Source organism: Drosophila busckii, chromosome X, assembly GCF_011750605.1.
Source record: "Drosophila busckii strain San Diego stock center, stock number 13000-0081.31 chromosome X, ASM1175060v1, whole genome shotgun sequence".
NCBI lineage: Eukaryota > Metazoa > Arthropoda > Insecta > Diptera > Drosophilidae > Drosophila > Drosophila busckii.
The window spans coordinates 5,999,815-6,069,094 of NC_046608.1; the positions used below are offsets into that span (position 1 = coordinate 5,999,815).

Sequence of the window (69,280 nt, forward strand, 5' to 3'; positions counted from 1 at the left end):
TTTTAATTCGCTTATATATAATAATTTATTTTGAATGCATGCATAGCGTAATTTAAATTCAGCTTGTTGAAAACTTATTGCATTCAAATATTCAAATGCAAAATGATTTTTTCTTCTACATCTCTGCTTTAAGTTACTTAAATTGTATTTCAGCTTTTAACTGAGCAAGCAATAAATTGATTTGAAACTATTTTTTATACTACTTTATTATTTTCTTCTACTATTAGGCCTGGCTAGACTTCCTGCTGCAGTTTGAAAGTGAAACAGGTGCAGCAGCTGGACTTTGGGTCAAAGATTTGTAGTTATCATTTGATTATGACGCCCCGGCTTGGCATCTTGTTTTCTTGTTGCCAGCCACACTGATTTTGTTTACTTTACATTCACTTTTCATCTCTTACTTTGGTTGTGGCTCTGGCTGTGCACGCCCCATCCCATTTGGCAGTAAATTCGCTAAACCAGTCTACGAATTGGCCAAGTTGTTAAGCTCGCTGACTTGGTGGCTTGTCAGAAATCAAAATTAAATTTAATTTGACATTTGATTACGCCTTGCTTTAATTTCATGCTCCCCCACAATAAGAACACGCAGGCAGGCGCTTGGAATTAGCCATAAACTTGATGCGGAACCATGGCTAAAACACAATGGTACTGGTACTGAGGCCTAGAACTTGAAAAATTACCAACATAACAACATGACAAAAATATGAAATTAATCAAATTATAATTCATGCCACAAGCGTTGACGCCCCAAGGTCATGAGCTCTGTCAACTTCAAGATTCAAAATGCGACTTTGATGGCAAAGTTATGAGCTTGAACTACTAACTAAACCTTTTCCTTGGTAGCTTCCCTACTGGCAAACTGAAACTAGAGTGGAATAACACAATTATTACGATTTCCGACCTATGTCTAAATTATACATACACGACATTTCGCACAGTAGTTACAAATTAAACAATAGGACAAATTTTTAAAGTATTAAAAGTACTTCTCATGCTAATGATTTACTTAGCCCCATATTAGATCTATAAGACTTGAAAAGCAGCTTGGAGCATATCACATATATTATGGGAATTTTACAAGAAAATGCTGAAATTTCTCCATTTGTTCAAATAATTAAAAATATTCATTTTCAAATATTTGTAATATTAATCATTAAGTAATTAAGCTAAGCCAATATATTTGTATACAAAAGACTTGTTTTTTATTTTGTTATAGACCCAAATTCGTACCTTGCTTTTATTACTATAGATGCCATGATTTGCACAATATTTGTTATATGTATAATGCTTATCAAATTCGAAAACAATACTATAAATATAATTTGCAAAACTTAACACCATAAAAAAAAAAATAAAAAAAAATTGACTTATGCTAAGTATTGAGCTAGGTTGGTCTAATACAAACTTAATCGAAACTGCCAAAAGTAAGTTTGGTGAATTGTGAAAGGCAAGTGGCTATAATTATTGATCTCTAATAATAGGGTGCCTGAAATTCGCGACTTGGTGTCATAAACTGCATCATTGTGGGATTGTTTGCGTAGTAGGAGCTGCTGGGAGTAGGAGTGCTGAACTTTTGCTGCTGCTGCTGTTGCTGTTGCTGGGAGTAGTGAGCATAGTTGACATTTGGCATCATCTGCACGGGCGTATAGCGCTGCATATCCTGCCACTCCTGCGGGTTATTGTATACGGCAGTTGGCAGCTCATACGAATGCGATTGCATTTGCACATAGCTCTGAGAGCCTCCCAGCTGCTCCTCGAAGCGTGTGGATTGCTGTCTCGGTGGCTCGCTGGCAAACTGCTGTCGTTGATAGAGCTCCGGCAGGGCCTGTCCAATTAGCTGAGCGCCTCGCTGATCAGACTCCACATGGCGATCTTGGTGCGTGCCAGCAGATAAATCAACAACTGCACCAAACTGGCTAAAAGCTGCAGGCGCAGCAGTAGCCTTAAAATCGGAGGTTTGCCCAAAAGGAAATGTGTTGTCGTTGTTGTCGTGGTGGTGGGGGTCGTTGTTATAGTGACCCAGCTGTTGCCTGGAGGCTTGGGCAGTGTGCTGCTGATAGTGCTGCATGTTGTAGGGTCCACTGTATCCTTGCTGCTCATAACTGTTTACGGCATTATTACTTAGGCTATGCTCGTAGTGCACTTGCTGCTGTGTCGCCTGCTGTGGCAGCGGATTGGGTTGCCAGTGTCCTGTGGTAATGACCGCTTCAGTTGTCGGCGTGCTCGCTGCTGGCAAATACTTGTGCGCTGGTCCATTATAGCGATAGCCATGCTTTAAGTCATTGTTGCTTGCGTATTGGAGATTAAAGGGCTGTACTCCATGTACCACGGCTTGACTGCAGGCCAAGCTCACCACAATCAGCGCCAGGTTCATTGTTAACTGCAAGTCAATCGGTTAATCAATTAGCATAACAACTAACATAACTCTACTCACCATATTCAGTCTCATCTTGTTAATCCGTTTACTATCCTCTGTGTCTCTGGGCGATGTGTGTGCGCTACTGTTGATACGCAAATAATGACAAATATCTCAGCAGTTGGAATACATTTTATACCTTTGCTAGCTTTTCGTCTAAGATCTATAAGTACATCTGTGTATGTGTGTGTGTGTGTGCTTGTATCAGCGTTGGCAGCAGCTTAAAAGCAATTGAATCATACTTTGGACAACAAAGTGTGCCACAAAAATAAAGATATAAATATATTTTATACCCATACATACGTATGTGTGAATGTATGTACGTATGTACATATATGTGTGCTATGAAGATATGTAGACAAAACATTTATTCACAGTAAATGATTCGCATCAAGTTCTTTGATTACTTACTATATGTATGCACTTCATATCACTATAACGGAAAAACGTTTAAGCTCTTGCTCTTGGCCATGACCATGATGAGTGCGACGTGTATAAACAAACTTTCTTTGGCCGCTTCTGGCCATTGATAACTTTTTGTCCCATATGTTGTCAAGCGGAAATGCACTGGCGCTTCATTCATGTCTGTTTAATTTGAATTTTTGATAAATCCATATTCTGTCCTATTGGCATTTACGCATGTAGGCAGCACTTTTACTTTTATTTTCGCACCAAATTTACACAATACAAATTGATGGGTTTGAATGATAGGCGTATATGCGTGTGGGTTAAAGCACTTGATTGTAATGACTCAAATAATACAACAAGCACACATATTTTACTAAGTTTACAAACAAAAAATGTATTTCAATGTTAAAACGCACATTGCATCGACCCAGTTTTGACAAGCCTATTGGAATCTAATGCTTGCGTCTCATTAGTATTACATATTTTAATTATAAACACATTAAATGCGTAAATGTATGGATAGTTTGAAGGCATATATGTAGAATTACTAAAGCATTATGTAACAGTATGCTCCATGGTTTCAAGTAGAAGCAATGACAATGTGTCTTATAGCTTGCAGTGCCTTTGTATTGCATTTATTTATTTCCATTTTGAAAATAATAATAAATTGCGTCTAGCGCTCAGCGATAGTAAACATAATCGATTTTTCTTATTTAGTTTTAACTAATTTTGCAGCCCTAAAAAATACTTGCTCGATACAACGTCGAGGCGCTATCGATTTATGCGACGATATACATATATCTGAGTGTGACCAAATATACATTTTCTCTTTCGCTCTCGACAAAAATTACAAAAATTTCTCATTTCTCTGGAAAGCGTTTGCGGGATTGAAGGTGTAAAATATATTGTATTTTAATTAATAAAAATCAAGTCCCAAGTAAGTAAAATAACAAGTTGTTGAAAATTTGTGGTAAATTCAATAGTGTGCAACGTTCTTATCTTCGTGGACTTTTTCAACAGCGGCTTTTTCAAGTTGCGTTTTTTTTTCATGTACGTATGTACGTGTGTGACTATGACAATTTATGTGTCGGTATAGTTTTTTTTCTGTGCTATTGTTGTTGAGCGGCAGAGGCTTGTGCTTCCACACATTACTTTAGCATTTAGCGTTTGTTGTGTTGCTCTGTTTTGTTAATTTAATATGCAACATGCCGTAAGAGCCTACAGTACACGCACTTAAAATTAGCTATACATACGCATACATGCATACATATGGGTATGTGCGTGTGCGTATCGTGTGAGAGTGTGTGTGTATGTATGCAGGCAAACACCGAGTGCAATTTGACGTTGTTTTCAACTTCGGCGGAAAAGGCTGTATGCATTGGTTTCCTATTTTCACGGGTGCATTACATGTTTTTATTGTTGTACTCGTTTACGTTACCTGATTCAGCCAGGGTCCGAGCCCGGATGCCGAGCTCGAGCTCCCGTGTCACCCCTACAGCCGAAGCTTTGAAAAGCCCGTAAATCAGATACATATGAGCATGCAATTGCGTCAATCCTTGTCAGTGACGTTTTGAATCCTCGCGAAGATTGACGCGTATCTAAAGTGCAGTGCTGCAACTCTGCTGCAAAAGTCTGCTGCAGAAAAAGAAAAAAAAAACTAAATTTTCACTGTCTACTATTCATCAACAGCTTACGGCTGGGAAACTTCAAACACCAATTGCAAGTGCAAGGCAGAACAGAAACACAGGTCAGTATGCCCAAGCCGGACAGTAAAAAACAAAGAGGGCGATATGAGGAGGATGATGACGATTCATCAGACGTTGGGGAAAATGTAAGTGAAAAAAGGTTAACTTTATCTCAATGTATATATATATATATATATGTTGAAAAAAAAGGAACCCAATGTTGCACCACACAATGAGAATGAAAGCAGTCAGTCCTCAGACGAGGAGCAACAAGAGGGAGACAGCAGTGATAGTAGTAGTGATGATGATGATGACGACGATGATGATGATGACGACGACGATGAAAATGATAATGACGCGGAAAACAATTCAAATGCTGAAAATGGCCGTGCAAACGAGACAGGTATGAACACAACCAATGAAAGCAATGCGCCAGAACGAGAACAGTCCGCTCAGGATGCGGCAGAGGACAACGATGCCCACTCCCACCCCGCACATCAACAACAACTGCAGCAGCAGGAGGTGCAACCACCGATACAAGAACAAAATAAGCCCTGTCCATCGGGTAACGTCGTAGGCGCTGGTGCTACTGGCAATGAGGATCGCACCAGCGCCACAAACTTAATAGTAAATTATTTGCCACAAGATATGGCGGATCGCGAGTTGTACCAATTGTTTAGCAGTTGCGGCGCCATCAATACATGCAAAATTATGCGGGATTACAAGGTGAGTGTTTTTGTAAATGGTTGAAGCAGGACAGATAGTCACATGACGCACTCACTGCTTGTCTCTGTCGCACACTGTAATACATACACAATTTTCCACTAAAGAAAAATTGATTTATGCTCGCTCTCCCTCTAATCTATGAATTTTCATGCAATCGATTCATCTCTTTTATTCACAATTTTCTACTAGAGCTAAATCTGTATACTCTCTCTCCCTCTAATCTATAAATTTTCACGCAATCATTGCATCTCGCTTTCACTCACAATTTTCCAATAGAGAAAAATCTTTATGCTCGCTCTCTCTCTAATGTATAAATTTTCTTGTTATCCTTGCATATCTTCTATAGACCGGCTACAGCTTTGGTTACGGGTTTGTTGACTACAATTCTGAGGTGGATTCCGAGGAGGCAATATCAAAACTTAACGGCTTCTATGTGCGCAACAAGCGTTTGAAGGTATGAGTCGATTGTCTATATAATTTTTGTATATTTCTATATGTATTCAATATATCTGTACATTGCTTACAGGTATCGTACGCACGACCCGGCGGCCAATCGATCAAGGACACTAACCTCTATGTCATCAACTTATCTCGTAACATCAACGATGATCAGTTGGATCGGATATTTTCGCCCTTCGGTCTGATTGTTCAACGAAATATATTGCGAGATAAGTTGACAGGTCGGCCGAGGGGCGTAGCTTTTGTACGGTAAGTAGCCAATGCCTAATCAAGAGTGCTATCGGTAGTATCGATAATTTTAAGTGTTAGCAAGGACCTCGGACCATGCTGAATTAAATATTAAAAAGTGAGCATTCAATTGAACGTTCTTAAAGTGTTATAATGAAAACAAGTTATTTAACAATTATCAGATACTACCGATAGTATCGATGACAACTATAAAAATCATCGATTGATAAGCTCTTCAGTCTATATACTTAATGCGGACACCTTCTTAACTTCTTCACAGATATAATAAACGCGAAGAAGCACAGGAGGCAATCAAAGCGCTTAACAACACAGTACCCTTGGGGGGCTCGCAGCCCATTTGGGTACGACTGGCTGAGGAGCATGGCAAGGCGAAAGCGGCGCAGTTTATGTCGCAAATCACCGGCGGTCCTCCCGGTCCACATATGGGAGGGCCGCCGCAGCAGCCGCCGCCACATCATATGAATCCACATATGCAACAGGCGCCTCACCATCAGCATCCGCAGCAGCTGCATCATCAGCACCATCAGCAGCAGCTGCAGCAGCAGCATCACCACCATCAACATCAACAGCAGCAGCAGCAGCACCACCATCATCATAGTTTGCCGCCACCACCACATCATATGCAGCAGTTTAGTCATCATCACGCGCATGGAGGTGGCGGCGGTGCCATTGGTGTTGGCGTTGGGATGCCACAACAGATGCATGGTGGCGGAGCCGGTGGTGGCGGCAGCTATCAATACAATATGGCACATAGAGGTAGATCAAATAGAACAACACGATCTCAAAAACCGCATCCATATAACCATGCACAGAAATTTATTTAAATTTAAATTAATTTCTTTACACAATTTACACATTAGCTGCAACACATAGGTGAAATGTTCGTGCTGCCATTGCCTATCCCCATTACGCCAATGCCCCGACCTATGCAACTGCAACTGCAACAGCTACAGGTACAGCAGCTCCAGTTACAGCTGCAACTGCAACGACAACAACATCCGCCAACACATCAGCAAGAAGTTCTGAGCGGCGGCGGCAGCAGCCACAGGCAAGAGGTCAGAAAAAATGCAGTTGCAGTAGGAACTGTGGCAGCAACCACAACAGCGGCAACAGCAGCAGCAACAACGGCGGCGGCGGCAAGGATCAACACCAGCAACACAGCAACGGCAGCATCAACAACCAATACACTAATCCCACAGCAACAGCAACAACAGTCACAGCCACTAACACGAACGTAATGACCACAGCAGTCATTGCAATATATACAGCGCCAGCAACAGCAATGGCCACAAGCATAGTTCCTCCAGCAGTGACTGCAACTCCAACAAACACTGCAATACCAACAGCAACAATAACGACAATAAGTGCAGCTCAAGCAGAAGCAGCAACGGCCACCACAACTGGCAGGGCCGCAGCCACTGTAATAGCAACAATAACAACACCAAACACAACAGCGTCAGCAAAAAGTGCAACAGGAGCAATCCCGAAATCAGCAGCGGCCAGAAGTGCAACAGGAACAGTCCCGAAGTCAGCATCGGCCACAAGTGCAACAGGAGAAACAGAAAGAATCCCAAAATCGACATACAGAGCTACCACGCCTCAAACTCTAGACAATCCACTACATCAAGTGCGACAGCCTGCTTTCCGATATTATGGACAGGCACGGTATTTGCCCTCGCCACCAACACTACAACAAGAACAGGAAGAATACCAGCGGCAGCATGACTTGCATGATCAGCTGCAGCAACATTACCGTCAACATCAGCAATTCATGCGAGAACAGCAACACCTGGCACACCTGCAATACCACGAGCAGCAGCAGCAACGCTATGAACGGCATCGGCAGCGACATCCAGAATATTACCAGCAGCAACATCAGCAATACCCGCAGCAACAGCAACGTTACCGGCAGCAGCCACGTTGCCCGCTACAAAAACAGTACCTGAAACAGCTGCAACATTCGCAGCAGCTGCAGCGGCCACGATATTCTTCGCAGCAGAAGCAGCAGCCGCGACATTCTTCGCAGCAGAAGCAGCAGCAACCGTCTTCTGGCCAGGAGCATCCGTCACCTTCTGAGCAGAAGATGCGCCAACCTTTCAAGAAGTTTATGCGGCAACGTTGGCAGCAGGAGTTGGTACGTTCCCAGGAGCAAGACAATCAGCAGCAAGAGGATCAGCAAGAAGATAACCTGGAACTTTATAAGCAGCAGCTGGGGGAACGGGAACGATTACAGGCTAATTTGGAACATTACCTGCAGCGTGTAAAAGGTTGTGGTAACCAGCAGCAAGACAAGAAGGAGCAAGACAAGCAGGAGCAAGACAAGCAGGAGCAAGACAAACAGAAGCCAGAGAAACAGAAACCGCACAGCCGGCATCAACACAGCCAGCTGCAACACAATCCGCAGCAGCAACACAACCAGCAGCAACACTACCAGCTGCAGCAACAGTTTGCTCCACCACAACAACAACCGTTTGTGCAAGCAGTATATTTTGCTGTCTTGGAACCAGTCTATGCTTTGAATATATTTCATCCGGTTACATACGAGCCAGAAGCAGCTTATGTCGAGCCAGCACCAGTTTATAACGTGTCAGCACCAGCTCCAGTATATAGCGTGCCAGCGCCAGTTTATAACGTGCCACCAGCAACTTATGTCGAGACATCACCAGCAGTTTATAACGTGCCAGGAGCAACTTATGTCGAGACAGCACCAGCGCAAGTTTATAGCGTGCCAGCACCAGTTTATAACGTGCCAGGCGCAACTTATGTCGAGCCAGCACCAGCGCCAATTTATAGCGTGCCAGGAGCAGCTTATGTCTCACCCGGAGCTGTTTATGTTGAGCCAGCACCAGTTTATAGTGTGCCAGGTGTAGTCTATGTCGAGCCGGGAGCAGTTTATAACATGCCAGGAGCAGCATATGTCGAGCCAGGTCCAGTTTATGGTGAGCTAGTCAACATTTATGGATCAAATGTCACTGAAGTAGACAACAGGCAGCGATATCATAGACAAACCCAAGCACAGACGCAAGCTGAAGCGCAGGCACAAGCTGAGCCACAACTTCAGCCACAAAATCGGGCACAACGTGGAGCACAACACCCTCGACAGAGTCGATGATAAAGAGAGGACAATAGGCGCGGAGGAGGTAGAAGTTAATATACAGAAGACTAAACATGTTGTTATTTATTGTTGTTCTTGGTTTAGAAAACCATAAGACAGCCAAATTACTTTACATACATAGGGAAAACACTTGCTGATATAAAATTTATATTTATCTATATAGAGACAAAAAGCAAGCCAAAAAATAACAATCACACACATTCATACACAATATACAGAGACGAATGGCCAATAAGGATGTTAACTATTATGATTCGTTGTTAAATGGTGGCAAAACTTTTGATAATAAGCATTGGCAGCAAGTACACAAGCCTGAATGACAAGCAGCTAATGAGCTAAAAGAAAAACAAAATGTGTTGAAAATTGTTCCAAACTATACTTAATTTTATATGATGATGATGATATACATTACAAAACTTACAAAAACAAAAGCAAAACAAGCGAATTTCTCCAACATGGCTGACAAAAGAAACAAATAATAATTATAATAATTGTAATGCTTAGGAACACATCAAACACACACTCCACTTAAATGAATTTGTATAGACAGGCAAAAGCAACAAAACATAATTATTAATATATGAATATATGTATATGTTATGTAATAATTAAAGCGAAGACAACAAATTGTTCATACTTCAAACTGATCAATTTTTTATAACAAAAACGTAGTACGCATAAGGAATGCGTAGATCGTTTGCTTTTAAGTTTGGAAATTGATGTAAACATACATGTATGTAGTTATATACAAACTGAATGTATACAAGAAACCAAAAGAAATTAAAATTAAACAATAATATTAACAAATGATTGTAATTGTGCTTTTATAAAGTCTGTGACTTTAAGCGAAACTTATAAATATTTGCAACACACTGCTCTTCTACAGCTTTCCTTGCAGCAAAGACCACAAAACGTTTCATATACAAAACCTTTTGATAAACGAAATGATTTTATAAAAACAAACACACACACACACACACTAGTCTAATAGTCTTGTAAAAACTAAGCCATTTTTTTTGCAACACTCATTTTAAGCAAATGTAAAAATTAAAATGTTAAAACTAACAATGTGGAAAGTAAAAATTGCGATAGCTACCTGTTTATTTTGTTAGTTGGCAAACTATTGAAAGTTGTACATAGAATTTGTCCGAGATGCAAGAGGAAAGAGATGTGAATATGCAGGTGAAATAGCGAGCTTACACCTAATAAATGTAACTGAGAAGGAACTATGGTAGAATTTTACACAAGTGAAACAGATATAGTGTGCGATTGACAAAGAGAAAGAGACAGAGAGAGAATGATCTGCTACAGTCAACCATCAAACTCAAAATGAAACTTAGTTATTAAGCTAATTGTATTTGCATATACTCCAAGTATTTGTAAATCTAAGTGTAACAGATAATAATAATTAGGACACTATTTTTCAATAAAACTAGCAAACATTTTGGAGCAATTATTGTTCCCGTGTGTATCGCATACAAAACTTTTGTAATATTGATGTATATAATACAATAATGATGTATACGTGCTGAACTTATACAATACAATGTATATACACACACATTCACATATAAACTAATATGTACACACTATGGATGAGAACACTTCCTACTAATTTCGAGTGTGAAACAATGCCAAGCAAATATTTTTATCAGTAATAAATACAAATGAATGTGAATGTATTTATACAAATAAATTGTGTCAAACTGAATACTACTATAAGTAAATGTAATAAATGAGTTTCAAACCAACAAAAAATCAAAGAAAATGAGTTTTCAATTAAGCTTGAAGTACCTGGTGTTTGGTAATCTTGCTAACCTAATTTCAAATATTAAAGTGAGCGCGAAATTTAACATAACATTGACAGTTTATTAACAGCATGTTATTTTAACAGTGTATGCATTTTTGCAATAGGGTCACACTGTTGAGCCATTGGAAAATACCGAGTGTGGAAAAATACCAGCACGTTCCAATGACAATTAGCGCAAAAATAAAGAAACCTAAAACAGATGAAAAACAATATCAGGACGACAAATACGACACCAATCGTGATTTATTTACAAGTGCTGTACCAATCGCTGGACTCAACTGTGGTGTGCTTTATTTAATCCGGGTGGTGTGCGTGCAATCCAAGCAGCTGGAGCTGTAAACAGCAGACAGTGAGGCGTTCAGTTATTTGCTTATGCCTTGAAACAGAATACGGAATACGCAATAAATAATCAGCGACCTTCCCACACACATACACATACGCAAACACAGACACACACAGGCACACACACACATAGCCAGGCAGAGTAAGAGCGTGAGTGTGTGTCTGCCGGGCGGATTGGGGCGGGGGGAGATCGTTTTGAGGCAATAGCGCGCAGATATCGTGGCGCGCTAGAGCCCCCACTAACTGATTCACACAGTTCTCAATTCATTCAATTCTCGATCTTTAATTCCACTTTCGATTCGAGAACAAGACTATCAATTGAAACAAATATCAGCCGATTTCGTCAGTTGACTGCAAGTGGAACAGCTGATAATGCCGTCGAGATCTGCTGCCGCTGAAGCGGCTGCCAATTGCAATGCCAACGGTCAGCCGCTAGTGAAGATTGGCCATTATTTGCTTGGTGCCACACTCGGAACGGGTACATTTGGCAAAGTCAAGATTGGCGAACATCAGATCACGCGCCTTAAGGTCGCTGTCAAGATACTCAACAGGCAGAAGATCAAGAGTCTCGATGTCGTAGGCAAGATACGTCGTGAGATACAAAATCTCAAACTCTTTCGGCATCCGCACATCATCAAGCTCTACCAGGTAAACAACAACAATTAAAAATAATAATAATAATAGTAATATAAGCCAAACATATGTATGCAATGCATACGGCGCTTCCAGCTAACGTACCCGCAATCATTTAAGCCGTATGCAACCAGAGAAGTTACATAAACAAATGCCAAATTTATTTGTCAATGCATATTTGGTTACATATTTGTTATTAGAACTACAATGTATTTGACATGTGCTTGAAAACAATTAAGAATTGTTAATAATTTTGTATGACGCATGCGATAGTTTGGGGCTAAAATGGGAAAGATATTTGTGGGTCAACTGAACTTACTGCGATCACAATTTGAGTTCATTGTTCTGATGAAGAGTTATCTAATGAATAAAATACAGTATTATCCATTTATCTGAACTCTATTTTCTCTCTCGCTCTTGTAGGTCATCTCAACGCCCTCGGATATTTTTATGATTATGGAATATGTGAGCGGTGGCGAATTGTTTGACTATATTGTGAAGCACGGCAAGCTGCAGGAGCATCAGGCCCGGCGCTTCTTTCAACAGATTATATCGGGCGTGGACTACTGCCATCGGCATATGATCGTACATCGTGATTTGAAGCCTGAGAACCTGTTGCTGGATCATAACATGCATGTGAAGATCGCTGACTTTGGACTGTCCAACATGATGCTCGATGGCGAGTTCTTGCGCACCTCGTGCGGCTCACCAAACTATGCGGCGCCGGAGGTTATCTCGGGCAAACTGTATGCGGGCCCCGAGGTGGATATTTGGTCATGTGGCGTCATTTTGTACGCCCTGCTCTGCGGCACGTTGCCGTTTGACGATGAGCATGTGCCATCGCTATTTCGCAAAATCAAATCCGGCATCTTTCCCATACCGGAGTACCTTAATAAGCAGGTGGTCAACTTGGTGTGCCAAATGCTGCAAGTGGATCCGCTCAAGCGTGCCACCATCGAGGAGATCAAGAAGCACGAGTGGTTCCAAAAGGATCTGCCCGCCTATCTGTTTCCATCGTCCATCGAGCAGGACTCGAATGTCATCGATACGTATGCCGTGTCCGAGGTCTGCACCAAGTTTGGCGTCAAAGAGTCCGAAGTGCACAATTCACTGCTGAGCGGTGATCCTCACGATCAGCTGGCCATTGCCTATCATTTGATAATTGACAACAAACGCTTTGCGGACGATGCCGCCACGCAGATAAGCGAAATCAACAATTTCTTTGTTGCCGGCTCACCGCCGCCTACGTCCACATTGACGCACTCACCACATGAGCCTCGCACCAGCGGGGCAGAGCCACAGGTCACAATAATTGCTGGCGGCACGGCGGCCAGTTCGGGCACCGCCACGCCCGTACACAATGGTACACCCGGCAGTGTGGGCGCTGGCAGCGGCATAAGACCGCACCCGGAGCGCATTGCACCCATGCGTGAGCGTCAGTTGGCGATGTCGGTGCAGAATACAGGCGGCGCCGCTTTTCCGGAGAAGGCGCCACGCGGTGGCACGCCCATCAAGCGCGCAAAATGGCATCTGGGCATAAGATCGCAGAGCAAGCCGAATGACATCATGCTGGAGGTATATCGTGCCATGAAGGCGCTCAACTATGAGTGGAAGATCATCAATCCGTACCATGTGCGTGTGCGGCGGCAGAACATAAAGACGGGCAAGTTTTCGAAGATGTCGCTGCAGCTGTATCAAGTGGACACCAAGAGCTATCTGCTTGACTTCAAGTCATTGACCAACGACGAGGTGGAACAGGGCGATGATGTCATCATGGAGAGCCTAACGCCGCCGCCCCTAAGCGCCAGCGGCGTGATGCCACTGCAGCCAACTGGCCACCACACCATGGAGTTCTTCGAGATGTGTGCCGCACTCATCATACAGCTGGCGCGCTAAGCTAGCCTTACCAAAATTTCGTTAAGCCGAATGATAAAAATATATACATTATTTCATACAGACATATAAAACATAGAGTATACCTATACTGAAGTACTTTGTGATTGCATTCGGAATTCTTAAGCTTCATATTGTTATAAACCACGTAATCCTAGCCCTGCTGCTCGACAATGTCAGTGTCAGTGGCAGCGGCTGGGTTATTTTATTATTCGTAAGCCGTTGATATACATATATCCATTAGTTTAACAAAAACAAAAACAAAAAGAAAAGCAACAAGTTAGACGCTTTATCCATTTTATGTCATTTTATGTGTTGAATGCCCTTTTAATTATTAGATACATACTATATTACCTACGTATATATATATATAAAACATATATTATTGCTATTTTAATTGTATGTATTTCAAATTTCAAGTGGAACTGTTAATCGCCAATCCTAGAGCCACAAACGCCTTTAATGCAGGCCCAAGGTCCGACAAATACTATAAACAAAATTATAAACTGTAGTATAATCTTTTGAATATGGCATCTAGCAAAGCTCAGTATCCATGGCATGCGTACGATTTTGTTTTGATTTGTTTGGATTTCTTATTCTTTACGCAATGCTAACAGTAACGAAATAAAATTTACATATACCAACATATATACAATACAATACCAATCAGTTGCTCTTGTTGTTTTTACTAAATTCATTTAAATAGTTCCCAATTCTTGACCTGATACGTTGGTTAGTTTTAAGAGTAATTTCAAATTTCCATAACATTTACATCATTTGCTGTCCGGCAGTTTCTTGTACAATTTGTTTTTTATTGAGCATTGCTTAATCATATAAATAATTCAAATCAGTATTTAGCACCTCTGCCCTGCCCCGATATTGAGTGCTTGGCACCATTTAAATTCTTAAGGCCCCTGACGAAGAACAATAATATCTCTAGCTGTATTTTTGCAGTTTGATATGCAGCTACTGCTTTTGTTGTTGCTTGCGCTTCAGTTTATCAATGAGCGTCTCTATGCTGTTGGCGTCCACCAGGCCAATGAACTTGTCTACAACAACGCCATTGCGAAAGGCGAGCACAGCGGGCACGGCTTTTACTTCAAATGTTTCAACTAAATCCAAATTCGTCTCCACATCGATGACAGCCAAATCGATTTCGTTGGAGTTCTCCAGCAGCTCGAGCATTTTGGGCGTGAGTATTTTACAGGGATCACACCACTCGGCATGAAAGTTCACAATCACCGGATTGTCGCTGTTAATGACCTGCAAAGGAATGCATACAAAACTTATCAATTAGCCGACTATTTAGATGCCCTCAATGCCAACTTGCTAAGCTGCCTGCCTGCTCATCATTTGCATACACGGGCAGGCATCAAAAATAAAACAACTTTTTGAAGCTGATTTGCTAATGCTCTTTAGATTCTCTATGCTTAGCATTTGCTAAATAGCTTATGTTGCCAGAGCATAGAGCATCAGATTGGTCGTTTACAATAACCAAAATTTTCTAGCCGCATGCGTCATAGTTTACGGCCGGATTTTGCTCACGTACGCCATACAACTAGTTGCAGAGCCGCATGCCAAGGGCATTGCATAATTTTATATCTTAGCTAATGCAATATTCACCTTCTGATCGAACTCGTAGTGATCCTTGATGACCAACTTCTTGTAGCGGGCTTGTGATTGTGTCAGGTACTTTTGCGTCGCTTTGGCTGCCTGGGGCGCCAAGCGTTGACAGCTGCTCTGGGCGCTGTGCGTGATCAAGCAACAAGCGGCCAGTCGTGGAGCTATTCCTTCAGCTGCTATTTTCAGCATTGTAAGGTGACAATTGTAGTGTGCACGAGCCTTGGTAGGAAGTGGTTATGTGAGCTGAAAGTAGACGACAAGACGGGTCCGTTCGATGACGTTGCGATAAGATAAATAATTGTACAAATATACAACTAATACATACATACATACGAATGTTTGTATGTATGTATGTACATAGCTGTTTACATTTGCTTTGGTTTGTTTATGAACGCTTATGCCTATAAAATACAATTTTCCAAATGGATAACAATACTTTATTTTACCAATTGGAATCGCTTTCGTCTAGTTACCTTTTGCTATTGGATCTATTTATCCTTTTATCCACTTTTGAAGTTGGTTTCTTGTTTTCTTATAATAGTGTTGAAAACTGCGCACTTGTAATAAAAACAATGCTATCGAATATCTGCTTAAAAGCTATCGAAACAATTTTCTTAACTGCCGATACAAATCGTTGGTGCTGCAAAACGCCCTCATTTAAATTTCAGCTGTTAAAGCGCAGCACCATTAGAAAATTTAAATAGTATAATCGCTTATTGTTTACTCGTCATTAAACTGTTGAATATAATTAACTCTTTAATTGCACTGCTGTTAAGATTAAATCATGTTGAGAACAAACAGTCGAAGCAACTATTTACTCTTAATTAACGCATTGTAAAATCATTAATTAGCCTTTGGACAAACACAAGCGCATATGATCTTATCAGCATACGAACTCCTAAGTCATTTGCCATTTAAATACCAGGAGCTCTTGTGGCCGCAAATAGAACGTTCGAGGCATGCAGACAGTAAACCACAGCCAACTTCTAACCAACTATGAGCAGAGTAGGCTTATTGGTGTCCAAATGGAGGAGACAAACCTGAAAGTGGTCAGCGCACTGCGTCACGTTATACAAGATGTATTTGCCGAGCTGAGTGCCACCTTAGTAATCACTCTAATGGCACCTGATCAAGTCATTAACAACTGGTTCGAACTTGTGCTCATCAATCTAGTGAGCACCTGGAGTAACTTGGCCGTGCTGTTGCTGCGAGTGGCGCAATTGTCTGACCACGTAGGTGGTCGCAAATTCTGTAATCTACTACTAGTAGACTCCTACGAATCATTTCTGTAAGTTAATCATTTGTCTTCAACTGTCGGCGCCTTAGTGTATGTGTGTGTCCTCTTGCAGTTCGGCGAACTTGACAGTGGACAATATTGACCACAATGATGCCGAGTATTATTTTATATTTCTGCAGACGCGCGACTGCTGGCATCAACATGAAATGCAGCTGATCTTCCAGCATTGCTTGCACTATTACTGGCTGCATTGCAATGTCATGGTGCAAACGGGGCAGGCCGAGGTGCTAATCTACACCTACTTTCCATATACGGCGACGGATTGTCGCTCCACGCAACCGGTGCTGGTGAACGTCTATGATGGAGAGCGCTGGCTAAATTCGCGCATGTTTCCAAACAAACTGCGCCAGCTGCACGGCTGTCCACTAACCGTGTTGCTCTGGCACATGCCGCCCTTTGTGAATCTGAGCCCCAATGGGTGGCAGTCCAGCAGCGGCTTTGAGGTGACGTTGGTGCAGCACTTAGCGGAGCTAATGAACTTTAACATTGTGGAGCGAGTGGTGTACACCTCCACTCAGCAGCTGAGCTCGAGCAACAGCAACCGCAGCGCTCATAAGCCAACGGATATAGTAAGCATTGCCATAAAGAAATTCTTCCATTCCATGCGATGTTCAATGCTAATCTTTTGCCTTTGCAGCTTGCTAATCAACTTGCCAATCTAAGCATTGGCTGCTTTCGCAGAACAGTAATAAGGGACGCTATGCTGACCTCCACAGTGAGCCATTACTATGCACCGCTGGTGGGGACACTGGAGCGCAATCTCTATCATCCAGACTACTTGGGCCATCTGACGTTTCCCTTTCAGTCCTGCGTTTGGCAATTACTCTTGCTGGCCGTGTGTCTGCATCTCGGCATCTACATGTGGCGCTGGCGCTGGAGCGCTGCGCAGGTGCTGGAGCTGTTGCTGGGCGTGACTGTGTGGCGCTTGCCCCGCTCCTGGCTGCAGCGTATTATCTACGCCCACTGGCTCTATGGCAGCCTGCCGCTGCGCATTGCCTATCAGTCCTTGCTATTTCACTTTATACGTCTGCAGCTGTTCGAGGGTGTGCCCAGCTCTATGGAGGATTTGCTGGACAAAAGCTTTCGTCTGCTCTGCTCCTTCAACACACTGCTGGAGTTGCGAGAAATGCCACAACTGACACAGCGCAATAGTAGCTTTATAATCAGTGACTCTGGCAGCGATTGGGACGTCATGGACCAATTGCAGCTGCTGAATGGCACGCGCGTCTTCGCCGCCACAGTGCTGGACGTGGCCACAGCCTATTTGATTGCCAACAAGCGCCAACAGCGCTACTATAGCATACCACAGTATATCAATCTACAGCAGCTGACAATGTATATGCCCAAGCATTCCTATTTCTCCGAACAATTCAGCACCGTCATACGGCAGCTCGATGACCACGGCTTTCTGGTCGCCTGGCAACGCGCCGCCCTCGCAGAGCAGCAAATTGGCAGCCGCAGGCATAGCACACACATGGTGCAGCCGGAAAGCGGCATTGGCCTAATACACTTGAGTGGCATCTTCAAGTTGATTGCCGCCCTTCACGTGCTCGCTGCACTAGTCCTGCTCACCGAGCTCCTGCTGCACCGCCTGCACAGGCGTGGGCTGAAATAATTGGGTGAGTAGCAACCACCTAATCAATTGACCACAACCTGTTTGATTACTAATCAATAAATGCTTTAGTTCAACTCCATGCGCATAACACATTTGTGGACTCTATCCACATAATAATGAGAAGTAAACTTTTCTTTAATTAATTATTGTTGAGGCTCATATATTTATATTATATGTACATGCGTATATTGCATTTTATATTCTGCACTTTGTCTTGCTCGTTTAATGAAAGAATGCACTGGAACTTATAAGGAGAGCAATATTACTTTATGATTATTAATTGCTTCTTGTAATTATTTACATGAAGAATAAAAGGTAACAACTTTTGAATCAATAAATTCGTACAGTAAATACTACATAGATGAAATCTGTAATTATTACAGAAAAATATAATTATTAATGTTAGAAGTGAATTGCTTTCATAATAGATAAGGGGATATATAAAAGTAGGTTCTTCTGTCATTGAAAATAAGTTTATTTAATAAGTCATTGAGTCACGACCCGTGGAGGCTTTGCAAGCCAGTGCCCACTGTGGCTGTGGCAAATGAGAAAACTTTGCTGCTCATGATTGACATGTTGTTGACTTAAAAGTCAAATGACACTCCAGTGAACCCCTTGCGTGGACATCATTAACAATAACTCTGGAACGTAAGCAAATAAATGAAATGAAACCTCACAAAATACTTGTTGCCGCAAGGAGTGGCAGTGGCTAATGCAAATCGATGGAACGACAGTATCCAAGCGCGCTCGGCATGAACATAACGCAGCTGCTGCACACGTACCAGGAGCAGTCCGGGCTGCAGATGAACCAGATCAACGAGTTTGTGGCGGGCGCTTTGTTGCATGTGGTGCACACGCACATCATGAGCCTGACCTCATCGCTGGTGTTGACGCTCTGCTGCCGCAACAATCACACATGCAACTTTTACAATCAAATGATGAGCGTGTTGTTTCGTAACTGGGGCATTGCGCCGCTCCAGGTGGTCACCATACAGCAGGACAGCACGCCCAGGGAGCGCTATGTGGCTGGCAGCCGGCACTACAATATGATATTCACGGACTCCTATGCGGCGTTCGCCGAGATCGATGTGGAGTCGCATACGCGTGACTACAACCACAACGAGTACTATTATATATTCCTGCAGGCGCGCGATCATCTGCTGATGAGCGAGATGCGTCGCATCTTCCGCCACTGCTGGCGCCATCAGCTCATCAATTGCAACATTCAGGTGCAAACAGCGGGCGGCGCAATCAAACTCTATACGTATATGCCCTATGGACCGCAGGGCTGCGACGATATGACGCCGCAGCTGATTAATAGCTACAATGGCAGCTCCATGGAGCAGCCGCTGCTCTTTCCGCGCAAGCTGCTCAACTTCTACGGCTGTCCACTGCGTGCGGCAATCTGGCAGAAGCCGCCGTTCATGCGGCTGCTTGGCGCTGACTCTGACTCAGACGCCGACTCCCAATCCCATGCTCGCATTGTGGGCGGCCTTGAGGGTCGTTTGCTGTTGACCATTGCGCAGCGTCTGAACACCAGTTTTGATGTACGCCAGCCGCCAAACGGAACGCTCAGCAGTCTGCCCGATCGTGCCATACAGATGGTAAGTGCCAGCCACAGTCAACTTCCAACTCTGATCCTTGCATATTTGTAGCTACAAACACGTCATGCGGAGCTTTGTGTGGGAGGCTTGCGTCAAACGGTGGTGCGACGTCTGCTCACCACCTCGACGCATAGCTATGCGCAACTCAATGTGGGCTTTGGTGTGCCGGACGTCAGCTTTGAGCTTGGCTCCTGGGACATAATGCTGTATCCGTATCCAGCGATTATTTGGTTTGCCATTGCCGGCTTGCTGGCCTTCTGTGCTCTGCTCAAGCTGAGCTTGAAGCGACTGTTGCCCAGTGATTTTTTTCGGCCCGTCCACTGGCTCAATATGCATCTTATACTTGTGGGCATGCCCATGGTGTCCATGAACGTGCCACTGTCCGTGTCGCAGTCCAACTCGCGTCGTTTTTTTTGCATGGTTGTCATAGTGTTCTCATTGCTCATACGCACCATATACCAGGGCATGTTGTATCATTTGATACGCACGCATCAATTGAAGCCGCTGCCGCAGTCCTTTGAGCATCTGGTGGAGCAAAACTATACGCTGCTGACCACAGTCAAAATGCGTGAGGTACTCGCCGAAATTCCCGCCATGGAGCAGTTGACAATGATCACACTGGACGGCAACAAAACCGAGGCGAACGCGCTGGAGCAGCTGGCTGCCACATTGGCCAGCAAGCGCAATAGACGCCTTGTGGTGGTCACCACCTTAGACGTGCTCTTCACGTACAACAAGCGGACCATCAAACGCGCACTCAGCGATCCAAATACGCGTGCTGCCCGGACGGGGATTTTCTACAAGACCATGCCGCAGGATCTGATAAAAATGCAGCTGAGCATTTACTTGAGCAAGCACTCCTTTCTGATTGATGAACTCAACGAGCAGATCATGCTGATGCAATCCGTCGGACTTCTCAGCTATTGGGCCAATCTGGAGCTTAGCCTTACACCCGTACGGGAAGATCGCTCGTATCGACTTTTTAGTCTGCAGGAGTTAAGTGCCATGTTCATGCTCATGGCATCCGGCCTCAGCTTGGGTACGCTTATATTTGTCCTGGAACTCCTTTCACTGCGCTATGCCATGCTGCAGCGATGGCTTGCTTTTTAATTTTTTTTTTAATTTAAACGTAATTGGGTGTAAGCGACAAAGCTGCAAAACTATCGCTGTTCACTGATCACTGTTATCGAAGTCGTGTGCACTCGTGAGCATTTGCTGTTATCGATAATGCCAAGCAGTACTTGTTAGCAAATTAGTAAACAAACAATTGATTGGCGTAGTTTTTACTGAATTAAGGATTTTTAGCACTCAGTATATATTGCAAGTGATTTTGTTGCTGTAATTGGATAGACGCGCCCTTGACTATGACTATGCAAGTGATTAAGCTATTAAATTTATTGCGCGCTCGTCCACGTTCTATTGTGTTTTGCTCTGTCGGCATTGGCGTCGTCGTTAGCGTTGGCGTTGGCGTTGGAGCTAGAGTCGTTAGGTTAGTAAAAATACTCAGTACGCTTATTAGTTGTGAAGGTAACCATGTTTCAAGCTCAAGCAATTGCTGGGGATGCCACCACAAGTTAGCTTTTAACTGGGCGACTCTGACACTAGGGACTTACATGTACATATATGCATATGTGTATGTGTGCGTTAGTGTGTGTGTGTATTGGTGTGTGTAATGATGGTGTTAATTTATGGTTATGCGTCTCATGCACAGTCCTGACTGACAACAAATAGCTGTCACGCACATACGTTTCACACGTGTGCAGAGCTGTTTGTTCATGGTGTGGGTGTGGGTGTGGGTGAGGGCGAGGGTGGTAGGGTGGTTGGTTGGTTGGTAGGCTAACCGCAAATTATGTTGGGTCGTGTAAGCAGCAATTAGTTTAAGTAATGAACACAGATTCGTTGATACGTTATAGCATTCAAAATTTATTTATGGATTAAGCGTTTAAATCAAATGGTAACAGCCAAAGCTATAAATGAAAATTTATGTATGTCATGTTCATGGCGTCTTATATGCTAAGCTTTAAATTAGCCTGACTGGCATTATTTTTTTTTAATTAACCATTATTTGTTAAGAGAATTGCCAGTTTTATTATTTTTAACTGTAATTAAAACCAGAGATTGTAATAAATATCCAATTAGATCTAGATTTCATGAGTTTTTCTTAAACTATAATTGACATGATATAACTTGATATGAACGCATCTAATCTATAAATCGATTAAATACTAAATACTGGCGTATAAAGTGTTACTTTCTATATATTTAAATATATAACCATTAGTATACCAAGCAACAATTTTAGTGAGTAATTAAAATTAATTTATTTTGCATCTTCTTTCACCAGCTGTGCCCATAGAAAATATTGGTGAGATTACCATGGGGATGTCATAGCCAGTCTCCTATTCATAACAAATTACTAGCTAATTCTCCAACAACCAGCTGGATTGTTTCTTGCTCTTAAAGCTCTGAAACCCTGGTTTGAATTACTCAAGCAAACATTGGTGAATTGAAGATGAAATCACCAACAAAGTCACGAAAATCTAACAGTCGTTCTAAGGATAATGTGCATAACAAATTACAAAAAGGTGCCCCCCAAAGGTGCCAGCTTGATAAACTGAGTGAGTAATAATAATCGCAGATAAGGTACTAAAATTTGCAACTGAGTGATTAAATATGATCGAAATTTCTGAGCCAAGCTTAACAAAACCTTTGTCCATTTAGTTGGTTATTTTTCTTCAATGATTTTGTACTGGGTCCCATGCTGTCGGCTGTGTGTTGATTGGAAATGAAACTAGAAACAGGCAGCTGTATCTAGATTGGCATCGACTCTGTTGTGGCTTGAATGCTTTTAATAAATTTTAATCAATTTTTGCTCTCCTGGGTCGCAAGCGAATCAATGCATAAAATAGACAGTGCGCAACATTTGTTCAGTTACTTCAAGGAAATGCAAGCACTGCTGCTGCTGCTATTGCTACTGGTGGCGCCACATTTGGCCGCTCTGCTGCTGTGGCCTAGTGAAGTCGATGAAACCAACGTTGTGGTGGGAAAACTCAGTGAGGCACTGCAGCTGATCATAAGACGCACCTGTGCGGCACACAATGCCAGCGTATTCATTAGCAGCAGCTATGGCGAGCAGCTGCCAGCGGAACAACAGCAATTGGTGCGGGATGTGCTGGACTTGTGGCTGCCACAAGCAGCGACAGATGCTGCTGTAGTGCCCACTGTGGTGGCGCAACATTTGGTGGTAGCACTAGGACGGCGGCTGCAGTTGCTGCTCATATTCGTGCAGAGTCTGGTGCAGTTGCAAGCAGCGGACGTCAAAGTGTCGACTGTGACCTCCAAGTCCAGGCACAAGTATCTCATTGTGCTGCTGCCGGGCGTGGTGTCCAATGCGCAGCTGGAGATGAGCAGAATATTCGATTATCTGCAGCAGGTGCTCTACAATATTGATGTGCTGCTATTATGGGTGCCAGACCTTGGAGGTGGAGTGAAGGCCTACAGCTTCTGGCCCTACAGGGCGACGGGCAGGGCGGGCGCACGCTGCGCTGCCTCAACGCCGATGCGCGTGCCGCTGCGTGCGCCGGAGCTGTATCCAGTGAAGCTGCACAACCTGCAGGGCTGTCCCTTGCATGTGATTGTTTGGCACATACCGCCCTATGTGGAGTTGTTGCCTGGGAGCGCGCAACTCGAGGGCTTGGATGCGGATCTGCTTAAGGTGTTGGCGCACAAGCTCAACTTCAGTCTGGCGCTGGTGGACAACGAGCCGCCCACGCTGCTGGGCGGCTCCACCTACATGAACGGCAGCTTCACCGGCGCCTATAAGATGCTGCGCGAACGTCGCGCCAACTTGACGCTGGGCAGCGCTGCCTGCACGCCGGCGCGACGCAAGTTTCTGGCCAGCACGGTGCCCTATATGCAAATGGAGTACGTGCTGGTGCTGCGCAAGGCGGAGTCGTATAGCAGCTACCAGATCATGCTGTTCCCCTTCGATGGCTACACCTGGCTGCTGCTGCTCGGCCTCTATCTGCTGCGTCTGCTGCTGCGGCTTTGTCTTGGACGCCAGGCGGCTGCATCTCTGCCTGCGCCACTGCGTCTGGGCTGGCATCTGTTGGTGTTTCTGCTCTGCTTGAGCTACGAGAGCTCCATCTTTGAGTTTGTGCACAATGCGCCGAGGCGGCCATTGCCGCTGGATCTGGAGCAGGCGCTGCGCGAGGGCTACAGCTTCATCACCGATCATGCCACTCACCGCATGACCGAGACGCTGCCGCTGCTCAATGCGCACACTGCGATTGTGCCTGGCCAGCCGGTAGATGTTTTCGAGCACCTGCTGCTCACACCCAGGGGCAGCCGCATTGGCGCCTTCTCCAGCAACGCCTTTCTCGCCTATCATCTCACCAAGCATGTAAAGCAGCGCCTGGAGTTTGTCAGGATCGCCAAGAAGGTGCTGGACAGCATGAATTGCATATACCTGCCAGCTGGCTCCTACCTGGCGCCCCTGCTCGACACTCTGCTCTTCGATCTGCGCTCCTTTGGCATCACCCAAAAGCTCTCCAAGCGCATCAACTGGCGCACCCTGCCGCCCACCACGGCTGCCCTAAGTCGCGCCGCCCGTCGCAAGGCCGCCCATGCCGACAGATCCAACGAGTCCAAGCGTTTCATTCATGCCACGCTCAACTGTCTGCTCATCGCCGAGTCCATCACCATTGCCATCTTTGCTCTGGAGTGCCTCAGTCAGTGGCACCGCCTGCGTTGGCTAGCTCGCCTCTTTCAAAGTCTAATCTAATGCAAAGTTCGAATCACATTTTTCAATTTTCAAATTAACAGAGTGTTGACTTTATCCTTAAATTTCATTAACTGTTTCTTTGATTTTATTTCATATTGAATTAAAATGCGGTAAGTCGGACGCAACCGACATGACGAGACCTGGTACTGGTAAAGACAAATTGTTTAGTTTGAGCATCAAGTTGGAAATCCCTCCTCATTGGAAATCCCTATATGAACCTGATAATCTAAAAGCTGTGATTGCTACAATTCTTCTTAAATTGTGGTAGAGGGTAGATATAAAAATGCTTAAAATAAAATCGATAATCGTAGGCATACACCGACTCACATACTGAGCTTGGAGTTTCTAGATCTTTTAGCTACTTAGATAGGTAGCAATAATATATAGTATACTTTAAGGTGCTTACGCCTGCTATGCATGTCGAATCTAATTCGACTAACTTTCAATACCCTGTATACATTTTTATGTACCAGGTCCGAATAACAGATTCCCATCAATGAAATTGAAGTTCAAAACAATGAGCTAATATAATTTCTTATGCTCAAATCAAACATTATTGAGTACAAAATTTATATTTTAAGGAAATCTATTTCCTATTATAAAACATTGTATGTTTCTCATTATTGAATTTCCCAAAGGGGCACATTTTAACACATTTATTTATTTGTTTATTTTCGTCGACCATAAACAAAAAAGAGTAAATGAGTAAATTAACATTTATGGTGAGCAAAGTTGTTTTTAAATTTTTATTTAAGTAACAAAGTTTGATTTTTCATCTGCACTAATAAGAATGAAGCTTACTGAACTATTGTATGCCTTAGTATTAGAATAAATAATTTAATAGAATAGACTAGAATATAACACACATTTTGATTTCACAGAATCTAATCTATAACCAATTTGATTGTGACATTTAAAAGTTGAAATAAAACATTGCGTGTGATTTTTGGTTAATTTAGGCTACGTAACGGTTGGCGGCATCCATGAGGCGCCTAAGACGCCGTCGCTCTGGCGCAGCGGCGGCAATCTCCAGCAGAAAGATGAGAGTGGCGAGCAGCAGCAACATGAGATAACTGGCAAGGACGCCGCCCAGTTGCCAAAGGCTGAGCTTGGTTGGCTCCTTGCTGCGCTTGCGTCTGCCTGGGAACTCGATGCGGTCCAGATACATGTGGCGATAGCGCTGGACCAGACCGGACGACATCATATTGATAATCAGCGAGTCCATGCGCTGCTTCAGAAACGAATGCGGACGCATGTAGATCGTAAGCGGAGCTGTGACCAGCGGCTGGGGCAGGACAGTTAAGCCCGGTCGCTCCACTCCCGAGTTCAGGTTGAAGATGGCCACGCTGGGCTCAATCAGCGGCACCACTATCTGGGCATGTTCGTCGTCGCGCAGCCTCACCAGCGAACGCTCATAGAAGTCCTCCAGCTTGTAGTGCATGACGGGCAGCAGATCGCGGAACAAGGGCTGCATCGCTGGTATCAGATGGAACATATACTGCTTGGCCAGCACTTCGGCCAGCGTTGTCAGTGGCTCACGCACGCGTCCGTCCTGCAGCAGCAGATACATCTCGCCCGTGTAGGCGGCGCGCAGCACCAGCGCGAGCAGCAGCCACAGCGTCAACAGATAGCGCGCAAAGTTGCGACGCGGCGGCTGCATATGGAGTCCGCCCAGCAGCGTCATCCAGAACACCAGGCAGGCCACTCGATTGCTCTCGCCTAGCACAAAGTCGCGCTGACGACGCGTTCCATACAATCGCATCGCGGCAATAATGCCAAAGCCCAGAGCCAAGCAGATGAGCAAGCACATCCAGGTCTTGTCGCCCAGAGGATTAATGAGCCGCTGCAGCGGCGACATTGGCTGCCCTCCGGGCACGCACAGCACTATCGGAAAGCTGGTGTACGAAATGCTGGGCAACATGTTCTCCGAGCGTTCCTTGTTGTACATAAAGCAGGCGAAGGTTATGTTGGCGCTGCCCCCAACAATCTGCAAGCAAGCAAAGAGAAGCGTGAGTATGAAATCAAGCACAGTGCAATATATCAACTATAAGATACACTTTGCTCAACAGATTATATAACAATCTACAGAGAGAGAGAGACAAATTCAAATTCAAATTCAATCCAACTGTTGCCTGGACTGTAATGAATGCAACATCATACTCACAAAGTGTACTAAGCGTGTGTCAAAGTTGTGTGTGCTCCAATTTAAAATGTCTAATCTGCAAACAGCAAGAATTGTTAGACTAACAGTAAATAGTCAAGTTGTTCTGTACCACGGACTAACAAAGCGTATATTAAAGTTGGATGTGTTGGATTTTGTCAACAACAGACCAACATATACTCGCAGAGTGTATGTCAAATTTGGTTGTATTGGATAGAGCATGATGAAACTCAAAAGAAATACCAACGTTCCAACTTAAACAAAAGCCACCACAGAGTTAAAAGCGTGCACCAAAGTTGGGCGTATTTGATTTAAGATTCAACAATCTGCAAACAAATAGATGGATGAAATTGAATTCAGGCATAGCCAACTTTAATATACGCATATTTAATATACCACATAAAACTCACAAAGCGTATCTTGAAATTGGGTGCACTCAGCTTACCTTGCTCATGGCTCCCGTTGTGGTGCCATTGGGAAGCACAACGCCGCGATCGTGATCGACCTGCTCGATCAGCTTGATGGTGAAATTCATGCGCTCGGCCATCAGACGAAAAATCATGCCCTCAATACCGTGCAAGCGTTCGCCATCGGTCAGCTCAGTTGGACTGCGGTCAATCATGACGAAGGGACGATGCTCGAAGGTGACGGTGATCAGCTCACAGCCATGCATGTCGTCCAGCTTGGTGTCGAAGAAGCGCCACCTGTACGGCGCGTGGAGCGTCGGATCTGTGCCCAAGCTGCCCTCGAACGTGGCATAGTGCACGGGCTGGTGCGACTGACAGCGATGCGGCTGGTAGGGATAGTAGTTGAACACCTGGACGGTGCCATTGAGACGCTCCACTAGAAACACATTCACATTGATCACATAGATGTCCAGAAGGCGGCGAAAGATCTCCTTGATGGTCTGGATGCGGCCGCGCTCCGCTCCGGTGTACACAATGCAGTAGAAGCCATTGCGCTTGTACCAGCTGCGTGGGAGCAGCAGATGCCGCTCTAGACGCTTGTAGGCGCGCAGGCTGTCCAGCAGCCAGATGGCCGTATCGCGACCATTGAGACCGCTGAGCGGCGCTGGCTCCGGCTCTTCATCGGCATGACTCTCGTCCAGGCGCTCGCCCTCCGTTAGAAACTTGATGCGTGCCGCGCCAGACGCCAGCTGCAGTGCTGCATCGATCAAATCATTGTGATAGCTGCGACTCGTCTCCCAAGTGGCGAACTGTGCAATCGTTAGCGGATTGGAGGAGTCGCTTGCATAGTGTCTATTGATGGTCCATACCATGGCATACATCATGCTCATGTTATAAACCGTCTGCAGCGATTCTGTGCCCAACATGGCTGCACCCTACAAGCGAATGAATACTTTTATCACAGCCATAGCCAGCTCTAACTAACTAAATGCCCGTCGTCACTTTGTGGATTCCATGCATGCAACCACGCTACGGTTGCTTTTGCTTATCGCCGCTCGTTATCTGCTCAATTGTTTTTAAATGGATGCCACATACCAGGCCCAGACCCCAGTCCCCACCATAAGCTACAGCTGGAGATGGGTCCGCATGCTAATTGCGATTAGCAAATCAATAACTGCATGCAAGTTATTATAACTGCATTTAAACTATAAATTACAATACGGTCATACGTATGTGCAACAGTAGCTGCCAATAGTAGCTGCCCAAGCAGTGGCTCACAGTCTGATGTATATTAATTAATAGTTTTTATATATTTACTATGAACTGTTAACTCAAAACGCAAAAGAAAGCTTAATATTAATTAATTTTTTTTATTTATTTATTAAATGTCTATGGTTTACATTTAAAATTAAATGTTCTTCAAGTGTATATAATTTATTTATATAATCAACTGTGAGCCACTGTATGTAAATAAGGGGGTCGACACATTTTCCACCTTTTTTTTATTGTATTTGTTGCTAAAATTGGAATTATACTTTTCTACATGGGAGTACTAAGCACAGTTACAGTTGACTTTTCTTTTTTCGTAAATTGTTATTGACCATGCAAAGCTGTAGTTGTCAACTTTAACCAACAAAAAGTCAAAGAGTAAAAACATATGTAACATACATACGATATATAAATTACAAGTTCAGCATTTTGTTTGCATTAAGTGAGTAATAATTGCCAAATAATTGCAACAGATGAATGCATCATCAGTTCGTGTCGCAACGCTCAATTTACAGATCTCTGACCGTTTTAATATTTACCTATATACATACATATATATTTATGCATTTAATGCAGATCTCAGCGTTTTCTTTTTTTTTTGAGCTAAAGCAAAAACTATAAAATCCACCCGCAGCCGTGCAGAAATGTATTTTTATATGTGTGCGTGTGTTCTTGTTCTTTTTAGTTTATTTATTTATCATTAGTTGTTTTATTTTTGCACGCTTTTGATTTTTTTGCTTTGCTGTTGACAGACATAGACGATATTAAAATCAAGTCCATAGCTGAGCTCAGCATGCAAATATGTTCATATTTATATATTTTTATATATAAGCTTTTTAGATCCACTTTGTACTTTGTTGTCTCAGTGACACACATTTGGCGATAACACAGTGTACACTGTGCGAAAAGCTTAGTTTGATCAAATTTGATAAGAGTGTTGAGCGTTTAACATGAACGAGCTCAACAGCAATCGAAGTGCAGCGCAGCTGGACTAATGATTAATTTTTAAAGCCTGATGTGTATATCAAACTTGCAAGAATATCGAACTACTAAGCACGTATGAGCATAAAAAAAGATCGCAGAAGCCTTAGCTTGTCCTTGCAATAAATAAAGTTAGAAGTTCAGTGAATGAAATTATGAATCAGTGTGTTTGCAAAGTTTGTGCTTGAATTCACTTGTTCATTTTTTTACGACATTATACATATATTTAATTCCAAGCATATTGTTAAGACAATATACAGATTCCATTAATGCTTAAGGAATGAAAAATACAAAATTAAAAGGACTCAGTATATAAAATATTAAATTAAAAATACTACAAAATTAAAATAATAATAATATTTGGTGCCCTTCTACGATAGGTAATAGTTTTCAGGTATAAAAATTCATTCAATCAATCCATGAAAGTTTCGTTAGTGGATTTTACATATTTTTAACTTAGGCAGGCGGCAGATTTGATTGAAAGTTAATATTAAAAATAAGTTAAATGACAGAAGCTTCCAAACGATGTCATATTTCGTAACGAGAGCATAAAATAATTTTATTGTAATCTTTAATTTAATATCTTACTCACATCGAAAACTGTTTTTGTTGATGTTGTATTATTTATTCTTCAAGCATGTGTTTGCAATTAAATGAATAATGTTGCTTACATCCCACTGTATATATGTTTGTAGTAATTTTAATATCAGAGCTACCCCATTGTACGCCCCAAAGAGTTAATCAAGTTGCTGCTTAATTGTTCTAAGTGCAGCATTTCCGCTGATTTTGCAGAATCGTTCATCAGCAAATTGTTTAGCAAGGTTTTGTGTTCATTTAGTTTTTCAACTTTTATTCTTTGCTTTTCAGTTCTCGCGTGCATGTGTGTGTGTGTGTGTGTGTGTGTGGTTAACGGCTGCTGCAGCTGAAAAGTGTGTGGTGTGGTGTGTGTGGTTTGGTTTGGTTTGTCTTTTTGTGCGGTCGGCACAGACGCGGAAACGAAAAGTGAAAAAGCGAAAGCGACGCTTTTGAAAATGAAATTGGAATTAGGTGGCGCGCTGGCCCTCGGTGCGTGCAAAATGCATCGCAGCTCTTTCCTCTTTTGCACACACCACAAACAAATTGGCAAACGTCAACAGTTTGCAGCGCTCGAGAATTCTATATGGGGTCGCGTCTTCAGCTGAGCAGCGTCAGTCTACGATCGAGCGTTAAGCGTCGTGCTCGAGTTTTTACTCGCCCCCCAAGCAAACAAAGTGATAATTGATAAGTGATCGAGTGTGTGTCAAGGATGAAGCTGCAAGGTCTACTTTTGCTGCTCTGCGCGCTGAGCAGTCGCGCTCAGGATGCGCCCGCCGCAGCGGCGACAGCTGTGGCCACTGGCAGTGAAGCTGCCGTCGTGGATGCCACAGCAACAATCAGCAACAGCAGCAGCAGCAGCACTGAGACTGCCACCAAGCCCAAGCTGCCCAGCAATGATGCGGTGAGTACTTAATCGCCCGCACTCCCCTCTTGTTAGCTAACGCTAATAAGCTTTACAATTTATAGATTCTATCGCAGATGCCGCCAGTCATACCGCCGAGCACTGGCATACCCTCACTGGATACGTTCTACTTCCTTTTTCCCGCATTGAGCAGCTTGCTCCGCTGGGGCAGTCTCTTCCCAGCGCCGTCTTTGCTCGGCGCAGTGCCCGACAGTCTGCAGCCCGCGGCCTCCAAGGTGGTGCTGGTGCTCGCCGACGATGCCAATGCGCACAAGTCGCGTGTAACGCGCCAGGACACGCCTAATCCGCAAGCACCAGCAGCAGCGCCACCTGGTGCTGACATACTGCAGCAGTTCTTCACCCAAGTGGGTCAGGCACCGCCACCAAACTTCAATCAGTTTATGGAGCAGGGTCAGCAAATGATACAGAACATGGGACAACCACAAGTGGTAAGTGCTCAGCCCCAGTCCCGAGCAAGCATTGCCTAACGGTTATTACTCCTTGCAGGGTTCGGCGAATCCTTTGAACGGCTTGTTTGGTCAGACGCCTTTCAATTTGTTTGGCGGTTTGGTGGGTGCAGCTGCACCCCCAGCGGCCGAGCCCGCAGCCCCGCCGGCACCAGCCACTACAGCAGCCACGCCCACTGCCAAGTCAGCGGATGAGACGCCAGCAACGCAGCCCTTCAATTTCTTCAATGCGCCCATGTTCGATGGCAACAGCAATCTTCTGGGCATGGCCATGCCCCAAGGTCTGCCACAGGCGCCCTCGCTGGACGCCTTCATGTCCGGCCTGCGTCAGCTCACGCCCAATGCGCAGCCCAGCGCGCAAGCCTCGGACATTTCCGAGGTGCGTGTCAGACCCGAGACCGATATGCAGGCGCAGCACAAGATTCAGTCCGCTTTGGAGAAGCAGCAGCAGCAGCAGCAGCAACAGCAGAAGCAGCGCGTGCCGCTGCTTTGGTTCCGCATGCGTCAAAGCGCCGACAACAACGAGAACAATGAAGAGAGCGACAAGCCCACGGATCAGCTGAAGATCGAGTCGAAGCTGCAGGCCTTTGAGCGCCAGGTGATTGCCGAGCTGCGCATGCTGCAGCACATCGAGCGCATGGCCAAGGAGATGCGCGCCACTGCCGCCCAGCGTCCAGAGTCCAACCAACGCAATGGAGCGCCAGCCTACAAGGTGCGCTATCCGCTGAGCCGCACACCCGTGCACAAGATCACGCGTTCGGACATTGAGCGTGCGCTGCGGGACGAGGACGTGCGTCGTCTGATCCACGCCGAGGCGAAGCGCATGTCCGCCACACGCGAATCCCAGCTGCCGCTTCACAAGCGTCAAGCTGCCTCTACTATGCCCAGCACCAGTGCCCAGTCCCAGCTCACGCTCTCCAAGGAGGACATTGTCAGCATGCTGGCCTATGCCTATCGCATGGCCAACGAGTCGTCGGCCACAGGTCGCAGTGCCGACAAGAGCTACACAGCCTTCCGCGCCAGCGAACAGGACTCCATGTTGCAGCAGCAGCGACAGCAGCAGCAGCAGCAACAACAACAGCAACAGCAATCTGCTCAAGATCAGTGGGCGGAGGCTAAGATGCGTGGCATGATGCAAGAGCAGCAAGCGGAGCAGAAGATGAGGCAAATGATGGCCGAGCAGCAGCAATCGGAGCAGAAGATGCGGCAGATGCAACAGCAACAGGCAGCAGAGCAACAGCAGCGCATGCAGCAGCAAATGTTTGAGCGCCAGCAGCAGCAGCAGTCCGAGCGTCAATGGACTGAGGACAAGATGAGAGCCATGATGCAACAGCAGCAATCAGAAATGCAGCAGCAACAGATGCAAAGACAAATGAACGGCCCGACTGTAGGACAAATGCCCAGACAGATGTCGGAGGAGATGAAGCAACAGCAACAGATCGAGATGCAAAGACAGATGCCCCAGATGCTGGGACAGCAGCAACAAATGTCCGAGGAGAAAGCAACAGCAACAGATCGAGATGCAAAGACAGATGCCCCAGATGCTGGGACAGCAGCAACAAATGTCCGAGGAGATGAAGCAACAGCAACAGATCGAGATGGAAAGACAAATGCGTGCCCAGCAGATGCCAGGTGGCATGATGATGGTGGCACAAATGGCGCCTGGACGCATGATCGAGCAGCAAATGCCAAGACAAATGTCCGAGGGAGTCCAGAGGCAGCAGCAGCAGCAACAGATCGAGATGCAAAGACAAATGACGCCACAGCAGATGCCCCAGATGGTGGGACAAATGACGCCACAGCAGATGCCCCAGATGGTGGGACAAATGACGCCACAGCAGATGCCCCAGATGGTGGGACAAATGACGCCACAGCAGATGCCCCAGATGGTGGGACAAATGACGCCACAGCAGATGCCCCAGATGGTGGGACAAATGACACCACAGCAGATGCCCCAGACGCCAAGACAGATGTCAGAGGCGGAGACGGAGAAGCAACAGCAGATCGAGCGTCAGCAGCAGATGGCGCAGGGAATGATTGTGGGACAAATGGCTCCCGGCATGATTGAGCAGCAAATGCCAAGGCAGATGTCGCAGCAGCAGCAGCTGATTGCAGATCAGCAGATGCCCAGACAAATGAGCGAACAACAGCAAATCGAACGCCAAATGGACGAGCAGGCAATGACTGAGGGCGGAAAGCCTGAGGATGCGCTGCTTGGTGAGGCGAAGCCTCAGATGGCCGAGAACGAGGGCATGGCGCGACACAAAGGTAATCTCTTTGGAGTATTTCGTAGTCCCCACGAGTCTAATCCCTCTATACACACAGTCGACTTTATGGGACTGGGTGGCGATATGCACAAGAAATCCAAGTCCAAGGGCAAGTCCCAGCCCACCATCATCAACTACTATGCCATGCCGCAGCAGCGACCGCAATACGCGCCGAGCTACAGGCCGCCCAGCTATCAGGCCCCCAGCTATCATGCACCCAGCTATAGTCCTGCCAGCTATAGTCCCTCCAGCTATGGCGCCCCCAGCTATGGCACCAGTTACGGAGGCGGCGGCTATCGCGCTGCCCTGGGCAACGATGAGATTGATGAAATGCTGCGCCAGCATCGCACCATGAGAGTAAGTATTCCCAGAGAAATACAGACACACACACACGCACACATACACACGCGCACACACATACGCACACACACGCCATGTAGATGAGAATCCATTTGCAATCATTTCATAAGATTCATAGCTATCTTCTCTTCGTGCCCTCCGTGCTGTTCCTTATATCATTAACAGGTGCCGCATTTCAGACAATAAATCCAGCCGCAGACGAAGTGAAGCCCAACACCAACCACAACCCCAACCAGACGACAGCCATCGACAACAGCGACAACAAGCAGCGCATTAAAAGGTTAGCAAACTCGAATAGCTATAAAAAGTTGAGCCATTGTGGCTGCGACATTGGCAGTTGCAGCTGCGGCAGCAATTGCCGTTGTGCCAGCAACCGCTGCCGCTGCCAGCAGCAATCAGTGCGTGTGCCCGGACGCAGACGCCGCAGCGCTGACTACGGCACACTGGAGACCATTGATGCGGGTTCGCTCAATGCGCTGCGCAAGGAATACAAGCTGGGATTGAAGGAGATTACGCTCAGTCCGGACGAGGATCCAGCCGAGGCGCTTATGCGTTACAATGCTGCGTCCATTCGCGAGGCGCTCGAGCGCGCCAGCCAGGAGCCGCTCGAGATTAGCGGCGATCAGCTGGCGGCAGCCGATGCAGCCGCATACGCCAACGAGCAAGCCGCAGCTGATGGCAGCACAGAGCCAGCACAGCAGCAACCAGTGCTGGACAACAGCATACAGCAGCAGCAGCAGCCTCAACAGCAACAGCAACAGCAGCAGCAGCAGCTTGATAATAATACGCTTGCCTCTGAGCTGTTGGCAGCGCGCATTGAGTTTAAGAAACTTTACAGTCTGGTTGAGAGTCTGAAGCAGCAGCTCACAGATGCCGAGCAGCGTCTCAGCGATTGCAGTCTTCGTCAGACGACAACAAGAAGCACAACAACAACTACAACTACAACGCCTGCACCAACAACTACAACAACAACAACAGCACCAACTGTTACAACAACAGCAGCAGCAATTGCTACACAGAAGCCTTGGGAGCGCTTGCTGGCCAGCAAAGGCTACGATACCAAGTTCTTGAGCAAGTCAAGTGAGCAGCATTACATGCAGGGCGATAATCTGAATCAGCAAGCTGCTGATTACAGCTACCAGGAGCTGCCCGTCGAAGATCCAGACAACAAATCCAAGCGAGCCACAGCGCACAGCAGCAAAGGCACAAGCACCACGCCCACGCCAGAGTCAGAGCCAGAGCTAAGCACAAGCGCTGCATTGACGCAGGCGCAGCTGCTGAATGCTGCGCTGCATAATGATATAAGCAAAGATGCTGCTGCCGCAGGCGCAGACGCTGCTGCTGTTGCCGATGGCACAACGGCCACGCCCTACGCACAGCGCGGCAAATTTATACGCAGACGCAGCACTAGCGCCAGCATGGGCGTGCGTACTACGCGCCAAACGAAACCAAAGTCGACAGTTAGGCTGCCAGTGAGAAAGGATGTGGAGTTGTCGCTGCTGCGTGTGCGCAGCTCCAAGCTGGATCAGCTCATCGATGTGCTGCGCGAGCTGCTGCAATTGCAGATCGAAAAGCAGCAGCAGCAGCAAACAGTTAGCAGCAATGCTGTTAACAGCAATTCAAAGACTACAAAGCGTAAACGCTTGCGTTCCAAGTCGCGTAAAGCGACAACATAAGCTGTTAAGCTTAACATAACATTTAACATTTGCAGCGACATTAGCATTAGCATTAACATTAATCGTAATCGTAATCGTAACAGTTGCATTAACATTTGCTTTCAATATTTCATTTTCATTGCATACTTTCTTGCGCCCCATCAGTCAATCAACAACAACAACAACAACATCCACATCAGCAACTAGTAGCACATCTCCATCTTCATCCATCTCCAAACCGAACGAAAATGTTGGCGCCATCAAGGGCTACAGCGAGAGTCTGCTGCAACCGTTTATGGGCATGCTGCCAGTGGACTCGCCGGATGATCCTTGGCGGCGCAAGGCCTACGACTTGCACAATCCGCTCTACAGCGGCGGCGGCAGCTATGAAGCGTATCTGCGGCAACGCCGCGACACCCACATCATGCCACGCGGCCATCAGTTGCTCACGCCCGACATGCTGGAGCGTCTGCTGCGCATCAAGGCCGAGTTTCAGCGACGCTTTCCGCATCTCTACCAGAGCATGCTCAACCATCAAACAAATCAAACGCGCGTCGTGGTCACGCCGCCGCTGCTAGGACCACCCTCCTCTTCTTACTCTTCCAGCGCAAGCGATAGCCAGGCCCATGAGGCACCTGTCTATGAGCTGGGCGCAGCTGAGCGCGGTCTCTCTGATGCGGACGCGGACACAGCCTCGCTTTTCAGTCGCGAGGAGACCACAGATAAGAGCGAACTCGGCGCGGCACCAAAGCAGCGCAGCAGCGAACACAAGGACAATAAGCCTGAAGCCGACGACAGCGACAACGTTGACTATTTTCATTTCGACGACGATGAAGATGACTTTAAATTTAACATTCCCGATGACATCGATGTTGATGTGGATGTCTAAGTGCATGCGCTTTTAGCTATACATATATGTAGACAAAAATAATCGAATTGATAAACGAGAAACTTATGTAAAATATTTACTTTGCTTATTTATTGAATAAGGCCGCATTCAGACTATAATTCTTTATGTTCTGCTTTAAGTTTAACTAAATATTTAATTATTTATATTAGACCAATCATAAGTTACGTCTGCTGGGATATCATAAGTATTGTTAGTCTTTGAAAGAGAGTAACTCAGTTGCGATGTTTTCATTTATTTTTATATTATTATTTATTGCTATACATATGTATAGCATTAAGATAATGTGGTATAGCAACATGTTATAAATTGCTCGAGTGATTGAATCTCACTCGTCGATATAGCCATGTCTGTCTGTCTGTCTGTCTTTCTGTATGAGCGCCTAGATATCAGTACATATATCTTATATAGGTACGTGTACACTCTAAGCGGCTCAAATTGTTTCTTCCCCACAAAGTAAAAGCTGTGGCAGACGCAGCTCATAATACTTAATATCGATTGAAGGCATTAAGATAATTATATATTAGGAGAAGAGAGACATGCTGTTCAAACTTTAAACGTTGTTTATATTGACCCCATCCAATGCGCATTGGCTATCAACATATTTACAGATATTAAACGTTGAGAATTCTTACTATGAGATTTGTTGTTTTGTGTATGAAATAATTGAATTATGAAGCAAAAGAAATGAAATGTTCATTTTACTTTTAATCTTCGGTGCTTAACTAATCAATGGATTCTCACAAGTGACTCCCAGAGGTGCCGCAGAGCTGTTTAAACTTTAATCAGGGGCTGGCTGGATGGAGGCCACGCTGCTGGCAAATTAAAAGTAATTGGCACTCAATTTAGAATAGCAAGCTCCGCCCACTTGTGCTGCTGGTCAGTTGAGTTAACTCAACCCGACACGACCCTAAGCAGCAGTTGTAGTTGTTGTTGTGTCATGATTATACCTCAATTAACAGCCCATTGTGCAGATTTCCCCAGTGGCTAATATGCAGGCCAAGTGGCCAAGTGGTCAAGTGGCCGAAGCGGAGACAATCAAAGTCGGCCAACTCGATTCAGTTGTTAGCGATGCGTCAAGTTGTTTATGTGCTGTTGCTCTCGCTGTTGCTGCAACGGATTGCGGTGAGCAGGTCGGGCCGTGAGCTGATTTTGATGCCGCAGGAGCATGATGTGCTGGCCGAGGCGATGGCGCAGGTGCTGCAGCAGTCGGAGATGTCAAAGGCCAACACGCTCTATGTCCACGTGCAGTGCAGTGAGCCGGGGACGCGACCCTTGCTGCTGGATCTGCTGCATCGGCTGCTGGCGCTGTCGACACGACCGACGCAGCCGCGCTGTCTGCTCTTCAACCGGCCCATGGACTACAAGCCGCAGGTTCATGCCGTGCTGCTCCTTGTGGATGACATGCATGCCCTGGAGCGCATCTACCGCCATCTTCGCGCCACCGGCAATCTGTCCTACACGCTCATCTACATGCTCCAACCGCAGGCCACGCTCGCCATGCAGCTGCTCTGGCAGCTGAGCGTCTTGAATGTCGGCCTGCTCCTCTTCGACGACAGGCGTCAGCTGCATATGCTCAGCTATTATCCGTTTAGCCTCAGACATGGCTGTCAGGTGATCCGAGCCAGCGTCGTGAATCGTTATCTCTCGGCGATTGGCAGCTGGGCCAGTGCCAACTATTTTCCACCCAAGCTACGCAATTTCTACGGTTGCAAACTCACCTGCGCCACCTGGCCGGATATGCCTTATCTGCTCCTCCGGCCCGATGGCTCCTTTGTCGGCATCGAGGGCTCCCTGCTCCAGTTCATGGCTCAGAATCTCAACTTTAGCATTGGACTCTACTGGCTGGACACGACCCAAGTGCGCGCCACCTTCAACGAATCCGGCTGGATATTCGAGCAGGTACGAGCAGTCACAATTCAGAAAGATAAACATCAATAGAGCAGTTAGGGGTTGATCTTGGCTCGACCATTTAAGTTTATATTTCGAATAATCAAAGCATGCTGCATAAATTTAAATTTTGCCAAGCATGTCCAGTTCGTTGAGTGTAAATTGTATAATGCATAAAAAATAGTTTAATATTTTCAAATATTATTTTATTTTATATCTAAGAAAAGTATGTTATTAAAATTGAATGTAGCGTAGATGTTTTTATTTCACCTGGTTGCAATCATTTAATTATTCAATCGCGTTGCGCAAATTTAATAACAAATACTTACGCCTTCCTTAATTTTTTAACTTTCTATTTATTTAAGATCATACAGCTTAGATAATATATTTTTGAAAACTTCCTCTTCGATCTACTATGATTACAAATATTTCGCAAATAGAAACGCAACAAATTCGAACGACTAAAACAAATAAATAAAAAATAATATACATTACTTACATATTTTTATTATTTACGTATACTTTATATTACAGTATTCGTGTTATTTTTCATTTCGCAAATGAAAGGAGCAAAGCCCTCCGGTTAAAATAAATAACTCTTAATATAAGAATTGATATTGAAGTAATTCATTCTTGTGTTCGCTCCACAGATCTTTGGCGGTCTGGCAGACTATGCACTGGGTGGCTTCCACTATAAGCCAAGCGACCATCGCGAGGTTGCCTACAGTCAGTCCACATATTACTTTATGAGCCATATAATGCTGGTGACCAATCTGCCCAGCGCCTACTCCGCCTACGAGAAGCTCGCGTTTCCCTTTCACCCGCTGCTCTGGCGCATGATTGGACTGCTCGTCATAGTCTGCTGCGCAGTCATCCTTCTGCTGCAGCGTTGTCGCCAGCATTTGCCACAGGTAAGTTCCAGTGAACTGTATTCCCAATTTCAGTCGTTGAAAAATGATTTGCTGAACGAAATGAGTTCCTAGAGTTGCATAGAATCAAAGAAGTTGCTGTTTATAACAAATTTTCCTCTTCTGAGTTAGCGATGCTTAAATGTTTTTCCAAATATTAAAAATATTCAAAATGCTTTTAGTATTCATTGCCTCATATTTTTGAGCATAAATTGTAAATTCTATAAGTATATAAAAAACAATTTTTATGGATAACAAATTTAAAGCAAAAGTACGGCTCAGAAATGTTATATTGTACACTAATCAGATCAATTTTTTAAACTATATTTTCGTGTTAAAGACGTAATTAATTAAATGAGAAAATGTTAATAATATGATAGATGAATAATTGACTTGCTCTGAGCTTGATAAACTCAAACAATTACATTTTACTATGGAAAGTTGCTTGACTTTGAGATTTGTGTGAGACTCATAGACTGATGATAGCTTTGCTTTTCCAGCATCCGTACTACCAGTTGCTGGTGCTCGCCATGGGCGGGAATCTGCTGTTCGAGGCGCTGCCACGCCGCCAATCGGGACGTCTGTTGCTGATGACTTGGCTGATTGGGGCGCTGGTGCTGCGGAGCGCTTATCAGTCCGGGATGTACAAGCTGCTGCGGCAGGATACGCAGAGGAATCCGCCGCAGACAATAGCGGAGGTGCTGGCCCAGCGCTATGCCATACAGCTTGTGGCCTCGAATCGGGATCGCTGGCTGGTTAGTCTGCCGGAGCTGCGGACGCAGCCGCTGCTGCCGCTGAATGGCAGCGAGCTGGAGTCGTTCGGTAGTCTGGCGGCCACCAGTGGCACCGAGCAGCGGCTGGCCATCATCACGCCATACGAGTACTTTGGTTACTTTCGCAAGGTGCACGCGATGAGTCGCCAGCTGCATCTGGTGCGGGAGCGAATCTTTACGCAGCAACTGGCGTTCTATGTGCGGCGGCACTCGCATCTGGTGGGCGTGCTCAATGAGCAGATACGACATGCTCATGCCTATGGCTTTCTGGAGCACTGGACGCGACAGTATGTGAGTGCTGTGGACCAGAAAGACGAGAGCATAGTGCGCATTGGGCATAGCCTGGGTGCAACTTCGGCGGACGGACAGCAAACGGAGGGCGAGTCGGAGGAGGCGTCGAACAAGCTGCGCGTGCTGGCATTCAATGAGCTCTCGGCGCTGTTCTGGTCCCTGCTCTGGGCCCACTTGATCGCCCTCCTTGTCCTTGGCCTCGAGCTGCTGCTCTGTCAATTTCGCTGCACTCGGTTATTTATGCCGCACGCCTTTTAATTACATTACATTTCATAATCCCCAAAACAAAACACCAAGCACTACACACACACACACACACACACACACACACACACACACACAGCCAAACCCAACGCGACGCTTAACTATCCTTGCTGCTCCTGCTCCATTCACTGTTGTTTCCTCTTGATAGTTGCGAAGCCGTCGCCGTCGTTTGCTGCTCGTATCGTAAAAACGCAAAACGTTTTATCTAAAAGCGATAAATTTACAAAACCAAAACTTGCAGTGCGCGCACGAACTCCTGCCCATCCACCCAAATGCCACCCTCCATACTCCACTTCATCCCGCCCCCATCTTCTTCTTCGCTACCACAATCACAATGAAACAGTTTTTTACGAACGTTCCTCAAACTTTTTGCACACCACCCCTCCTCCCACCCAAAAGGCGAGACATCAATTTTGTGTGTCTTGCTCGCCATTTCAATTCCGTTCGTTTCGCTCCTTTTTATTCTATAACAGTTTGTGGCAAGTCCCCTCTGCCTCAATCGCAAGTAGCGCTGGGACACGAGCCAAGGCACGAGCGAAGGCACGAAAAGATAAAGCTCAACAGCAATAAAGTTTACTCTACAGTTGTGAAAACTATATATGTCAAAATATTCAAATATTGATATTATCTCTTGATGTATTTAGAAAATTCTGTTTCCCGAATTCATTGCATACATTAATCTCTGATAAGCAAGCCAAGCATAGTCGACTTCTAAGACTTGACACAAAATTTGAGTCAATCGAATAAATCAATTCTTCGACATTATCCAAGTTTCAATTTGAAAGTATAAAGTGCAACGTTTAAGCGTCAAAGTATATTTTAAAGTTGCCTGGATCCAACTTTTGCAATGCAAACACATTTATTTAGCTGAACACAGAACAACATTTTAGGATCAGCTTGTATTCAATTTTAACACTACACTTTAACAAATATCTACAAGTTACTTATGATAATGCTCATCGCATAGTATGAATTAAAAATAAGAATGAAATGCACTTTTTACATTATTAGTTAGTAATTTGTAATCGAAATAAACTATCGTTTTGATATTCATACTTACTAATAAACTAAAATATATTTTCGAAATTTAAGCACTTGTAGTTGAAATTTTTTTAAGCACGCGCTCAACTCTACAATGCCGTCTACGTCTAAACACACACACACATATACATAGACATAGACATACATACTTGCCACTAGTTGTGACAACAGGGCAACAGCAATGGGTGCGAGGGCAGGGGGCAAGAGCTCGTCTCTCCTTTGACTAGATACGAGAGTCGAGCTACTGCTGTGCTTATCGCCTAGCACATTTGCGCTTTTCGAAAATTTTTTGCCACAAAACTGCTGTAATGGGCATGACGTCGCCAGCATTCAGCATCCAAGAGCCAAGTAGTCAACGACATCGACATCGCCATCGACGTCCACGTCGTCATCGCAGCTAGAAATTCAAGTAAATGTATTGAACTTAAGCTCATTGCCTCTGTCTGCCCCACACCCTCGCCCAGCTCCACGTACACACACACACACACACACACATATACACTTGGCTGTTAGCTGTTTACCCCTTCCCTGCAGTTGCCCCCTCTCCAAACTTATAAGACATGTAGACATACATATAATGCTCGCTTTCTCTTTAATGCGCTGCTGCTGTTTAGGAAAAAATTTAATACAATTTCTTTTGGAAAATGTTTTTCATTTGGCTTGCATCATTTACGCTGCCCAAGCGAGCGAGTAACGAGTCACACATGTAACGAGTATTTGCCAGCGAATGAAGCCTAAGCATAAACTAGCGACACAACAAGAATTGAGTTTGGCTTTAAGAATCGGCAAAAGTATGAATGATGCAAAAGTGTGGGGCAGGCCATTTATTGGTCGCTTCCAGCGGCACACACAGCCTTGATGCCTTGCGAGGCGTCTCAAGTTGTCTGGACTACTCTCGGCAATTGCCAGTGCCAGTGCCAGCGCCAGCGCCAGTGGCTGTATCCCAATACTTTGCCTCGCTTGGCAATGAATTTTTATGGCGCGACTTTAGCGCGCTCTATTCGGATGTGTGTGTGTGTGTGTGTGAATGGGTGGGATGGAGGCTGGGATTAGCGTGGGGTAGCTGCTAAAGCGACCAATATATTCATGGCAAGATTATATAGCCAAGCCATGAGCGAGTGCACTTCAAAATTAGCATGAGCAACTTTTCTGCGGATTTCTACCCCAAATGCGGGGCTGGCTGACTTATCAGTCAGCAGAGCTCTGCCAGAGGCCGTTAGCCGCACAACAACAACAACAACAACAAGCACAATAGCAACAACGACTCGCAATTTCCGGTCGCGGTATTGCGGCTAATTAGCTAATCAACGCAATTATAGAGCACAGACTGCGTTCAGAACATGACCAACATGGGATACATGGGATGCCAGCCAGCCCTATGACCAACAGCAACACCGCAGCTGCAGTGGCTTAAACAAGCGCATAACCCAACCCAACTCCGCCTGAAAACGCAACGGAAGTCAACTAGACTCAGACTAATAGTCGGAGTCAGCGACAATAATGATGATGACAACAACAACAGCAACGAAGACAAGTGACATAACCAGCAATGGTTATTGTAACGAATGCTGCGTTCTGATTTTAAGCTTTATGCTCTCTTCTGCTGATACGATATTAAGTCGCTCGAGCAGAGCATTAACACTAAATAAATCATACAACCATGGATAGTTGCAGCTCGAAATTAAGGAAGACATGCAATGCGAAATAAAAAAGAACTTTTAAGTGCTAATCATACTGCTATAAAGATTACTCATAATTCTATATTGCCTGCTGCTGATAAAAATGTAAATACAATTTTTTTAATTGTAATAGCAACAATACTATAATAATTATTTATATTTTTGCGGCTTATATTGAAGTAATTTGTAATAATATTTCTTACATTGATTACGGTCGCTGGAAGTAACTGATTGGCCCCCCCTGCTGGCTACGCCCATGCTGTGTAATGACAACTGCGTTTGCATATAAAATTCTTTATTTATCGTACTATTTGCTATAATTGTAATTAAATAGGTAAAAATATTGTCGGGCATGGTAAACCGGATCGAGCCAGTCAGCCAGCCAGCTCAGCTTGCATTGCTTCTTTTGCTTCCATTTGTAGCTGCAGCCAAGGTGTGGCGGCTGGTTGATGGCAAGCGGTGGGCGGTGGGTGGTGGGTGGTGTTGGAGGCTTTGTCGGTTGTTGGCGAATATAATTTCCTCGCGCCGGATGTGACAATGAATACGCATTAATAAGTAGACACACACAGACAGAGAGAGAGACAAACATTACCAAGTGCATATATTTGCTTATATATGTGTGTGTGTCGATATGTTTCTTTGGTTTGTATGCATGTTAACATTATTATTATTATTGTTTTTTTTTGTGTTGTTTTTGCGCACGCCAGGGTTCGTTTGCTTCTTCTCATTGTGTGTGTGTGTGTGTCTGTCTCTGTGTGTGTTTCCGGTGTGTAAATTGATACACTAGTGCGTGTCCATTCGTCAGGGCCAGGAGCAAGCCAGGACAGAAGCGTTCAGACCATGAGCCATCAAAGAAGCAATCTACGCCCACAGCAAGAGCCGTAAACCGCACAGCGAGCGCATGAATGAATGAATGAATGAATGGCTGGCTAATTTTATAGACAGAGGGAAAGAAAGAAAGAGAGAGAGAGAGATAGAGAGAGAGAGAGGGAGCGCGAGCGTGCACGGCACGCGTTTTTAACAATATTAATATGCACAATAATTTAAATGTACTGATGGCAGACGACAAATGAAGAATAAAGTATTGCCAAGCGCGCCACATGGGTCTGGCGGGGCGGGCGGAGGCTTGGCGGGGCCAGCACCGCAAGACAAAAGCGCAAAATGAATGTGAATGGAAGAACAAGCAAAGGAAAATGAAATGCAAAAGCAAACAAACTTCATTGTAGGCAACGGCGACGGCAACGGCGACGCGTGACATGGTAGCATTCTTGTTGACGCCGTCCAACAGGATCTGGGCGCGCTCACACACACACACGAACACAGCAGGCGGCAGTTGAAATCCTTGTGGTTGACGCTTCAAATTGGATTTGCAAGCGCAACCAGTTTGGATTTTGCTCTTATTGTTGCGCTCTGTCGCGCCCTCCGCTCCTGCATGCTCCTCATCAGTCTCATAGCCAGCGTGAAGCGTGAAGCGGACGCGCGTATGCGTAATATGATTATTTGCATACGCCGCGTAGTAATACATTCTCCCTCTCTTTCGCTCTCTCTCTTTTTTTTCTTCTTGTTTTGCTTACGCCGTGCGCGTACTAGTATAAAGATGAAATTATATGATTTGAATAATAATTGAATTATTAAATCAAACGCGCAAAGCCAAAGCAAATGCGGCAATTTCTTTTTGACACTACTCACATTGTTAACAATTAAGAATTGCAGCTCATTGGGCCAGTAAGCCACAGCGAGCTTCAGCTCTGAGTTAGAATTTCATAGTTATCAACTCTCGGTTTGTCTTCAATTCTTAAGCCCATGAACCAGTTAAGAATTATCTTCGAAGCTCAATACTCATCTAGTTATAATTAACGTTAGCTTTTCACAACTTAGGCATTAAATAATTAACAACTATAGAAATTGGAGAAGCACTTTGAAAAGATCAAAATGTAATCCAGCTCAATGCACAATACAAAACAAATAGGAAGCATTCAATAAAAGCCTTACGCTTTCTTTTTACAAACGATTGCAATGTGTATTTTATTTTATATGTCAGCTCAGTGTTTTATGTTCAAAAAATGTTATTTATAAAACTTTGAAAGCCTCTACCATCAAATTTTAGAACTTTGCATTAAAAACTTGTAGGACAAGCATTAACTCCAATTAAGTTAGACTTTGGCCTCAAAGCAAAATTCGAAAAAAAAAAAACGAAAAGAGCTCGCAGATTGAGCAACGCTCATGGCGGTTTTAGTTATTTAGCAAGCAAATCATTAAATTAATTGTTGTTTTGCTAGTTAAATATATAAGTTAATTTTACGCTGCCTTCATCTTTATACGAATTTGACAGTGTGGTTAGTAATGGTAATTGAAGTTTAGAGACTATGATTTAGATCGAGTAGCTAACTGTAGCTGTCTTACATGCTTAACCAAGGATATTACTTATTTGAGTTAAGCCACAGATAATAATCGTTTGCTTAGCACACGCTTTTTAGTCTAAGTGAGGGGGCCAAGTGCCAAGTGATGCGCTCTAACAACTTTGACTCTAATGCGAACGACATTTGTCGCCTGCAAATGTTTAACAAGTTTTTCCCAAATATCGACAGACAGACAGACAGACAGACAGAGAGACGTAACGACAGTTAGACAACATTACTTACTGGAGCTGCCAGAGCAACTGCACAAATGTCAGTATGCATACATGCATTAGGATGTGCTGAGAAAGAGACAGAGACCGAGAGAGAGACGCTCACGCCTGTTGTTGTAATCATGTGAATTCGTTTTAACTCTCATTATTCTCTTTCATGCCATTAGACTTGAATAGTTTTGCCATCGCATAAACTGAAGAATAAAATAAGTAAAAGTAAATGGCGATGCTGACGTTAATGCTGCTTATCATTTGTTGCAAAATTCCACTCAATACACATATACATATGCGTATGTGCTTGTGTGTGTGTGCTAATGGCTCTTTCTCTCACTCTTGGCTGCTGCAGCAATTTTTGTGGCTCGTTGGAGCGTGGAGCGCAGTCGATTTGCAGCTCAAAGTGCTTAGAGTGAATTCAATTAGATAACGATTGCAGTGTTGCACTTGTGGTAAGATCTTTATTTTTAGTTGGTCCCACACACACACACACACACACACACACTTACACACAATTACAATTTATTCAATTCAGGACATGTACATTTTGGGCAGCGTGCGGCGATAGATGAAGGCGCCACGATTGTGCTGTCCACGTGCCAGCAGGTCCATGAGGCAGTCACTCCACTTGGCATAGATGGGCATGCAGGGCGGCGCGCCAGCGGCCATGCCGGACCCAGAGCAGCACATGCAGGTGCTTACCACTTGCAGCGGATAGAAAAGCAGCACGGCAGCGAATTGCAGCAGTGCCGAGTTGTATTGACGCTGCTCCGGCTTCAGCGGCAGCCAGTGCTGGCAAATGCCGTCGACGCTGCTGGTGAGCACAAGGACAGCCAGATCGTAGACTAAATGTGGCACAAAGCCAACGTAGAAGCCACGCAGCCCGCTCTGCTTGAAGATCTCCTGCACGCTGCCTTTGAAGCTTGTGTAAGCCAACTCGCCACCCACAACTGACGCCATTTGACGCACTGAGATGACATTGAACGGATGCGAGACTAGCACGCCAGTGCTGACAATCAGTCCATTGCGCAGCAAGTTCCAGGCGAACTCGCCCAATGTTCGCCCCTTCTCAGACTCAGCTCGATATGGCAGCAAGCAGTTCATGAACCTTTCAGCGAAGAAGCTTGAGCTGGCGCAGCTGAGCACACGGGCAGCCAAGCCACGATACAAGCCCAGCATGCCGTCGATGCGCTTCATATAGCCCAAGTACTGATAGAAACTGGGCAGATAAATGGTCGGCTTGCCCAGCAAATTTTTGCCTACAGTTGCGGGCAATGGCTCATGGCCCAGCTGCATTAATACCTTGGCGTACTCGAAGGGATGCATCAAGGCGGACAAGCTCATGCGTAGAAGAAAGCGGCACAGCTCACTTGGCGGCTCTGGCTGAAATACCTCATAGTCATCCGAGTCCTTCTCCACTGGCAGCTCATCATCATTATCATGACTGTCTAGATCCACGCTCTCGTCAAGCTGCTGCTGCTGTTGCAGCAAGTCGGTTTGCTGTTGTTGCAACATATACATTATAGCTTATACTTTTAGGTATTCACTACGTACTTAACTTATCATTAACTACCGACAAACAAACATTTCCTTAGACGTTAATGGCAAAGGTAAGTTATTCAAGAACTTAGTTAACTTAGTATTTAATAATTATTCGAGGCCAACGGCCATCAGTGTGTATGGATGATAGTGGCTACAATAATCTATCGATATCGATAAGCTCGTTCTAATGAGCGATCGAAAGGCGCTCAGCTGCTCAAGTTTTAATTTATCTACAAATTACTCATACGTATAATGTACGAAGCTAAATAGTTTTTGGCATGCTAATATTTTCATATTTATCTATTTATTCATTTATAAATTACTAATTAATATGCTTTGCTTTATTGTCTCGTGGGCAATTTCATTGCCATCGAAGTTGTGGGATACATTTTTTCAGCTAAGATAAAGGAAATAAATGATGTATTGGCAAATTGCAACATTCTAGCGTTGCCAATGTCGTCTGCCCGCAACTCATTTGCTCTCTCTCCCTCTCGCTCTCTATCTGCGTCTCAATCATCATCTCGCCACTTACTACGGAACATGAAATTTCAATTAGTCGGCTACTCCCTGCTGTTTTTCTGGTCAATTTAATGCAACCATATTACCAGTTGAAATCACTCGCACACACACACCCGCACAAAATGCACTAAAAGTGTGAATGTGTGTGTGAGGATTGCACTCATTGAGCGCAACAGGAATAGCTTCCCCTTGCCCACACAACTTACACAAATAATCAAATAATAACGAAATGTAATTAATTTTTTCAACGAAGAAAAATATTTACAGACTGTTGAAGCCAATTACATTTGTATACATATTAATGTATTAATGAAATTTTCTGCGATAAACACAAAAATTTAAATAGCTATTATTGTGCCTTGAACTTGAAACACAACTGTCCCAACCTATGGGACACGTACAGTTGATTAACATTGTTGCACAAACCCCACACCCACCCACACACACAAAGCTTCGCAGCACTGGCAGATCCCCGCAATCTGCACGATTATTGCACATCACTAATTAGAGATGTGCGAAGCACACCGCGCGCGCTCTTGAATTTTACGTTTTGGCACGAACTACCCGCTGCATTGGAGGATGGATGGAGGAGCTTGTGCCTCCTTCGACCAGAAGTTGGGAGGCGTGGCAGGCGACAGCGACAGCAATAGCGGTAGCAGCGGTAGTTCGGTTCGGCCTGACGTTGACATTCCACTAACAGTGAAATTGTTTTCCAAATCCTAAGCTTGCATGTTAGCCACAAGCAGCAACAACAACAGCAGCAGCAACAACAACGACAAGTATGGAAATGGCCATGGCAACCACAAAACGGCAGCAACGAATGAATGGCAATGAATGCGACACCAGACACTAGGCCCGACTATTTTCAGCGCCATCCATGACTTGCCCATGCATCACACACATACAGAAGAACACTCACTCACACACGTACGCACACATGGCATAGAGAAACGCACACATTTGTATTCAGAAATTCGTTCTCGTTCAGATACCACGCTCATGTGTGGTAAATAGTGAACTCTTCGCTTTCGTTGTCACTCCTTACGCCCGTTCATCAATTTGGGGACACACACACGCACACTCTGTTCTAACAGAGAGACTCAGTTCTGCTAGCTACTAGATCAATATCGATAGCCAAGTCACGAGTGCTGCCCCACTATCAAAACTTTTAAAGAACCAGATCAGATCCAAAAAGATTGCTTGGACTTTGCGCCTGGCATAAAATTTTTCAACAATAGTTGGATTGTATTGGAAGCATAGGACATACCTTGGTCGGCTTGTGCCTGTTCTCTGGCCTTTGCACTTCAATGATTGAGGTTTTTTTTGGGTGGTGGGCACCATCCGCAAATGCGTCTGTTTTTTGTTGGTCGAGGGATTAAAATAGCCGGATGCAGTGCGGAAATCAAAATGCTATAGTGACATTTCGGACCAACAACCGAGAGGACAATCAAAATGGACGAAATGCACGAATTGAGCGAATTGGTGAAAATTAACGAAACAAACGAAACGGAAGGTAACAACAGTTTAAATGGCAACTAATCGCAAAATGCTACCACACAACCATGAAACTGCGAGCTCGGCTCCGTGCTCCGGCTGGGTGCATTTCGGTGGTTTAAGGCGCCCGACTGAACAGTTCAAAGGCTGTAGGTCACGTCAGAGGGAGGCAATGCGTAGGTGTTTTGCAAAATGAACGACGCGTCGCTGGCAACCAGCAACCAACAATAACAACTACGACCAACAACTGCCCAACCATTTTTTGGGTAGACTCCCATTACGAGCCACACTACACTGCAGCTCGCTCTGGAGCGGCCCATTGCTAATCTGAAACCATTCACAGTTCACGTACAAGACAATGAAATCAAACGACAAACACAAATGTGATCAATTACATTTGCTGAATTTCAACCCAATTGAAATGCTGCGTAAGGGCCCAAAGTCCACACACAGAGAAAGTTACTAAGGGAGAGCACTGAACCAACAATTTATCCAGATTGCAAACATTTCAACATTTGGCATTTATACCTACATATGACAAAATATTGTTACATGTTTAATTTTTTCTTTGCGATTAGAGTAATTTACAGTTTTGACTCAAAATGGGCTTTTAAAAATATTCATAACATAATATGTTTAATAATTTATAATAAAAATAAACAAGTTATTAAATTACGCTTACAAATAAGATTCTACTAAAATAATTAATCGTAATTAAAGTTAATGGATGAATAATTTCAATATTCAATATTCAAAAGCTCTGGAGTCTGGAATAAGAAATTTTATTTCAATTACAAAATTTAATACCATTTTTAATTTACTGCTTTTGCTTTTATTTAATTATTTTTTTTAGTTATTTTTAATTATGGTGCAGATTTTCTCTTAGATTTGATGAATTACTGCGGTTATCAAAAGTCAGATGAGTTTTCATAAAACTTAATAGTTCAACATTCTTGCAAATTGTTAGTAAGAACATTAAGTTATATTCATAAACATTTTTGAGAAAGTTTGTCTTATACGTCAAGCCCGAACTTCAATTAAACGATTGAAACATGTTGACAAGTATTATATTTACCTTATATAGTTAGTAAATTATATTAAACAATTTGATATATTTCCCGGAACTAAATTGGCAAGAGAGAAAGAGAAAGAACAGTGTGCTAGGGAAAGAGAAAGAGTGAGAGAGCAGTGGCAAAGAGAGCCAGAGAGCGAGAGCGATATTGAGAATGGCCAAATACTTAGCTCGCATCATGCTACTTGGAGCTCAGTCCATAGGACGCGCCTTTGTCAAAGCCATACGCCAGGAGATTCAGGCATCCCAAGAGGCAGCCCATCAGCACCAGGCCATCAGTGCCAAAAGCTCCAATCGGACCAATGATGTGCCCGTCAAGGGCATGACCCTGCACGAAGCACAGCAAATACTGAATGTAAAAGATTTGTCCAACAGCGAGGACATTCAATGCAACTACAAGCATCTGTTTGCCATGAACGAAAAGTCAACTGGCGGCTCCTTCTACCTACAATCGAAAGTGTTTCGCGCCAAGGAGCGTTTAGATCGCGAGCTGCGCAAACTGGCAACCCAACCCAAGCAGGCACCCGAGCCCCTACAAAAGCAGCAAAAGCAAGAGTAACAGGGACTCAGAGGCTAAGCCAAAGCTTGAGCTTGAGCTTGAGCCTACGCCACGTAGATTTGTGTGAGTTGTAGACATTTCGGATATGATGTTATCTCTGTAGTTGTTAACAGCTAAATTTTAGTCAAACACATTTAAGCGCATTTCATGTTGTCAGGAATAGTCAATATACATCAATATATTTGCTACTTCCCAACAGACTTTGGGCTCTTTGCCGGTAAAATATCCTTTGCTAGTTGTAGTTTGTGAATTTGTTTTGCTGCAAAGCATGCATTTTATTCGAGGTATTCGAGAGTTATAGCATAGCAAATCTCAGATTTTTCTTTTATAATTTGGAAATAAAGCATACTGTGTATTTTATATTAGAGCCCTGCATGAGTTTACACTGATTCGGGTTATCAGTGAGGAATCGCACTCGGAAAAGTTACACGCAGTTTGTGAAAAGTTGCAAGCGCTACAACTGAAAATAAATAAATTATAAAATGGACTGAGAGCTTTAAAGTGCAAGTTTTACCGCTCTTGTCAGCAAGGATAAATTGATGGTCAACATATTGACTCTAACATATAAAAAAAATGAAAAGCCTTTGCGACAATTAAGCCATATGAACTTTTTTCTGTGTTAAATATTTTACATGAGGTTTAAGTATGTTTTTATTTTGTTGCTTTGAATACTAAAATAGTTTTTTGTTTTTTTCTTTTTATATTTAATAAGGTATACGGGGTATTCCGTGTACCCCTTTATGACCTTGGTCTCTGTTGATTCAGCCCAGATGGGCGCGCCGGCTAGTCTTACAACTAGCGTTATAACTAAAAAAGTATCGTCAAAAACTTAACAGTTGCAAGTTGCAACTAAGCTGTTCGATGATAGTTATATGATGAATTAGTTAATAACAACATAGCACTATCGAAGAATAAGAACTATTAATCATTTTTCGTATCTTGGCATTTACCATATTAAAGCAATTGTTTAATATGCATGCTTTCTTTTGCTTAAATTAAATATATACTATTTTTATTATGGAATGAAATGGTATTAATAATTTTTGTTTCCACATATGGGCGCAACAACAAGCTTAGTTATGCCAAGTAATATTAACATAACATAATATACCTATATTTACTTCTTTATAACATTTATTTAAATTTAAATATTTGTTGCCAAGCAGTTTTCTCTTGCAATAGATTTTTTTACGCTTGCATTTGCATTGCTTTATTGCTTTTGATCAATTATTTAAATACAAGCAACAGTTGCTATTGAAATAATATAGTTCATATGAGCAAAGGTCAATTGATTGCAAGCAAAGATATTATTGCACTTAATTAAATTTAAAACACTAGAGCACTAATGGATTTTTATGCAAGAGCATTGAATGCTTACTCGGTGTTAAAATACACCCAATGATTGTTAAATTTGTTGAACTTGCTACAGCAAACAGAGAACCAGAGAGAGATGAGAGAGAGAGAGAGAGAGAGAAAGAGAGAGAGAGAGAGCAGGTGGCAAAATGGCATAGCTTGAGAGTCCTGGCACGAGTTGGGCTTGAAAGTCTGTCTGGCAGTTTTCAGAATTGAGATTTGGTGCTGCTTTAGGCGTTCGTCTGCTGCTGCTGCTTCTGCTGCAGAAATGTCAACAGAGATTAAGCGACAGAAAATCTCTGTCCAGCGAGCAAACACACACACACACACATCCATATATACATACATACAAGTACATATGCAGGTGCATGCAATAAGGACATACATATATTTATGTACGTAATGAAAATATCAAAAATCATGATATGCCAACGAGTTTTTAGTTTAGCTACATGTGTATATATGTATAGTATATGTTAGCTATACCCTTCAGTACGGCTCACTGGTGAGCAGGTAGTAACTTCATTGGTGACCATTGTTGAAATTAGCAATGGAATGTCATAGGCAACTCATTAGCGCAGTCTGCTTTGTTGCTTATTCTTAAACCATAATCTGCAATTCGAATGCTAATTAAGCTCAGCTAAAGTTCTCCAATACCTGACGTTGGTGAATTGATTGATGAACAACAACAGTGGCTGCCAGTCGTACTGAAGGGTATATACATATATTTGCCTGTGTCTGTGTGTGTGTGTGTGCTTAGACTCTAGACACAATTCAGTTTTGCTTCATTTAGAAGCGAAACAATTTTGGATGGAGTATACCAGTTCGGCAGTCTACACTGCACTTATTTATTTTAGTAGGCTTTGTTTAGCTTAGTTTCCAAATCTGAGAGTAGCTAAGCTCTAATTTGAGTGTTGTTGTGTTAACAGCTGCTTCATTTAGACCAAAGAAATCAAAAGTCATAAGTTAGAACGAGCCCGCAGAGACTTGCAGGGCATGCTCACATCGCATATGTGTGTGTGCGTGTGTGTGTGTGTGTGATGACAATGCATTGTGCTGGCCAAAAATGGGATACAGACTTAATAACCAACAAATGCAATCAGCAACTGGTAGACTTGCCTACACACATGGCCATCAACCGAGTTAGGCATAAGGCAAAAGCGAGAGCGAGTGAGAGCGAGAGCGAGAGACGAGCTAACTTTGGACAGCTTTATTTTAGCAGTTGCAGTTGCAGTCTATGTTGTTGCTGTTGTTCATTCTGTCCTTATAGGAGACATCCTGTTGATATTCATAGTGTGCATGCCATGCAGTCAGCCAAGTCAGAGAGTGCTATGGGGTTGCCGCCTGTCGTCCTAGTTGCTGTTAATGTTGCTGCTCTTCTCTTGTTGGAATGTCGCCCTCCAAAATGCAATTAGGCTAACGATGCAACACAATTTTGTCTTTAACTACTAACAAAACTGTCCAAAAATGGCTCGGATAGCCAAGGCTCTGCTCTGCTCCGCTCTGCTCTCCACTCTCCGCCAGGATGCGTCTTAATAGTATGTTATAGGCATACGATAATTCAAGCTCGACTAGCATTTTAAGTATCTCCATAGCAACCGGTGCACTTTATTGATATAAGTTATATGCTAATTATAAATTATGATTATTTAAATTGTCGACCGAGCAGCAGCCCTGCACACACACCCACACACAAACACATTCGAGTTGCAGACATGACTGTTGATTATATACAAATTTACTTAATTATATATAGCATATTTATATATACATATATGTATTTACATTAATGTGCATATTTCATAATTAATCAGACAACGCTAATTGTTGTTGTGGCAACACACACAACACACAAAAAATTATAATAAATAACGCACAATTTATATAAAAATTAATAATAAAACGCATTGCAAAATATTTTTATAAAAATGAAGTTGTTGAAGTTTTTACTTCAGAGTAAGTAAAATAAATAAACAAAAATATTCAAATGCATTTCAAAATATTTTTAGCAGCAGCAAATTATTTTGGTGATATTTCCTTTTTACTCTCTCTCTCTCTCTCTCTCTCTCTCTCTCTCTCTCTCTCTCTCTCCCTCTCTCTCTCGTTCTCTTGACTCGCTAGTTTTATAACAAATAATTAAAGCAAAAATAAGTTAAATTAAAAGGAAAACAACTTCAATAAATATTTTAAGCAACAGCAGGTGTTATCCTTGAAATGATTTCCTTGAAATTCACACTCCCTATCTCTGTCTCTCGCTTTCTTTACTCGCTAGATCGAGTTTTTCGTGGTATTCCAAATAGAATAAGCTTGTAAGCCCAAACTGTCGCAACTTGTTACGCTTAGCGCTAGTGCTTACGGTTTTGGTTGGTTTGGTAACATCGCGCTTGCGTTTATTCAAATTGAAGTTCAAGGAAAATCACGCATACGTGTGGGTGGCCAATGAGTCTCTTTTCTCTCTGTCGGCAGCGTTAGTGGCGGCGGCGAAGGTGTCAATTTTATAACGTAATTCCAATTAACAGGTTTAAGCTCACACTCACGCACACAAACAAACGGTGAAAGGTGTTAATCGGCGTTATTTTGATGTAAAACGCGATGAGTACGACATTTCATGCATGCATATGCATGTGTGTGTGTATATGTTTGTTTGTATGTATTTATAGCGTAATTAACAACAACAACAACAACAACTGTGATCCAGGTTAATGAGCCATCATTGATTATGCATACATACATATATTTAAAAGCTGTGGGGCCAGCAAGTAATATCATTTTAAGCTCATACATGTATGTGTATGTGTGGTGTGCGTGTGTGTGTGTGTATGGGCAGAGTTTGTGGCGTCACACATAAAATTAAATGTTATGTACATGTGCTAACGAAATCAACCGAAATTATGAGCAATTATGAATAGTTTAAAGGGTTTGACATTGCACTGTAGATTGCTTTGCCGCTTTTTGTGGCATCAATTAAATAATGTGGAAATGCAGTAAGCAACTAATCTACAGCTTTATTTTCATAAAGTTTCTTAAATAGAAAAGTTTTTATACAGCCAATCGAAGTCTTAATATTTAAGTAAGTAAATGTGTAGATTTCAATGTAAATAATCAGCTTTATTATTTAAGAAGTATTATTCAAATTGTTGCTTTTTCTCTAATTGGCTCTGATTTCATTGTATTTATTTTGATTCAACAGGAAAAAAAACTTTTTAATTTGTCTAACAATTGAGGCCAAATTTATTCAGTGCTGACTTATTATAATTTAAAACATATAGTTGTAAAAATTGAAAAATTCATATGTAGCATGCTCATTTTATCTCAAACCTAATTTGTTTTTTGAGATTCTTGCAACTTTATTTATTTTTATGCATTGTGAAACACTTAGAAAGCTCAAAATAAATTTATAAATGCATGCATAGTAACATAAGTTTAAGCCATAATTAAAGGATCTGATTAAATAAATCACCTGCATGATTTCAAAGCTACAGCTAATATATAAATTCGGATTTAGCTTATGCTTGATATTTTTCTGTTTGACAGCAGCTGAGTTTAACAGCTGTTAGCTTAGCATGGGCAACTTCTGTTAAAAGTACAAGCAAAGAACAATTCATTAATAAAATTAACATATTGAATATATTTTCAAACTCGATTGATGCCACAAAATGTGGCACACACCACCTGCAGTGCGTTGCCCACAGCATAGTGTGTCTGTCTATCAGTCTCTGTGTGTGCGTGTGTCTGTGTGTGTGAGCTTAAAGTCGTTCTATTGTTAAAACAGCAGAGAGTGACCGAGAGCGACAATTGTTGTCTGTTGTTGGCAATGTTGTTGTTATTTTGTTGTAGCTGTTAGCATAAAGTTTTGGCCAAAAGTCGACAAGCAAAAGTCAAGGAAACCATCATCAGGGCTAAGCATGGCAGGTAAAAACGCAGCCAGGTGTAAATTACAAACTTGTAAGATTTTTGTGCTGGCATTTCCTGCCCAGTCGTTGTAGCCAAGCTCAAGTCCTTGCAGTTGGCATTGCGTGCTCCTGCTCCTTCTCTCTCCCTCTCCCTCTCCTTCTCGCAGAGCAGAGCAGGTAAATGCCAGGCATCGTAATTCCGACAATTACGCAGCTGAATATTTTATGAGTCAAGCAGATTAATATGAATATTTTATTATCATCTTAGATTCGTTATTTCTTTGTCAGTGCCAAGCTCAGTTCACAGTTCTCAGTTCTCTGTGTGTTCAGTTCTTTAAAATGCCAGTCCGAGTCCGAGACCGAGTCCTGCGCCCATTCATACTCTGTTCATACATCATCACATCATCACAGTTGCCACATTGGGGCATGAACGAAGCTACAACTAAACAAAAACTTGTGCTTACACTTTACTTAATTCTAGTTACTAGCCCATGACTAAACTAGTATGAGTTATTGTCTGGCCATTGGGATCGAGTCGGATTCGATGAGAGAGCATTCTTCATTCGTTGCGCTTTATGCTGAACTTTAATTTTTTTGCCGCTGTGTGTTTTTTACACCTCGACAGAGTTTAAAATGTTTTGGTAATTTTTTTTGTATATTTTTTTCTCTGTTGGTTGCGAAGCAGAAAGACAGGCAAGCGAAGCAAGGAGCAGCAACAGAAGAAAAAAATAAATGCAACGCTGTGAGAGGGAAAATGTGGCGAGAACGGAATTTATGACCACGAGGTCCTTCAAAGGACCCAAGTCTGTCTAAATGCTTTGCGTTGCTCAGGCCCCAGACTTGCCAAATAAAAACAGGCACCTAAAACAAATTTTCCAACGGCAAGAGAGCATCCAGGCTCGCCCCGAATGTGGCCATATTACCAAGCCAACTTGGCTCAGTCAAAGGCAACATTCAAACCAACACAGCAGCAGCAGCAACAACGGCAACAACAAAATATACAAAATATTTTCATTTGTTGCGTTTGAAAATTTCATGCGCAACGAGCAAACAATTACAGCGGCCTTAACATGCGAAAGAGATAGTGCGAGAGTGAGAAACACAGAGAGCGAGAGAGAGAGAGAGAGAGACCGACTGCAGTGCACTACGAAAATCATTGTAATAACATCATCATGGGCCTGGCCTAATAAATTTTGCTAAATAAATGTGCCTCAATCGGCCAAGAGGTTGCCCACTTCGCTTCGTATCCACTGATTTATGCGCTGGAGAGAAAAAAGTAGAATCGAACTACCTAAGGCGCCAGTCACACTTTCATGCGAGTCAACCAAGGTGTGAGGCGTCTGCCCCTCGAGGCACTAAGCCCCAACTAAGCTACATGTTAGCCAAACAAAGGGGCCGACTGTCCAGTGTCCGATGTCCGATGTCCCGCATGGCTGTCAAGCTGTTAGACGCCTAATGTGCTAAGCTTGGATAGCTTGGATGCCAGCAGCAGTTTCCAGCAATTGAAACAACTTAACCTGACTTTATTACCAAGCAACTGCAGATTGATCAAAGTATTTGGAGCGGAACGTAGAATCAAGCTTAGAGCCAAAAGAGGAATCGAGTATTTGCTATTGTTCCACAACAAAATGCATTTCATATCTGTTTGATGCAAGTAATCCAAGTCAGAATCATGCGATTTGCAAGTAATCATGTTGCACATTTGCAGTTCACACGTTGCACATATTGATGTGCCCCATGTGTAGTCTGACAATAGGACAAGAGCTTGAATCCATATCGATGCGGTTAGCCTTAATAAACGTGCGTAATCAAGCTTGGAGCACTCACACTAACACTAGAGAGAGAGAGGGAGCGATAGAGAGAGAGAGAGAGAGGGAGCGATAGAGAGAGAGAGAGATAGGGAGCGATTCAGGCATGACAAATGCAATGCAGTTAGCAGCAGCACAAAAGCCAATATGAGAGCCAAATGCATAGCTCACTATTGCATTGTATAATGGGCAATAGATTGAGGCTCTGGCTCTGGCTCTGCCTGTGAGAGAGAGAATAAAATGCAATGTGTCTGCTCATAGCCCGTCGAGGGGGAGGCTTTGGCTTGTAATTTTTGATTTTGATTGAAGTTCAGCCAAGCATGTGGCCAACAAAAATCCAATGCGACCTGGACATGGCCCCATGGCCTTCTAGTGAGTTTCCCTTTTGGCTGGGGAACAATAGAGCCAAAGTGGGCGGTAATATACTCGAATAGAAAAATCATACAAATATTCTATTTGTTAAAAAGCAATTAATTTGCGTCGAACTTGCAATACAAAGCGAATTTTCAATAAACAACAACAGGCAAATACTGCGCTGCATCCACGCTAGGTGGCGCTGCTAAGTGCTAAGTGTGTGTTTAATTTATAAATAAAAAATGTATATTTAAGTGGAATGCATTCGACTATAACTGCATTGAAATAACGAAAATAGCCTTATACAAATTAATAATGTTGAACTGCTTCGAATGATGCAGATTTATTTCAATTATCAAGACAAATACTTTGTATTTAATTTAAATATACTTTATTGTTCATTAATTGTTCAAAGCTTAAGAGAGCGATAAACTGAAGGGCAGGAGCTAAAAAAGGAAGCACTGCGCTAAAACAATGTAAGTTAAAAAGATTTAAGCAACGAACTTGCTCGGCTTATGTTAAAACAAAAACTTATTGTTGTGTATGTTGGCATTAACAAAGGCTCAGATAATTTATAAATACATATGTATGTATGTATATTAAGATGTATTCATGAACTGCTGCCCGCCTCTTATTTAAATGCAAGCCACGCCCATAATATTAAATTTGATCTTTACTTCGAATAAAACAGTTTCAATTGCATTTGAATTTGAATTTGTTGAACAGAAGCTGCCAAAAGGCAGGTATTAGTCATTTGGTGCTATTTAAACAATTCTATTTATAATATTTCTAATTGTCATTTAAGCTCGCATACATACATCCATATGTGTGGGCGAGATTTTATAATATTTATTTCTAATTAAATTTTGTAGCGACTGCCCTGCTGTGTGTCTATTGTTCATGAATATTAATTTGGTTTTAAGGCCGCACAACTAAAACTCAAAATACAATTAAATTTTTACAGCACATTTTGTGTGTGTGTGTGTGTGTGTGTGTGTGTGTGTGTGTGTGTGTGTGTGTTGTGTGTGTGTGTGTGTGTGTGTGTGTGTGTGTTGTGTGTGTGTGTGTGTGTGTGTGTGTGTGTGTGTGTGTATGTGTATGTGTGTATGGGTGTGAAGGTCTAAGGGCATGCGCAAATTTTATGCAATTTTGGTTGTAAATAGCACAGATTATAAATGTTTTTCCTAATTTAAAGTAAAGTTTTGCATTTCATTTTATAGTGTAATTTCAATACGCGCTAAATGGCTATAAAACTCTTAAATCATAAAGAGTATAGCGCAACACTCACACAGACTCACATACACGCACACACATGCATATGAACTTTAAAATAAAATGCCAACAGTTTTAGGGCCATAAGCACAACAAACAAAATGGAATTTTGGACTTTCACTGCTTGTTGTTTTAATACACTTTAATAGTTTTATATTATATGCAAAAGGGTATCATGTAGTTGAGCAAATGCCATACAGTTTATATATTCGGTCTGTCCGTCTGTGTAAGCAGCAAGAGCTCAGAGAGTTAGATACAGTAAATTTTGTACACCTATTTTCAAAGCAGATTAGGGTTAGTTTTTTAATTTGAATTTTCTCGAATATAAAATGGTTTTGTTTTAAATTTGGCACACATGAGTCTTTGTTTAAATATTAGCAAAGACTATAAAAAAATTTTTTTTTATTCTAAACTCTTTGATGTTAGTTAAAGTGTATTGAATAGTTGGCTGCTGCCCACTTTATTCTTGTTGCTGTGGTTCTGTTGCTGCGCGCAAAAATATACAAAATTAACTTGTATTTAAAATTTAATTAAAACTTTTTCCGTTATTTACACATCACATGTGAATATTTATGTGTGTGCGTGTGTGTGTGCTTGCTCGTTCTTTTTTAATTGTTTTTTTATTTCTGCTTTTGCCTTCTCGAAGCTCCATAGTAGAAAGTCAGTTTGGCCATCAGTTAAATTAAATCACATTGCATAACATGGCCAAAATCTCTATTATCTAATTTTATCCAGTAGTTGTACGTGTGTTTTTAATTGAAATAGCGCACATCATTTAGAATATTATCTTAACACAAATGTTCAATTATCATTTTTCATATGGACTCATTAAAATAGTATAAATTGACCTATTTTTTATTTTTGTAGGCACCAACTTTTTTTGATTTGATTTTTTCCGTACACATTTTCGTTTATGTTAATTTTTTCTTTTCGTCATCGCCTGATAAATATTTGAACACTGTAGATTCGGTTGAGTTCACTTAATATGTGATTTCGCTTTTGAAGTGAATTAAATGTGGCAGTAAAAATAAAATAGCTCACCATGCCTTGAATACTTTCGTTTCGCTTTTCTATCACCATTTAGCAAACATTTGCAAAGCATCCAAACAGTCAGCTTCCAGCCTAGACAATTGCAAACTGTGGGTGGGGTGGGGGCCTCAGCCACTCTTAGCTGACCAGCAACATTGTTTTCCGCTACTTTAACCGTTACTGTTGCCGCTACCGCCTTTCGCACCCACAATTCTAAACGCAATTTCAATTTATGGTAAATTAATTTGTAATTAATTTTTGAGCGGCATTAAGCGAAACGCAGTCAAACCAACCGAAATAAATTTGGATTATTACCATATTGTCGAAATAAAAAAAGAAAAAGCTCAGCTCGACACGCTGTGCTGGGTATTTATTATGATTTGGTTTATTTTTGGCTACCCTGCCCAAAGGGTACAACAATATTTTAGCTGCATTTAGAGAGCTAGAGCCTATTGAGTTGGCTGAGTGTAACTTTCGTTTCGGCATAGAGTTATTAAAGTTGACAGCTTGTTGTTTTTCTAGTTTTGGTTAGTGCAGCATTTTTTTATTTCTATTTTACGCTAGTTTAGTTTCAATTGCGTCCAATTAAACATGCGGTTCCCTGTACTGCCGCCAATCCATCAGTCCACTCCACTCCAGCTAAGCCACCTCTGGTCAATTCATTTGCCGATTTCAATGCCAGTTGTATGGTTGTGTTGCGTGTTGGACGCATTTTCGGAAATTGAAATTGCATATTAAAGCAAGGAACGTGTGCATGCTTCTGTGCTTGTTCTTCTTTTTGATGTTGTTGTTGTAGTTGTTGTGTTTATTGTAAAATGGTAAATCTAAAAAAGCGAAAATAAATACTTGCTGGCTGGCGGCTATCTGGTCGACATAACTCTTGAAATATTCATCGCAATATTCTTATTGTGTAATCCATTTGAACCATGCCAATCATTAAGCTGTCCTGTTTCATTCACTGTCGAGTAGAATTAATTTCAAATTCCATTTGCAGCTGGTTACGCAGCTAGAAATTGCAAACCGGAAATTGTCTGGTGATAAATCAACTCGACATTAAAATCGCCTTACGCCGAAAAAGTTAGAGAAGTAATACCATCTTAAGTCTCTATCAGCATAACGTATACGTAATTTTAAAGGTAATCGAATAGGCTCTGCTCCCAGCTCAGCAAGAACTAAGCAGCGGGTACAGCCTACCAGCATTTTTGTTTCATATATCAATAAATTAATATATGTAGAAGGCAAAAGTAAGCTGCATTGATAATAAATAATTTAATGTAACTTGTAATCGAACTTGCAATTCAGCAAATAATAACATTTCATTTGAAGTTTCAAATAGAATACTCAAAGCCAACTTGCGCGTAGACTCAATTTATTTGAAGAAAATAACATCAGCCAAAGTTTAGCTCTCAATTCTGCATACATCAATCGTTAAAGCAAAATCCACTCAAAATCCACACTCAAGCTCTCTCTTATCGTACGATGCAACGCTCTCTAAGCAACGAAACGGCGAGGCTCAAGTTCAGCCGCAACCGCAGCAGCAGCGTGGAGCGAAGCTTAAGTTCAGCCGCAGCAGCGCTGAGCGACAAATAATAGTCAAAGCAAAACCACATATACACTCACGCGTCGCACGACGCGCAGTGAGCTGAGCGCTCTCTAATGAAACGGTGACGCTCTCGTTCGGCTGCAGCAGCAGCGCTGAGTGATCGAGTGCAAGCGGGCAAAGAAAAGACGCGAGCAGCGAAATGCAGCAAAGCTCACGTGTGTGTGGGAGCGTATAAGAGCGCACGTAGGCCACCTACCTACCTCTCACTAACAAATGACAAATCTTTAATGATTGTAAATATAATATTCGCTTGGTACTTTCATTCGTATGTTTGCTTTACTTATGCGTTTGCTTTATCTCTCAATGTGCTTACTACTAACTGTTCTTTGCATGTGCCTCTCTGAGTACTTTGCAGCCTTTTTTTGAGTGTGCATTAAACTAGGAGAGCAGAGACTCTTAAGCAGCTCTTACGGAACTAACTCTAATGTAAATATTTGAGTGTATTTTTTTGTTTTTCTCATCTTTTGCAAGAATCACAGTGCCATGATATATACATATGTACATACATTTTATTCCCAATTCCATTCTATTTTAAGTATTATTATATTATATTTAAGTCATTTAAAATACTTGTATGCATTTATTTTCTTTTGCCGTCGGCTGTTCATGGTAAATAAATCTGTAAGTTTACTTTGGATTTATGCTTATAAAACTATAGGCATGTTATGAAATATTCAATAAAAATTCTTATTTGAAAACTTATAAGAAAACATTTTTTATTTAAGTTTCATTTGTAAAAATACTTTTTGTTTAATTTTATAATTATTTTTATTTGCGTTACAGGTGGCGCCCACGAAGCAGGAGTTGGTGCTGGTGGGCAGCTTCATGACGGCCTTAAACAACTGCCAGTTGCACTTCTTGAAGGACATTTTGCCAGAGTCCCTTCTGCTGTCCTAGTGATCATTATTGCAGGGCTTAGAGCTCAGATGGATAATCTTGTTGCCGATCATGCTCTTGCAGGACGTAAGGCTTATTGCTAAATTGAATGTAGTATTATTAACAAAGCTCCTTGGGCAATAAATAAACAATTATTATACAGGGCACGAGTTCTTTTTTATATTTTGAGGAAATACAGGCTTTTAAGCTTAGCTGGCAGGACTATTCGCAGGACGAAAAAAGGCTGCGAACTGCTTTCAAAATGACTTGGGCAACGAACTTGAGGTTCGTTGCTTAAGTCCTTATTTTCTTACATTTTGTATGGCCAAATGCCATTGTAGAGCAGTCCGTTTATAGATCATGCTCCTAAGATATCCTTCCAATTCCAAAAGGACATGGATTTTCGTCCTTCGCTGAAAGTGCCGGAAACCAAGCATTTTGGAAATGCGCCCAAATCCTGCCAAGATATGGCCACTTTTCTCTAGAGGATTGCCAGTGCTGGGCAACCTGACTTTTCGATCCTTGAGATAAATTTGAATTCAAATTTTCCCATAGCCAAACCACCACGACCAACGTGAAGGATATAAATTCCAAAATGGACAAATTAATTAAAACACAGTTGAAATTAAACCTGTTGATTTTCAATTTTTATTGTTATTTATATTTTCGTTTATTTCACATACATATTACGTGTAGTCTAATTTTCGCATTGTGTTTATTTGCATTTCAAATTTTGTTTCCAATGTTGTCTTTTGCAAATGATGGTGTAAGAATTGATTTTTTTTCATACATGTATGTTATGGTATTTGTTTGCTTTGGCTTTGAGCTGCCGTCAATTGTTATGCTTGGGGTTTATTTTTCTATAATTTGCGACGCAACTCATTTACTCGTATTCTGTATGATTATTATGTTGTACATATAATATAGAGTTATGTATGTATGTTATGTATATATAGATTTACGGTATATGGCAACACAATAGTAACTTACAGTCATAGCATGTGTGAGAGAGAATCTGTTGCTGTTACTGCATTTATTATGGTTTCATATAAATAGACATTGCACATCTCTTAGCCGCTACGAGCAAACATAGTTATGCTAGACTATGTTTAGGATTATATGTTATGTTATATTATATATGGGACGTTATCGGAAACGTTCATAATTGCACGAATTTTTCAAACTCAATATGTTCTTTATATATTACAAACATAAATGCTAACATTTATGGTATTGTATTAACTAAGCCGACAATCAGTTACATATACAGCAACTATATCAAAAAAAAAAAAAAAAAAAAAAAATACATGCAATTATTTACCTTTGCTCCTACTTATAATAAGCCTATGTTTTTTTTTAGTCAAGTTTATGCAACGCGCTAATCTAATGTTAAGTTTACGACAATCTCGTTTCGATTTTGTCCATTAATTCTATTTTGTCCATTATTTCTATGCTATATATGTATTTATATATGTATGTATGTATGTCCGTATGTATGTATATAGGTGAGTATGCTTGTGGTGGAGGCTTCTACACTTTGGTTCCAGCTCGAGGCAACATTCCCATGTAGTAGCCATTTTCAAAAAAGTTACGTGGCCCATAGCCAAGTCATACAGACATACGAATGTCCTAGGGGTAAACTTGTCAACTTCCAGTAGCATTGCCTTAGTTGCTTATTCAATTCAACTCGAGTTTTATAGTTGCAATTTTTGCATCTATATATATATATATATTATTGTATTTATGTTTGTTTTGTTTTGCTTGCATCGTTCGTTTTGTATAGTATATAGTATGTATATGTTTTTGTATATCTTTCGACATGTTTTTTAATATATTTTTTAGTCGCTCGTTTGCTTGCTATAGTAGTATATGTGTTTATAGTAGGCTTTCATAAATGTATTCATATTAATGTTTCTTTATTTATTGTCCACCCATTCAGTTTATGGAAATTCTTATTTCGTTTTGTTAGCTATTTTTCTCTTTCGGTTCCGGTTTCGGTTTCTCGTTTAATATTATCTGTTTATTATTTATTATTATGCGTAGTTTGTAGTCAGCGCTATTGATTAGTGAAACAAAGTTTTAGTATACCTATGTATTTAGTGCGAACTATTTACCGAAGTAGCTCTAATAGGAACAGTAATTAGATCAAATAAAATATTCAAAAATTAAATTACAATTACAATGCGTAGCATAAATATTTTTTTTTTGCTTTGTGCAATTGTAAAATTATTAACAATGTGTCTGCTTTATATAAACTTTTTGTTTGCGCACGTTGCACACAAAATAAATAACTTTAAATATCCTGTTCAATTAAATGAAATATCTGCACAATTTGTTTTGTTATTTTCTTTAAAATCAAACAATTACTGCGCGCAATGCAACATAAACAACTAATAAGTGTGACACTTCAATAATTATTCAAATATATAGACAATGCACGCCATTTCCCTTCACAATACACACACAAAAAAAATCACACGTATTTCTATTCATATATATTTGTGTGTAAGTGTAAGAGTGTGTATGGAAAAAATCTCCACTTGACTAACAATATTTGATTTTCCTTTTAATTGCATTGTATTGAAAACAAGGCGAAGCAATTAAGTTAAACAAACAATAAGCAAAAGTATTAATTTATATTGTAAGTTACTCGTAATTTAAACGAAAGTTGTTAAATTTTATTTTATGTTAAATAAGTTTAATCAATCCAACCATTTTTGAAAAATAATCTTTATGATATGCCCAATTACTCAATTACCTACAAATAATATAACAATAAACCAATTAGAATATTCAAAATAATTGGCAATCAGATTCGAACTATTTTTAATATTCTCAAATAATTCCGAATTATTTGCAATAATTTTCAATGATCTCAAATAGTGCTGTACTATTTTAATAATTCAATTATGTGTAATTATTAAGTAAACGGGCAAAATTAAAATTTACTGTTACCTTTAGTCATTATTTCAGCTTTAAAATAAACATAATCGGTTTAAATTACTAATTATTGTTAAACACATAATATTTTAACAATAAGTAACTCAACTCATGTCTCATGATGAACGAAAGCAAAACTACTAATTAAATTAGCATATAGCGCAATTTTAGATAATGCATAAATTAGTTTTTCATTTGCAATGTATGCTTAGTAACAAGTTTTATTGTTCGTTGCTTGAGTAAAATAATTATAATGAAAACGTTGGTAATGCAAACAATTTGTTTACCTACTTTAGTTGCGATTGCTGCTGCTCTTGTTGTTGTTGTTGCTGCTGCTGATGTTGCTGCTGTTGCTGGGAGCCCTGAGCTTGAGCTTGTGGCAAAACATTGTTACTCTGTATAAAAGTTGAATGCGGCATTGGAAAAGCGTGTGCTTGTCAGTGTTGATGTTGATGTTGTTGTTGTTGTTGTTGTTGTTGTTGTTATTGCTTCGTTATATGAGAGGGATGCAGTCTCCTCAACGTATCAGCAGTCCTGTGTCCGAGGACCAGCGATTAGCTCTATAGTACATGTCCTTGTACATGGAAGGGCATGCATTCAGATTATTCTGCATAGAATGGAAACAAGGAAACAAAGTGTGTGGACTTGCGGGTTAGACTAGTTGGGCTAAAGGGCATTTGGGCCATATGCTCACCTTTTGACGCTTAAAGTCTATATTGGTTCTAACGGTTCTATGGTGTAAACTCTGCACGGGCCGCGCATTGTTGCCCAACGGCGCCTTGGGCGTACTCTCGGAGCCCTGCATCAGTCGTCGCAGTTGATATAGCTATAAAACAAAATTATAAATTTATATTTATTAAAAAAACTGATTTCATTCAAACATACGATAGCTGCATATTTGTATTTTCCTATTGGAGAAGGATGACAGTCACTGCAACCTATCGAGCATAAAGTATCGAGCAGATCTCGATAGGCTGTCTAGCCTTAGTTCACGGTTTGACTTTAAGTGAGCGGACATATCGTGAACTAAGACGCTGGTTTGTGTTCATTCACAATTAACAATAATGAGTATTTAAACTTTACTTGTAAATTCATAACTCTTATATGCAATGCCCCATAAAAAGAGAACTAAAGCCAAACGATTCAATGAATAGCCCCAACAATTTTCAATGCATTTTCAATAACGTTTAGCAATTGCGCTGGCTTTATAAATTATTTGCAATTTGTTTGCTATTATTTTAGCCTTTTTTACATTCGTTTCCCCTCCACTTCGCTCCCTCCACTGCACTGGTGCCTGCAAATTGATTAAACTAACCAAATATTGTTTTTTAATTTAGTACAGCGAACTGTTGTTGCATTGCTGACCGCAACTGGAACGCCCGACTCGATCGATTGCCCAATTGATGAGATAAATATACTTAATACATAATTGCATTTATGGTATTCGTGGTCGCCGCTACTGCTGCTGTCGCTGTCTAACTAATTGCAATTGCAATTCCAAATACAAAAGTGCATTACACTATTCGCGGTCACAATAAAATCAATGAACTTAGTTGGCCCTAAGTAGCGTTATCCCTCATCTATGTACATGTATATGTTAGTATGGAGAATGGAGCTCTTACCTCTTGTTTGGTTATGTAAATCGGCTTGTTGACTATTATCCAGACGGTGCTCTCCCAGCAGCCTGGATGTGTGGTGGATCCTTCGTACGTAATATACTGATCCGTATTCGGCAGCAGTGAGCGCACCGAAATGTGACGAATGGGCGTGGAGAATCCTGAGCAGCCAAGCAAGCAAAAAAGAAACCAAATTTAATTGTAAAAACTCTCAACATATTTTCAAATACATTTATGCATAAGGCTGTTGCCACCATTCCACATTCAACTCCATGCAAATGAGCTTGACCGAGCCGGAAATGTAATGCCGAGCAAAGAGAAAGAGAGAGAGAGAGAGAGACGTGGGAGCGAGATTGTAATGAAGGCGCAACGCGAACTTAAAGCAAGTGTAAAACAAAGATGCATAAGCCGGGCTGCCACAAAATATTTCAATATTTGCGGTCAAGGTATATAAGGCCCTATAGTACGGCTTAGCTAGTTGCTTTACTAGTTACCGCACTGCATAAGAAATATTTCTGAATTAGTGATTAGCATGGTGACCAATCAATCGTGAATTCAGCAACTTTCACCAACCAAAAAACCTAAACGTATACCAAATACATTTGAATTTTATATAAACAAATACTTGACTTTGGGGATATAATTAATTGCGTTGAAAAAATGCATGTCAAAATATATATGCCACCCTAAAAATTCGCATAAGGAATATTCTATACAATAATATCATACAGATGAGGCTTTTTGGATATACTTTGGAAAGATAACTAAATATTATCGATGCTGTTGAGTCTGTTTCTATTCATTGGTGAAATTTACTTTCTCATTGGTGAACTCACCAACAACAACAAATTCGCAAATTGCTTGCAGCTGTACTAAAGGGCAATGCGTAAAGTCGCGATGTCCGTGAATTTTTTTTGTGGCTGTTTCGTCTGTCAGGCAAATTTAACGCCAGGCATACGTATATGTGTGTGTGTGTGTGTGTGTTGGTGGTTTGGTGAGGGCGAACACTTAAAGTCGTACGAGCTATAAAAAAAGCATTAAGCTGAAACCTGTGACCAGTTGTAAAGGTAGTTGCAACATAAATTGGTTGGGTGAGAGGTTGAGGGCGGGGAGTGCTCGGTGGGCAATCGGGCGTATTATTAAGTGTCGGTTTAGTGTAATTCGGGGTTTCATTGCCGCCGTCACTTTGCGCCATGGCGCCAATTTTTGAATCGTCCGTTGCACCGTTCTCTTTTTTTATTGCATACTTTTGACACACACACACACACAGTTACA

General features: G+C 42.4%; 11 protein-coding genes across 13 annotated transcripts in view; 6 read left to right on the forward strand and 5 right to left on the reverse strand.

The window, feature by feature from the left end:
- Positions 1-1,321: 1,321 nt before the first annotated feature.
- On the reverse strand, positions 1,322-2,652 carry LOC108606031 (ell-associated factor Eaf). 2 transcript variants are annotated; one of them, XM_017995859.1, is made up of 3 exons: positions 2,553-2,652; positions 2,432-2,495; positions 1,322-2,377 (listed from the first exon to the last, which is right to left on the reverse strand). In XM_017995859.1, exons 2-3 carry the CDS (start codon positions 2,444-2,446, stop codon positions 1,469-1,471), a joined length of 924 nt encoding a protein of 307 aa, XP_017851348.1. In that variant the 5' UTR covers positions 2,447-2,495; positions 2,553-2,652; the 3' UTR covers positions 1,322-1,468. The 2 variants fall into 2 exon arrangements, with proteins under 2 accessions (XP_017851348.1, XP_017851347.1); XM_017995858.1 differs by having other exon boundaries at positions 2,432-2,498.
- A 1,017-nt stretch (positions 2,653-3,669) lies between these two features.
- On the forward strand, positions 3,670-6,913 carry LOC108606751 (sex-lethal homolog). Of its 2 annotated transcripts, XM_017997152.2 has the most exons (7): positions 3,670-3,758; positions 4,511-4,652; positions 4,717-5,232; positions 5,579-5,686; positions 5,759-5,940; positions 6,200-6,696; positions 6,801-6,913. In XM_017997152.2, the coding sequence occupies exons 2-7, from the start codon at positions 4,575-4,577 to the stop codon at positions 6,815-6,817; spliced, it is 1,398 nt and encodes a 465-aa protein (XP_017852641.1). In that variant the 5' UTR covers positions 3,670-3,758; positions 4,511-4,574; the 3' UTR covers positions 6,818-6,913. The 2 variants fall into 2 exon arrangements, with proteins under 2 accessions (XP_017852641.1, XP_017852640.1); XM_017997151.2 differs by having other exon boundaries at positions 6,200-6,892.
- Positions 6,914-11,044: 4,131 nt separating this feature from the next.
- On the forward strand, positions 11,045-14,088 carry LOC108606935 (5'-AMP-activated protein kinase catalytic subunit alpha-2). Its single transcript, XM_017997485.2, has 2 exons — positions 11,045-11,855; positions 12,264-14,088. The coding sequence occupies exons 1-2, from the start codon at positions 11,580-11,582 to the stop codon at positions 13,734-13,736; spliced, it is 1,749 nt and encodes a 582-aa protein (XP_017852974.1). The 5' UTR covers positions 11,045-11,579; the 3' UTR covers positions 13,737-14,088.
- A 423-nt stretch (positions 14,089-14,511) lies between these two features.
- LOC108606936 (thioredoxin, mitochondrial) lies at positions 14,512-15,904 on the reverse strand. The gene is made up of 3 exons (XM_017997486.2): positions 15,830-15,904; positions 15,357-15,599; positions 14,512-14,996 (listed from the first exon to the last, which is right to left on the reverse strand). The coding sequence occupies exons 2-3, from the start codon at positions 15,543-15,545 to the stop codon at positions 14,700-14,702; spliced, it is 486 nt and encodes a 161-aa protein (XP_017852975.1). The 5' UTR covers positions 15,546-15,599; positions 15,830-15,904; the 3' UTR covers positions 14,512-14,699.
- Positions 15,905-16,381: 477 nt separating this feature from the next.
- LOC108605377 lies at positions 16,382-24,655 on the forward strand. The gene is made up of 7 exons (XM_033294376.1): positions 16,382-16,644; positions 16,706-17,222; positions 17,291-18,254; positions 18,338-18,363; positions 19,003-19,872; positions 19,924-20,911; positions 22,722-24,655. The coding sequence occupies exons 1-7, from the start codon at positions 16,382-16,384 to the stop codon at positions 24,653-24,655; spliced, it is 5,562 nt and encodes a 1,853-aa protein (XP_033150267.1).
- Positions 24,656-25,549: 894 nt separating this feature from the next.
- On the reverse strand, positions 25,550-28,342 carry LOC108606024. Its single transcript, XM_017995850.1, has 2 exons — positions 27,262-28,342; positions 25,550-26,642 (listed from the first exon to the last, which is right to left on the reverse strand). Exons 1-2 carry the CDS (start codon positions 28,147-28,149, stop codon positions 25,611-25,613), a joined length of 1,920 nt encoding a protein of 639 aa, XP_017851339.1. The 5' UTR covers positions 28,150-28,342; the 3' UTR covers positions 25,550-25,610.
- A 2,416-nt stretch (positions 28,343-30,758) lies between these two features.
- Positions 30,759-36,642, forward strand: LOC108605374 (defective chorion-1 protein, FC125 isoform). The gene is given in 9 exon segments (XM_033294377.1): positions 30,759-30,950; positions 31,016-31,399; positions 31,458-32,921; positions 32,923-33,685; positions 33,743-34,041; positions 34,224-34,362; positions 34,444-35,030; positions 35,067-35,702; positions 35,755-36,642. Coding segments are annotated over 9 exon segments (5,298 nt in total). The 3' UTR covers positions 36,589-36,642.
- A 1,035-nt stretch (positions 36,643-37,677) lies between these two features.
- LOC108605373 lies at positions 37,678-40,726 on the forward strand. The gene is made up of 3 exons (XM_017995042.1): positions 37,678-38,508; positions 39,147-39,407; positions 39,905-40,726. Exons 1-3 carry the CDS (start codon positions 37,678-37,680, stop codon positions 40,724-40,726), a joined length of 1,914 nt encoding a protein of 637 aa, XP_017850531.1.
- Positions 40,727-46,521: 5,795 nt separating this feature from the next.
- Positions 46,522-47,667, reverse strand: LOC108606014 (mitochondrial carrier homolog 2). Its single transcript, XM_017995839.1, has one exon. The coding sequence runs from the start codon at positions 47,594-47,596 to the stop codon at positions 46,607-46,609; it is 990 nt and encodes a 329-aa protein (XP_017851328.1). The 5' UTR covers positions 47,597-47,667; the 3' UTR covers positions 46,522-46,606.
- Positions 47,668-50,684: 3,017 nt separating this feature from the next.
- LOC108606036 (mitochondrial import inner membrane translocase subunit TIM16) lies at positions 50,685-51,476 on the forward strand. The gene has a single exon (XM_017995863.2). It carries the CDS (start codon positions 50,857-50,859, stop codon positions 51,259-51,261), a length of 405 nt encoding a protein of 134 aa, XP_017851352.1. The 5' UTR covers positions 50,685-50,856; the 3' UTR covers positions 51,262-51,476.
- Positions 51,477-66,701: 15,225 nt separating this feature from the next.
- The window catches only part of LOC108605848 (carbonic anhydrase-related protein 10), a 16,661-nt gene continuing 14,082 nt past the window's right edge, over positions 66,702-69,280 (reverse strand). Inside the window, exons 6-8 of the mRNA XM_017995656.2 lie at positions 68,012-68,166; positions 67,084-67,215; positions 66,702-66,996 (exon numbers count right to left, since the gene is read on the reverse strand). Coding sequence (XP_017851145.1) covers positions 66,907-66,996; positions 67,084-67,215; positions 68,012-68,166 — 377 coding nt within the window. The 3' untranslated portion in view covers positions 66,702-66,906. The remainder of the gene's footprint in view (positions 66,997-67,083; positions 67,216-68,011; positions 68,167-69,280) is intronic.

Bases quoted from the DNA above. Each gene is read 5' to 3' on its own strand.
- LOC108606935 (XM_017997485.2), top strand. From the start codon at position 11,580: ATGCCGTCGAGATCTGCTGCCGCTGAAGCGGCTGCCAATTGCAATGCC. The intron at 11,856-12,263 runs GTAAACAACAAC...TCGCTCTTGTAG, and splicing joins ACATCATCAAGCTCTACCAG to GTCATCTCAACGCCCTCGGA.
- LOC108606036 (XM_017995863.2), top strand. From the start codon at position 50,857: ATGGCCAAATACTTAGCTCGCATCATGCTACTTGGAGCTCAGTCCATA.
- LOC108605377 (XM_033294376.1), top strand. From the start codon at position 16,382: ATGGAGGAGACAAACCTGAAAGTGGTCAGCGCACTGCGTCACGTTATA. The intron at 16,645-16,705 runs GTAAGTTAATCA...GTCCTCTTGCAG, and splicing joins GACTCCTACGAATCATTTCT to TTCGGCGAACTTGACAGTGG. The intron at 18,364-19,002 runs GTGGACTCTATC...ATGGAACGACAG, and splicing joins TCCATGCGCATAACACATTT to TATCCAAGCGCGCTCGGCAT.
- LOC108606936 (XM_017997486.2), bottom strand. From the start codon at position 15,545: ATGCTGAAAATAGCAGCTGAAGGAATAGCTCCACGACTGGCCGCTTGT. The intron at 14,997-15,356 runs GTGAATATTGCA...ATTCCTTTGCAG, and splicing joins ACTACGAGTTCGATCAGAAG to GTCATTAACAGCGACAATCC.
- LOC108605373 (XM_017995042.1), top strand. From the start codon at position 37,678: ATGCGTCAAGTTGTTTATGTGCTGTTGCTCTCGCTGTTGCTGCAACGG. The intron at 38,509-39,146 runs GTACGAGCAGTC...TTCGCTCCACAG, and splicing joins CCGGCTGGATATTCGAGCAG to ATCTTTGGCGGTCTGGCAGA. The intron at 39,408-39,904 runs GTAAGTTCCAGT...TTGCTTTTCCAG, and splicing joins GTCGCCAGCATTTGCCACAG to CATCCGTACTACCAGTTGCT.
- LOC108606024 (XM_017995850.1), bottom strand. From the start codon at position 28,149: ATGTTGGGCACAGAATCGCTGCAGACGGTTTATAACATGAGCATGATG. The intron at 26,643-27,261 runs GTAAGCTGAGTG...GCTTGCTTGCAG, and splicing joins CAACGGGAGCCATGAGCAAG to ATTGTTGGGGGCAGCGCCAA.
- LOC108606014 (XM_017995839.1), bottom strand. From the start codon at position 47,596: ATGTATATGTTGCAACAACAGCAAACCGACTTGCTGCAACAGCAGCAG.
- LOC108606751 (XM_017997151.2), top strand. From the start codon at position 4,575: ATGCCCAAGCCGGACAGTAAAAAACAAAGAGGGCGATATGAGGAGGAT. The intron at 5,233-5,578 runs GTGAGTGTTTTT...TATCTTCTATAG, and splicing joins AAATTATGCGGGATTACAAG to ACCGGCTACAGCTTTGGTTA. The intron at 5,941-6,199 runs GTAAGTAGCCAA...ACTTCTTCACAG, and splicing joins AGGGGCGTAGCTTTTGTACG to ATATAATAAACGCGAAGAAG.